This window comes from Sceloporus undulatus, chromosome 6, assembly GCF_019175285.1.
Source record: "Sceloporus undulatus isolate JIND9_A2432 ecotype Alabama chromosome 6, SceUnd_v1.1, whole genome shotgun sequence".
Taxonomy (NCBI): domain Eukaryota; kingdom Metazoa; phylum Chordata; class Lepidosauria; order Squamata; family Phrynosomatidae; genus Sceloporus; species Sceloporus undulatus.
Window position 1 is genome coordinate 32105155 of NC_056527.1, and position 72089 is coordinate 32177243.

Consider the following 72089-nt stretch of genomic DNA (forward strand, 5'->3'; position numbering starts at 1 on the left):
TGGTCTCCAGAATCATAGTCCAATGCTCAAACCACTACGGCATGCTGGCTTTACTATTTGTTGTTGTTGTTGTTGTTGTATGCCTTCAAGTCATTTCCAACTTATAGCAACCCTAAGGTCAATCTATCATGAGGTTTTCTTGGCAAGTTACTTCAGAGAAGCCTTGCAACTACCATCCTCTGAGCTTAGTGGGTTTACATGGCTGAACTGGGCTTCGAATCATGGTCTCCAGAGTCCTAGTCCAATACTCAAACCACTATGCCATGCTGTGCTCCATTAGTCACACTTATTACATAGGATTCACAGAACAACAACAACAATCAGAACTAGTTTGCAATGAAGTGTGAATGAAATGAATGAATGCCCTATCTGTTTTTGTTCAATGCAAGTGACTGTGGTTGCAAACAAACAGAGGTATTCTGTGTGTCAAGACAGTTAATCCACCTAGCTTTTTTTCTCTTCTGAGGGTGAACCTGTAAGAGAAATTGATTAGCGGAGATGATTCATGATTTCATAATGGAAAAAGCAAAAAGCCAGATAAAGATAACATTTGAAATAAAGTGATCCAGTCTGTTTATAAAATGGTTTTACCTCACGAATCCATTCTGGAAAAAAAAAATCAATATACTGTACCAACAGGATAAAGCATTAAGTATAGACCAATGGAAATGTAACAAAATTATCAACAAACTTTGTAGGACTTTTCTTCAGGCTGGTTATATTAACAAAATAAAACAATTTGGGTGGTTGGGCAGAATGGACAGTAGAACAGTCCTATATAAATAATAGTGTAATTTCAGAAGTGTGAAAAATGTGGTTTAATAATTTAAGCAGAAACTTTCCATTCATGATTCACGAGACTGCTTGTATAGGATTGGGATGGAGCTTTTCTTTTGTTCATTTTTTCTTTCTTGTAATGGGTGGTTTCCATATTATAAGTTTTCTTATAATGGTCCTCCCAAAATGATGCCCATGTCTTGAATATGTGTCTCTGAGTGCATAAATAATACACCATCAAACAAAAGCAAGCAGGCAAGCAAATAAACAGCAGCTACTTTGCCAATGATGTAGCATATCTGTGCCTGCCTATTGAAGGAATTAGATGCGATCCCATTGCATTAATGTCAACATGAGCAGAGTTAAGGATAATAGCACACGTATGTATGTGCCTTCAAATCACCTGTCAACTTATAGCAACGCCATGAATTTAATAGGGTTTTTTAAGGCAAAGAATATACAAAGGTGGTTTTGTCAGGTCCTTCCTCTGAAATACAGTGGGCCCTTGGTATCTGCTGGGATTTGGTTTTAAAATCTGCAATGCTCAAGTCCCATTAAATATAATGGTAGTAAAATGGTGGCCCTTATATAAAATGGCAAAATAAGGAATTTTTGAATTTTTATATTTTTGGAATTTTTCAAGCCATGGATGATTGAATTTCTGGATATAAAAAAAAATCAATGGACTGTATTGCCTATAGCATCCGGTATTTGTTGGTGGTCTCCCATCCAAGTCCTCACCGGTGGTGACCTTCCTTAGTTTCCAAGATCAGACAGGATCTGGTGTCTTTAGGATATTTAGGAAGCAGGACAGAATGCCATAGTGGTCTGAGTGTTGGACTTTGACTCTGGAGACCAGGGTTTGATTGCCAGCTCTGCCATGAAACCCACTGGGTGACCTTGGTCAAGTCACACTCTCTCAGCCTGAAAGCTCCTCTGAGTAAATCCCCTCAGGGCAAATCTTGCCAAGAAAACTCCATGATAGGTCTTTGGGTCACCATAAATCAGAAATGACTTGGCAGGCACACAACAACAACAAACAGAAGAGTACAAAAGTAATTATATTCACTTTTCTAATCAAATTAAAGAAAGCTGCTCATCTTGAAATGTGCACTTAGTAGTTTTCTAGAAAGAGGCACTGCTCTTCAAAACCACCAATAAACAAAATAATGGAGAGTAACTGCAGCATATTCATGGAAACAAAACCAAGGAAGAAATAGGTCACAGACAAAACATGCTGAAGGCAAGTCTGTCTTTTAATGTGCCCGGGCCTTGACTTTCAAGGAGTTCCTGCACACACTTGAAAGGGGAGGCGTGGTGTGCCACTTGGTGGTGACTAATCCTCCTTTTGCCACTGGCACATATAAACATGTTTTTAAAGCTCTTTGTGCAATCAGTAGGGAACGCGTTGTTCTCTTTGTCATCAGCCCTAGTGTACTTGTGAGAATGGAAGAACAATGCCAAGAAAGAAGTGCGCGGCAGCTAATTCTGCTGGCTGTGCAAGAGGAACAGAGTATGTTTACCAAGCATTAATAGCTCAGTCCCTCGCCTCCCCCCACATCCCCAAATAAGGAATGGAAAGCTTTAAGCAAAGACCAGAACAAGACAGAAACAGCAGCAACTGGCAGTGCACCACCTCCTGTTTCCTCCTGAAGGTTATTTTTTTAATAACTTTGGTACTTTTATATTTACATGGTCATCTCTGGGAGGCTGCCTCCATTTCTACTTGTGTTTTTCTGAAAGAGGCTGCTGCTGATCTGTCCTTTATTGCAACCAGTCAATTCATTCCCAAGTGTCTCCAGTTAAGAAACGCCAATGGGAGGCAAGCTTAACTCTCCCCTCCATTTTTAGGCCCACAGCCTCAGAACAGCTGGAATAATCTTTTGGATTTGTTGAAACTGGCTCCCATATTGTCAGGCATTAGGAAACTGTTAATCCTTTCTTTTTGTGTGTGTTTTTTCTTTTTTTTGTATGCTGTGTAGCATAAACAGAAGCTGTGCAGCTGTTGTGTCCTGTGTGAAGTCCTGCTTTCCTTTGGTTTGGCTGTAAGCAGGATGGCTACTTCTGTCCCACTTGACTAGGACAAGACATTGAAAAAAAAAAAAAAAGAAGGCTTTTATCAAGACAAACTGGTTTGTACTCCCCACATTTTCATAGTTTGCAGATGTTTAGAGCTTTTTGGTCTGAGTTATCTTCAATAGAAGTCAAGACAAGGTTCTCCAAGGGCAAGGTGGGCTTTAAAACAAATTGTTAAAGAGCCAAGAATTCATAGGGTAAGACCAAAATCTTTTCCAGCCTCTTAGCTTTACCTTCGTGGGCACTCCTCAGCGTGTCTGTCAATTGAGACTTTCAGTAATGGACTGTTGTTGTTATTGTGTCTCATCAAGTCATTTCCAACTTATGGCAACCCATAGAGAATGTGCCTTGCCCAAGGTCACCCAATGGGTTTACAAGGTTGAGCTGGGTTTCGAGAGTCATAGTCCAATGCTGGTCTCCAGAGTCATAGTCCAATGCTCAAACTGAATGCATATTCAATAATGAGTGCATATTATTTTTTTCATTGCTAGGGTGAGTAAGCATGATGATTTATTTTTTAAAAAACTATTTTATGTTTGTGTGTGTTTTATTTTATATTTTGAAAACCACCAGGAAACTGTTGAACTGGTAGCATACAAAGGTTACTGGTAAAAACAGATATATAAAATAAATGACTTGGTATCTTTTATGCTTACAGATAGGTTATTTGATGCTCATGCGGCAAAACAATACATAACAACTTCACTGCCTTCTTCTTTTCCATGCACATTTCAAGAACTGAGCTTCAGCTTGTAAAAGCTGACAGAAGCTAACAACAGTGACAGGCCACCGCTTTCCTTGAATCTCAATGTGACGCCAAGATCCAGTCATATGACATCTGTTCTATTAGGTCCTAACTAGACAAAATCTGAAAGCTCCATGGGTGGTGCTCCCAAGATCCTCTCCAAAAAGCATCTTACAAGTCTCCATGTTATAATTGGAAACATGATATGGTTGGTTCTTGGTATCTGCTGGTATTTGGTTCCTACATACAGCTTTGCTCAGGTCTTGCAAATGCAGGGCTGTGGCTTGATGGAATCAATCCATCTGTAAAATAATTACCAGTATATTCTTTTCCCACTGCCTTCAGTTTCACTGAACATTAACATCTTTTCCAGTAAGTCATGTTGCCTCATGATATATCCAAAGTATGATAGCCTCAGTTTCTGCCTTGACTAAGGATGATGGTATGATAGCCCTCTTTAAATTTCAGAAGGGTCCCATGGGGAAGATGAAACTAGCTTGCTTCCAATTAAATTGATTCAAATTATAAGAAAGGAGATGGAAATTTTAGGAAGAACTTCTTGACAGTAAGTATGGTTTGACAATGCTGTAGATTGCATCAGAAGGTACTGACTGCTTTTTCCTTAGGCCTCTGCTTAAAGAGGTTAGATGGTCACTTTTAAGGGATATTTTAGCTATAGATTGCTGCACAGGTCCTTGGGAGCCTTCCAGTTATATTGTTCTATCCTGCCTCTGGAATTTGGTGGAGAAACTAACATTTTGTCTTCCTTAGCCCTCTTGCAGATGCCTCAACTGTTTGTTCTTTCCTTCAGAATGAGGAAATTCAACTCTGGCACAGTTTGAGATCATTTGCCCTAAATAACAGATGATATCTTAACTGTTACTGCTTCTCTGTTCTGTTGTATCAAAAACAACAACAATCCGAAAACAGTGATAGCAAAAGCAATGATAACAAGGCAGCAAAGGATTTATTTAAGCCTGAGCCTGCCAAGATCTGTCAATATTTTCTGTAAATATACAGAAAGAGTGTGGCTTCCTTTTGGAGAAACCAGAACATGCAGGAACTCCTGGGAAAATCTATCATTTCCTCCAATAATGGATCACCATTTTCTTGTGAAAAAATAGAAGACCTGTAATTCCTTGATGGCTGATAATTTGAAGACAAGAGTCATTCTTACTCCTGCTCTTTACAGATGTGGAGTATAGATATCCACTCTTATACTTGGAATGGAACTAGGCCTCCTTCCAAGAAAGTCAGAAACATATATGCCCATGAAGTACCCTAACATATAACTATTATGCATTGCATTCACATTTAGTCATATATAGAGTAGACCCAGTTGTTACTTAAGTCCAAATGTTTTTCATCCATATGCCACAAATATGATTGAATCTACGTCCACAGCCTGTAATCCAGAGCTGATAACATGTGGCACCTCAGAAGTAACAGAACTATAATTCTCATTATCCCTTGTCACATAGCCAATAGTGGAGAAATGTTGGAGCTGAAGTCCAACAACATCTGGAGGGCCACAGTTGCCCACTTTTGCCATAGTACCATGCCAATGTGAAGTAGCAGAGAATGGGGAAGTCTAGATTTGGATGATTATGATGCTGAATCCAATTAAAAATCTTCAGTTGCATTCAGTGCTCCTCTTATGTGATGAAAAGGCTATGACACTGCACATGCATAGCAGAGAAAGATTCTACTCTTTCCTGATGGAAAGGTATTTCAAGACAATCTTTTTTCTCCTTGCAATTAATGTCAGTTTTATGACTTCCCTTCTCTCTAGTTAATAAAATGCTTCGGTTAAAATTCCCTGACATGCCTACTTGCACTGGTAAAAACAACCCAGGGTCTTGTGGCAGCTTTAAAAAAACAACATATTTGTAGTTGCTTAGGCTTTCATGGACTGGAGGTGACTTCATTAGCTTCATGAAACTGTTAGCCATTGAACTGGAACAAATGGGAACAAAGAAAGAAAGTGGGCACAAAATGGAAAGAAAGCCAGAATACATGAGATGGACGGGGCTCAAATTAGCTGTTAACAATATATCCAACTCAAGTATATGAAGGGATTTAAAGAGTTCCTTATTTCCTATGTTCCTATGCATGGATATCTAGGAACTCAGACATATTGCTGGGTTTAGGATATTGAGAAAATATTTACTACATACATGAAGAAATAAGTGAATGTAAGTAGGATCACTGCAGTAGATTTCTGCCTTCACTCACTCACTCACTCTTGAAACTTGCCTCTATTGGCATCAGTGGGTAAAGGACAGAAAACAAAACTACATCATTATAAAAGTATAGCATTATGCCTTTATATATATCTGTGGTGAGACTGCATTTGGAATGCTATCTATTCATTCTGGTGACCACATCGCAAAAAGGATATCAAAGACTTGGAAAAGATACAGAAATAAGCGTTTGGGGATCCTTCTGTCTGAGGAAAGGCTCAATCAGCCTTTCTTAAGCTGCTGTCCTCTGGATGTGTGAAATTACATTTGGTTGTGATGACTGTAAACATAAATCCCCATGTTGTTGTTATTTGCTATTATGTTGACTTCAGCTTATGGTAACCTTATGAATACAAGACTTCCATGATCTCTGGTCATCAACTGCTCTGCTTAAGTCTTGCAGTCTCAGGAGAGTTATTTCCTTGACTGAATCAATCCACCTGTAGGATCCACTCACAATGCAGAATTATAGTGCTATGATTCCACTTTATCTGCCATAGTTCCATCCAGTAAAGTTCTGGGATTTGCAACTGGGGGAGGGAAGCATTTACTGTTACATCGGTCGTTTTGGCAGTCCATGGTACCTATAGAACTCTTCTCCAGAACCACATTTCAGATGAGTGGATACTCTTCCTGACAGTTTTCTTCACTGTCTAGCTTTCACAATGATACACAGAAATTGGAAATACAATGGCCTAGATGCTTTTGACTTTGGTATTTATGTCTTAACTTTCAAGGATCTTATCTAGTTCCTTCATGGCTGCCCATCCAAGACATAACCTGGTTTCTTGATTACAGTCCCAATTTTGACTGATGACTAAGCCAAGGTAAAGGAACATAACACCTTGTCTTAGTGGTTGGGAGTCCTTGGATGAGCTCTGAAAGGTATTACACTCCATCCTCAAAATCAAGTTTTGCACAACAAAGATGGCCACTGCTTGTCACACTGAGAGAGTGTTGTCATGCCTACATGGAAGATCCGATGGTTTTGAAACCTGTTCCCAATGGTCAGGGACCCTGGGACAAGCATGGAGAGTGGTAACACCCTATCCCCAAAACCACATTTGCACAAAAAGGTAGCCATACTCTTGAGAAGATCTGGGGATCAGGAGAGGGTCTCTAAGGGTTTCAAAGACTAATGGAATGTCCCTCAGGGAATCCCAATCAACCTAGGGACCATGGATTTGTAATTTGCATTGACATCCTTACATACCAATGGCATATATATGTCTGTACCTGCTCCCACTCCACCAAATGAATCTGAGGAAGTAGACTGAAGTCTATGAAAGCTCATGCTGTCAATTTCTTTCTTTCAATTAGTCTCAAAGGAGCTACAAGATCTCTCTACATACTGATTCTACAGACAAGCACAGTTATATCTTTGAATTCTACTATGGTGGGTAGTTAATTCAGGATAGGAGGGAAAATAGCATTTAAAACAACAACACCTAATTAATGTGCAGTACATGTGGTAATAGATAGCCATTAGATTAGATGGGGACTTGACAAACAATCCATCAAGCATGATACTTCAATGGAAGCTCCATATTCAGTGCCAATATGCTACTGAATACCAGAGAGTGCAATGCTTGGGGTGGGCTCTTCCCTTCTTGGTTTCCTACAAACATCTGGCTGCCCACTGGAAAAAATAGACTGAAATCCTATTCACCAGTTATGTATCAGAAAATGAAATAAGCAGAGCTATGCTGTAGTAGTGGAATTCACTGTTGCACAACCGATTGCACATTCTCTCAGTATGCAATAATAATTCCACCTCCTGATAAGGATGGCCATCTTCCTAAGCAGTGCACCTGGACATGTACATGGGTTTAGGTTTATGTTGTCATCACATGACATGCACAATCCAGAACATGATGTTATGCTTGCACAACCTTGAAGAAAGTGAAAAAGTCTGTCTAATGGCATATATACCAGTGTAATGCCACGGCAGGACTCTGGCCATTGAATCCTGCAAGAACTGGTCTATCACAATAGGACTGGATTGGAAATGTAGACCCTTGAGCCCACATTGGTAATTTTGGAAAGGACTGCTGGACATGATTTTAACCAGGGACGTAGCCAAGGGGGGGGGGTTCTTGGGGTCTGGACCCCCCCTTCCATTAGAAAAATGAATGGTGTGTGCTGCTGTGCCGCCGCACCCAAGCCCCATTATAATGGTGGCACTTAGTCTGGACCCCCCCCCTTCCTAAAATCCTAGCTACGTCCCTGTTTTAACTCTGATGGAATGGCAGTGGATGCCATATTTGAACTCTAAAAACATTGAGGGGAAGATGCCTGGTAATGATAACTAAAAATACTGATGCTATAGTAAGGTTTATATATCATATTGATACTAATATATACTTATGAATACCTGTACCTGTTATGTTGTGAAATAAGTTTAAAACAAAATCCTTTTTAAAGCAAATAACTTATTTAGGCATTTCCCTTAACTGAAAATTTTAATTTCCCAGCAACAAGATATTTCATTTTCATTCCTGCCCTATTGCAAGAAATGGGAGATACTTATACTAAACAAGAATCTAATAATTTTAATTTTGAAACTTAGAAGAGCTGCATACATATACTGCAAAATATATTGCATCAAAATGTACTTCAGTGTCCCTTCTGTTTTAAAGATGCACTTGAAAGGTTGCCCTAGAAGATGTTCTGTTAAAATACACCCTTCAGCTTTTCTGAAATGTATTCTCTGAGTACACTCATATCAAACAGTGCAAATGCCTCCTAGCTTTGTCTTAAGAAAGAAACAGAGGACTTTCTTCTGTCAACTGAATGTGGCTGCCCAAATTGTCACATTTGATGGTGGCTGATCTTCCTATGGATTTTTTTGTCAAGAGCTTCAAAAGACACACAGATCTGCTGCTGGATCAATGAGTCATTGAACTATCCACCAGGTATTTTTCTGCTTTAAACAAGGATACTTTTCTTTTCCAGCTCCATCTTTTTGTTAGCTGTGCTGCTGTCTCACACTCCCTTATTGACTGAATGAAGAAAAGGCCTCCCCCCTCCCGCCCCGGTTGCATTTACACAGTATGTCCTGGTTACTTCCCAATAGTTACTGTATACAATTGTCAACTTGGATGACAAAAGAACAGCCATATAGATATACCCTTGAGTTGCCCTGAAAATTAACCAATAGCCACACCAATGGCTTCATTCTAAATTGTTGTTTTCAAGGCAAAGATTGCCACATAGAATTATTGGGACCCTTGCAGTGAGCTGTCAGGTTTTCTTCAGTAGCTGTTGTGTTTTCTAGCTTATGAAGAATTCTAGCTTATGAAAGTGGTGTTTTCTAGCTTATGAAGAATGGGGCCAACCAAAAGGCTGAAGTTATACAAAAGTCTAGGAATGTACTCATTTTGCCAGGTTCTGAATCCCTGGAGAGCATAGATGGGCCTACAATTTATCTATTTCTGGTTATTCAAGTTAACAGCAGTGGGATGGACTTGGCTTTACTGCTGTGCCTTGAAGTGGAAGTTTTAATGGTAATTAGACAAGTTCTTTAGAAACACCAACCATATTTGCTCATTATAAATGGCAGAGGTGGCAATGTTGGCAACAAAATTAAAAGAAAAACACCTCTATGTTGTGACACCTTTATTGGAGCAACAAATAGGTTCAAAATATTAGCTTTTGAACCCAAAGGTCTTCATCACATCTCTTCTTCACTCAGTCTCTGCTTTATCACTTCCCTCACTTATTAAATGTGCATGTTAATCAATATGGGAAAAGGCAAGCACACTAAGCCATCTCTTTGCTTCTAGTTCTGACTCTTGAAGAACAGCAGGTTTCAATGGGGGCATTTACCCTACATGTCAGCACTCTTCATATAGTTGGGGACCCTTGATTGATTTTGTTATTGCTGCTTTGTTCCTAATTATAGTTGGGAGTGTTCCTACATATAGGAAATTCTCCTATTTAGGTTTGTTTCTACCCTTTTGAAAATTCTGGCAGAACTGAAGATGAAGTCAGGACTGGTGCACTTTCCTTTTTGCATGCAATTTTACACTCTTACATAAAGAAGTGAGCCATTATACTGTGAGGTTCCTTTAATAGTGAGCCAATTAATTTTTAGTGAGAAGATGTGGTATCTGTTGTTGCCATTAATTTGGCTTTCACTTAATAGCAGCCCTATGAATGAGAGACCTCCAAGAGACTCTTGGCAATATTCTACATCGGCTACGTAGTTGCATCTGCGTAACTAAGGAATGTATCCTGGCCTGCCCCTCGCAGTCCACCTTAAGAGACAGAAGCAGGGTCAGGCAAAGGGTATGAACAGACAAAACTACAGATGGTGAATGCCCATAACTGAGGAATACAGAAAATGGTACCTTATGACCTGTCCTGCTTTGCAGGGATAGAAGTCTTGTATACAGTGCTTATTACAACACCCTTTGCAAACAGATCTTTGTGGATGAAAAATCATTCAAACACTTTCATATTTGACTGGCAGCTGCATTTCCACAAGGACTAAATGTTCCTGTCTAAACTGGTTATCTGAATTTCCCTTTATGCAAGAAAACTGCATAAGGTACTGTAACAAAAATGTTTTTAATTCTGTTCCTTTGAGGACTGTAAAGCAAACAAGTGCATGCTATAGGGCAAAGTCTTGTAGACTGAAACCTGGTCGAGTGAAGGAAAAAAAGAGAAAAACAGTGAACCACTGCAGATGGCAGACTGAAGCAAGACGGAAAAGCCTGGGTAGCTAACAAATCACAGCTCATGAAATGTTCTGAGAAGGTTTTATGGGGAGACAAATATAAAAACAAGAGGGCTGTCTGTTGAACACTCAGATAGGGCTAGGTAGAAATAGAGTGATGGCCAATTAAGAATAGGGAAATGGAGGAGACCTGAACAGGGTTTTTGGAAACTATGAGTTGAAAAAAGCCCAGGGGCAAGTGGCAAGTGCTGTTTGTTAAAAGCTGATATGTACTGTGTGTGGAAACAGCTTTAACACTAGTTGTTGACTTTGTTACCATACATATTTTACTGTATTTTCTACATTCTGAATGTTTTAGTTTAACAATTAACAGGGCCAATCACACTTTAACCACCAGGAACTCAATGACCAATACATCTACTTGTCCCGTATAGTGGTTACCTCAAACTAGGGAGGGATTTTAAGGGTAAAAGGGCAAGGGAAGTGATGGGAACCTAAAGGTTGGAACTCTGGGGCCAACCTGGAGAAGGGTTCTGCCATACTGACACTCGCCTGAAAATGTTTCTATATAATGTATATAGGTTGATGAATTATTTTTCAAAGGGCTTTCAAAACAAACTGACATGGGTTTGGAACAGTATTAAGGAACTTGCATGTGCCCCCCCCCCCCCGACCTACTATTTCAGCTCCATAGCAGACCCACAATAGTCCCTACAAGAAAGGGAAAAATTTCAGCAGATGGAGTGAGTGGGTGGCCTAAAGTGGAATTTGGAAAAAATGACTCATTTCCACTTGCCCATCCCTGCTTTATAAGGGTCATATGCAATTGAGTGACAATTTTAATATTCTCCTTCATTTCTCTTCTCTTGGTTAAGTCCCACAGCAGTCTTCTAAAGACCCATTTAATTTCTTCAGCCATTTCTTGCACTTTCTTCATACACAAAGCAGTAGACATCACTTGAAGAAAGGTCACATCAGACTAAACCTGTTACAGCCCTTGTATAACCACCATCCCATTGCTACCTTTCCCTGCCTCTCCTCCACTCCCACAATCAATGAAATCAACATTTCTGTGGTAACCACTGATGCTCAAGCTTCCAAGAAAACTTTCCTCTCTTTTCTAAGTTTTCAGGGTAGTAGCTGATCTTCTCTCTCTTACCTTATGCCATTATCTTATTTTACAGTCATCCAGCTTGCTTACCCACTGATACGCACTATTGTACTGAAATGACAGTGATGCTACTAACAGACCAAAGCACCATAATTACAAATAATTAGGAGGGTCAGAATTAGGATAGGCAGCTTAAGTGTCAAATTCAGATAACTTCAGTACAGCAAGTGGCCCCAATTTCACAGTGAAGCTGGGGGTGAAGGACAGACGAGAAATACTTTAAAAATATTTTATTAAAAATGTTACAGTACATTTCAAGTGTACTAGAAACTTGAAGGCATATCATAGCAGAGATATCTAAAAGGAAAGTCCAGTTTTGAGTGTCTTACACTCTGCCCAGGCTGTTTTTGATATTATGTGTGGGGCACAAAACAGCACCTAAAGCACCCAAATAAGGTCTGTGCCTAAGAAAAGACGGCTCCTTTGGTTGTTTTCAGAAACAGTGCATAGTCCGATAAATAGATTAAAGCATAAGCAAAAAACTTTTAAAAATATATTATTACCTATTGCATAAGCTTCTATAGTTACCAAAACACAATGTCTGAAGAAATATGCAATTTTACACAGCTGATCTGAATGGCACACTTTTCTTATTAACCAGTACCACTGTGGTACCATTATATAATGTTAAGGATTCAAACAGTACATTAAGATCTCATCATTAGTAACTCTTACTATAAAGCTCCCAACCAAAACAGGCACTTGCAATTAGCACACTAAATATGCATTTCTTTTTTCATGATCAAAGCATAAAAAAACACTTTACAAGATAAAAATCTGCTGCATTTTCCAAATCTGAACAATATTTTCAGTGGGAAAAACATCTAAAAATCCAGCAATGTTAGCTGATAAAGCCTTTGTTGGTTCACTGTACCAACTGCACACAATAGCCTCACATGGCTGGGATTACCTATTCAACTGAATCCAATGTCCACAGCAAAAGTGGCATCAGCAAATATGACAGCAATGAAGCTGCCATAACTGAGCATGGACACTAAATCTTCACAGTGATCCTTTTAAAATGAACTAGGATTAGTTTTTAAGCATATCACTGTCTTTTCAAAAAAGAAAAAGACAGACTGACCTAGATTGTCATTAGCTGGGCCCTTATGAAACTCCCAATCTTCCAGGAGTGCAAATTATTTGGAATGGAATATTCTCCCAATCATTTCTTCAAAAAAAGAAACCATTCTACAATCCTCATTTTTTTTCCTTTTCTAGTTCTCACTCATAGATTTCCCACACTCTTTGGAATTCTCATTTAAACTCCATAAATGGTTATCATCACATCACTATAAAATGTTTCAAGCATAATCTGAACTTTTAAAGCTATACAAGTCATTGTTTGACTGTAACTGCTAGCTCACATATCAAGATCCCAAATTTGTTTCAAATCCACACGGTGAAAACCTCTAAGTTGATGTTTACACAATATCACTCAAAGAACTATCCTCCCTGTCTATGTATAACTTTACCTTGTGCGTATCCAGTTTAAAGTCAGATTGCTTGTATTTTAGCTCGCAAAACCTCTTTATTTCTACTGCTGTTTCTCAGTGCTTGTAAGAATCAGACATACCATAATATTACAACTTAACAATTATCTTCAAAATACATACCCACAACTTCCTTGACATCACTTTGAGATCCTTCTACATGAGTGTGGGATAACCTCCACAATCAGAAAGGCAATAGAAAGTTGCTACAGACAAAATTCAAGTAACATTTTACCATTCGGAATTAGAATAAAAAGATAACTTTTAGCATCATGGTACTATCTCAGCTTTTCCCCAAATCCAGCTACTTCACTTGTACTGGGGGAAAATTATTATCACTGCTATTTCAACTAGACAGATCTTCCATTGGTTGCAGTATATATCATTAACACCAATTTTGTAATAGAATGAAATATGGAGTTACAATATTAGGGAAACGTTAATATTTTGCGTTGGAGTGCAACCATGACATACAGGTTTAGAACACATTGTCCTAACTCCTAAAGTTCAAAAACACTACTATTTTGGAGTGTTAACCTAACTTTCTGAATACAAAATCATATGCACATTTGTCTATGAATGCAGTTCTCCTAATGTATTATGCATCTTGGAAAACAAATACAGTACATGTACAGTCTATGCTGTAATCTCTTATTCCACCTTCTTTCTTGTATAAATCTTGGTACAGAATAGGAGTGACATCAAGTTATTTGTTTCATTAGTCCTGGCTGAAACACTGAGTTCTGATCCCCTTCCATTTCGTGCACAAATACAGATTTCATGCAGCCGCACTCTGCCTTGACAAATTTTTTGGTTCTTTGCTTGGAACACACCAGTCATCTGCTTCTATAGCAGTTTGATAATGTTTACAAGCCGACTTGTTAAAAACAGGAAGCTTTTCTATAGATTCTGTGGAAAGAGCCTAGAAAACAAGACCAAGATTTATACAGTTAGACATCTCCATTAACACCTGAGACAAACCAGTAGTATTATTCTTTTGGGTCCACTTATTTGTTTATACCCCATCTTTTCCCCAATAATGGGACTCAAAGCAGCTTACATATTACTATACATCCATTAAAAATATAAAATATGAATATAATTAAAAATCATCTGTAAAGTTAAAGCCATTAAAATTAATTGAAAGACTGTTTAAAATTCATTGACAGATTATCATACTCAATTTCTCAAAACATGATGGGAATTTTTTTTAACTTGTTGGTAGAAAGAGAACAAGGAGGGAGCCATGCTAGCCTCCTTTATTACAAAACATCCTGACTGGAGACAGGTTTGCTTTTTTAAAAAAGGTATAAATTGCCTTGCTCACATAAAACTGATTATGATGTTAACATTTGCCAAGCTTTTGAGACTGAATTTCATCATATTCCACACTTCTATCTCAAGCACAGCTAAGCAATAATAAATAAATGAAGTTCCTTTCTGAAAAGAGTAAAACTGCTGTATCTAATCACTTTTCATAGTTAGGTGACCAGAATGCTCTCATGAAGAGGAACTCTAGTTTCTTCAAATATTTTTATAGTTGTTCTCAGAATGGATATTTTTTGTAAGAAATTCAATATGGCTTACAATCCAGACAGGAAAAACACAAAATATTCCCTAAATTCAAACCATCTAAAATCGGTAATGGCAACATAAATTCACCTTAAAAGCAGATTCTGCAAAGGCTCATCAAAGCCCAACTAGCTTTATTACTTACAGTTTACATCATTTATTATGAAAACTGCAAAGGCTCAAGCTGGCATGAATCCAGTTTTAAAAGCTAATTAACAGTTTAATTTGCAACACTGCAAAATCATTTTAAATGGGGGGAAGAAGCATGGACAGAATGTAACATACCTTTAAGTAAATAAGAGCATCTGTTCCATAACCAGAAATGGAACACAGACTAAGGTCCCCATGGAAGTATTTAGCATACAGGCGAGAAATCGGTAAGCCATAACCAAAACCAGCCTGGAGAAAAATATGCCATTTTATTAGATTTTCTTCTTTTCTAGATCAAGTACTGCAGAATAGATAATGTACTGGTGTAAATTCCAATTGAATACTCTTATGCCCTGCTATGACTACCCAAAGGAGGAAAATTATGACAGCCAACACACTGCGTTTTCCCAGTCTGTTTACTTCAAGTTGTCTTCTGTATTCTTCATCTAATTATAAACATTAAATCTAGCATAATGCACTACTAGTAATCTGTTTCAAGGATGATCTTAGGCAGGTGCTTATACTTGACCAGCAATGTTTAACAGAAAATGAAGGGAAGGGAGAAGTGAGAAACACAGGTAATGATGCCAATTTTGCAAGTCAGCTACTGGGAAACTGCTAAATTAATTTCCCTTGGATCTGATGGACTGTAAATGTTAAACTAAGACTGAGTACCTTTGAAAACAGATGATGTTTTCCATATAGAAACCTAAATACCAAGGAAGGGGTTAGGTTAGACTACATCTCAAGCATATGAGTTTTTTCAGAAGGATTTTACAACTTGAACATGGTATTCCCAGCACAGGCCAAAATCCAGGGACATACATCTAAATCCAATGACAGAGCAACTAGACCTTTTCTCCTCTCCCACACTCCACAACTGCTGCATCTTTCAGCTGCACCAAAAACTTGCACTTGAGAGATTTTCAACCATCCATATCAGTTTTTCAGGGTGTATGGAGAACTACTGGGAATGGGAGTGTGTGAGTAAACAATAGATTTTGGCAGAATCACTGGGATTCAGATGTATACTACTGAATACTGGCCTATCTGTATATGTACTGCCCAGTTTAGTGTGCAGATGGCAGGAGATAGTAATTTTTTGCAACACAGATCAGCATAGGAATGATGTAGTTGCTGCAGATACTAAGCAAGTTGATTCAGCTTACATGCAAACGTCTTTAACTCAAAGCATCCTGTGTTAATTTATGAGACCCTTCATAAAAGCAAGGAGAATTACAACAACCTAGCCTTCCCTTTTCTAAGTCTTACCAAAGGAGTTGTATTTGTGCTATCAATCACAGGCTTTGGTGCAGTAGAGTATGTGTAGCTGAAGAGATTTTCTATTTTCCTTACTGGAACACCACCACCTCTGTCAGATATCTAGGTTAAAAAAAGAGCCAGAATTATGTATTTGTAGTATGACCAGGAGCAACTGAACCACTAACATACAAATTTTTGTTTTTAAGGCTCCAGCAAGTTCAGTTCCAAAGAAAATCTGGCAGAGGAATTAGTCTTCTGAGTATAGCTCACAATGTATTCCCTCATACCAATCCTATTTAAATCAATGGGACTCTCTATGGACCCTTTTGATTGTGTTCTTAAGACAGTAAAAGAGTGTGGGGAAAAATTACCTTGATTGACAGGTCTTCCTTTCCAAGCACAACAGTCACCTCCACTGGATCAAGAGAAGGCTTATTTTCTTGATTTTCAACTGTTGCCCTCATTGCATTCTATAAAGAGGGAAAAAACCATGAAGTTTAGGCATAACTTTCATCATTTTGAGTAGTCTTGAAAGTATGACCCAATTTACTAAAGCAGAAACCTGAAAACTGAACTTAACAGTTGGGGAAATGTAATTGTTCTAATGAGGAATGCGATATTTAATTTAGATATTATCATATGAATGACCACAAGCCTACTGCATATTACAGATTGAATGTTTCCCGATCTTTTCATTTTCTTGTTTCACTTCCATGCATTCTCTATTGTGAACACTACATTTAAATATTCAAGATGAGTTGCTATAGTTGGCACCACTTTTAATTAGTATAAAGATGTTAATGTACATGTAAACAAGAAGTCTAAAAAGGAACACTTTGTAATCACAAATACTAACCTTGAATAGTTCAAAGAGCATGTGAAAGAGATGAGAAGGTACATATACTATGTGAATAGGCTGTCCAGCTGCCTTTCCTGTAGAAAAAATACAAATAATAATTAGCTCACTGGTTTTATTACTACAGTATAACTTCAAATGATTATTATTGGCGAGTGCATCCACATCAGTGATTTTTAGTGAGCTCTATGCTTTCCAATCAGCATTCTGCAATATGCCACCCTTAATTTTATACAGCATTGGAGTTCTAATATTTTTTGTGGAAGCTTCTATTGTACTATATAATATATATATATATGAGCGCATATCGCATAACTCAGGGCAGAATCTGGAAGCAGTCCCTGCTTCTTCTTTACTACCAAGAACTCTCTTAAACTACAGCAATGACAAATTTGTGCACATGTGAATTTCTTCTAATTATTTTTAAAATATGTTAAAAAAAACAACTGTTTCACAATAACATGTCAAGATTAGTCTATGCCTGGCATTCTGAGTTTACTGAGAGATGCATAAGCGGACAAATGCCACTGTGCAAGTTTTGCATTATCTCTAGAAGGTATCAAGCTTATAATTCCAGGATAAGGGGGGAAAAAAGTAAGAGCAGTACCAGTTAAATTATAGAACAGTAAAAGGCCTTTCACAGGTGAAAGCCTTTACAAATAGACTTATGTAATGGGACAGACAGGAAAACTCACCATTCACTTGAGTGAGCTTTAACTCTGGAGAAGCAAAATAATACTGGTCACAAAGCATCTGGGCACTCTGGAAAGCATCTATAATTCATTGTAAAAGGGGGGGGGGGGAATAAAGCACTGATTTAGGAAAATGCAGGACTATTACTTATTTCTTAGACTTCACATGACTCGAGTGTTATTTAATACTATAACAGCAAATTTAGAGAATACAGCCATCTAATTTATAGCAGGTCATTCTATTACTGTCTGCACTAAAGCATTAAGAACATTAGTACAGAATTATTCCATGGATTGCATTATACAGCAATCCTACACGTCTATTTAGAACTGTCCCACTGATATCAACAACAATTACTCCAGTAATATATACATGCTTGTTACACAGAAACCAGCAACCATTATGAGGGCAAAGCTGTAACTTGTCCAAACAATAAGAGCTATGGACAACACAAGCAGTATCTAACTATCAATGAAACCTCAGCCTGCTGGTTATATGCTCAGTCCATACTTGCAGTCAGTGAGTTACAGTGGACCCTTGTTATATGCTGGGGTTTGGTTCCAAGATCCCCCGTGGATGCTCAAGTCCCATTAAACATAATGACATAGCAAAATGGTGTCCCTTATAAAAAATGGAAAATCAAGGTTTGATATTTGAAATTTATACGTTTTTGGAACATTTTCAACCCATGGATGCTTGAATCCGTGTATAAGAAGGGTCAACTGCATTTTAATAATCCAGTGTTTAATCCACTTCAAGACATGACAAGAAAAATTTAAATGATATAATATTTTGTTCTCTAATGTGACCCTATGATAGTCATGTCTCTGAAAGACTAGCTGTTCTTACCCTGCCAAATATTGCTAATGTAACCACATGCATTATGTACATGTTGTCTACAAGTCAAACCATATTTCTGCCACAAGGAAGGGGTGCTCAATTGTATACGTACCATGCACCAGATCAACAACATCACAGCATGGGTCAATACATCCAATGTGCCGTGGATTGCCCATATTGTTATTGTTATCAAAAATAAGTGCTGTTGAAATAAAAGATATAAAACTATTAATCAAATGTTTCTTTTAAGCTTAAAAAGCCAGTCTATTGAAGGATAACAGGTGGGAACACTTGCAAGGAATGAAGGACTTATTTTTTTTCCAGCCAGTGAGCTGAAGAATAGACTGAAGTGGGAGGAAGAGGAGGGAGGGCTTATGGAGAAAGGACCACTTTCCTTTGGCAGCTGGGGCTTGAAGGAGCACTGGTACTTGAAGGACAGCAGAAATTGGAATATGGAGGGATGGAAGGAGAGGGTGGGATTTTTCATGCTGCAGAAATCTGAGGCTTGTTTGTGCCAAGCTGGGAAAGAAGTACATTAAGTTGAAAGTGAGTGGGGGAGGGACTGCACTTTTGGGTTTGACAGAGTCCATGGCACACTTCGCCCACCATGCAGTAAAGTATGTTTTATAGAGAGACACTTAATAGGTTCAAAGTTACTCAGTGAACTTCACTGCAGAACCAGGATTTCAATCCAGGACTGATCTGCTTAAGTATAACACTACTTACAAGAGGAAAGTGATTTGGTTCTTACAGTTCTGTAGTCTGCAGACATTTGCATTCCACAGGAAAGCAGTTGTTTAAATTGAAAAACAAAACCCACATTTAAAAAAAAACCTACTCCATAGTCTCAAGCTAGATAAAATTTCCCTTTCATTCTTTGTGCTGTATGCTATCAAGTTTCAATACATCACTCTAGAAGACAATATACAGTTCATTGCTTTCTTTGCTAGGATTTTTTTTTTTATTGAGCTGAATGCTTTTGACCTACGGTTGGTACTCTCATAAGCTTCTAACTTGTTTGTCTTTTTGGATCAGGCGATATTAATAAAATCTACCTTTCATTCAAGATATCTGAGCAAGTTACACAAAACTTCCAAAATCTGTTAAAAGACGTGAAAACCCAACTTACTGTGTTGGTTTATTAACATGCGGATGGATATCCGATTCATGTAAAATCGATCCAAGAAGTACTGAATGTTTTGATTGATGAATGGGTCCATTTTAGATGAATCTCTGTATTCTAGAACTCCCTGGGCCATTGTAGGTACTACATCATGATGTCGGTTTCGGACTGTAACAATAGCATCTATAAAACTGATGGGGGAGAGACAACTTTAGACTTGTTTATATGAAGAAATGAGAAAAGCAAAAGAAAACAAGCTATTCTTTCACACTAGTCTCAACTGGCATTAGAGCAGAAAATACTGTTCCTCCATCCACAACCTCCGCTAAGTAAACCTTGAATACATATGTGGGTTACTTCACCATTCTATCTGTCAAGACAACCAAGGCATCCTAAAGTTATGCTGACACTTTATAAATTATTGACATGTTTTATTTCCATGTGTCATTTTCTGTGACATGAGATGTCAATCAATTTTGTGGCTGTAAACTTATCTCAGTATATTATAATCAGGCATCTGTTTTCTGAACTGGACAAAGTTCAGGTTTCTAACAAGTGTCAGCAATCAGCTATTAGTTTGAACATAGTAATTTGCTGTAAAAACAAAACACAGAAAGCACTTACTCTGACAGAACTTTGTGGTCATCTGATTTTTTATCACGGAACTCCACAAGCTCCATTAGGCTTTGGACATACCTGTTACAATAAATACAAAGCAAATCATCACTGATTAGTCTGGGCAGGGGAAAATTATTTGCACAAATATGATTAATAAGTTCTACCAATCAGTAACTCAGATAGCAGACAAAGTAAGGACAAGTAGAGGATTTCAAGTTGCATCTAGATAAAGGTTAGAAAAAATATTCTTGATTGCCTGCTTGCACCAAAATAAGCAATAAAGAATGAGGTATTTTTCTATATAAACTTTGTATGTACACCTCTTTTGCTTTCCTCATGCCACTGTTGTTAGAAAGCTGTATGTTTTTAGTATGTGTGTGGTTTCATCTGGCAGTTTTACATGCACACAGGGTATAGAACTATCCTTGTAAACCTGCACACATAGCATACTGAAAGACATTTATCTAGCTTCCACTATCTTGTTATAACTAATACCATCACTGATAAGCATATCACCACAAAGAACAAAACAGAAGGCTCTACAAAACCTTGATTTATGTTTAACAAGCAACTGTAAAGAATATAAAAGGACTCTGTGGAGGATGCATCAGTTGTGCTTCCAGTATGATATTAGTTTCAGTTACACACTTGATTTAGATAGCCAGATCAATATATTAATGATATTTGTGCTTCAAATAAAGTTTCAGAAGAAGGAACATATTTCTTCAAGATTGAAACAGAAAAGAATCATATGGGAGATTTTAATGAAGTTTGTTACAGACTTACCAGCTTTTTACCAACTGTACTGAAGGAGTGCTCAAAAGTGGACTAGGAAGGAGATCAATTTCTTTCAGAATATTTGCTAGCCGCACAGGAAGTTCATGCCGAAGAAACGAAAAAGAGGTTCTTTCACAGGCATTAGTTGATCCTAAAAAACAACAAAGAACAGAGTATAAATTATTTTTTCAGTGCAGATATGCCAGCCAAGTATTCCAGGAAACTTTGTATCTCATCTTGGTGCTGTAATTAGTAACACATAGGTAATAGATTGCAACAGTTGCTAACTGTTAAAACAAAAGAGCTTTCTGCAAAATCTGCACAACTGCAGTGACCAACAGAAATAATCAACAAAAACAATCTGGTCTACTCCTCTTAGTGCCTTCATTTTCACAAGCTGCTGTATTACAGATGTTCACTAGAACATTAGATGAGAGTTATGAAAAGTCTAACAAGTAAAATCAGGTACACGACCTATAGTCAAGGGCTTTTTTTTGGGAGGGGGAGAGGTTTCTGGCAAAAAATTGTAAGTGGACTATGTCTGGCTTTCTACAAGTGAAAACACTGGTGGGTTACATACCGCCGAGAAGCGGCGCTCTCCTGCCGCCGCTGCTTGCAGCGTCCGGGAGCGGCAGCTGCCACACCGCGCGTCTCCCAGACGCTCCGAGGAAGGAGCGCGGAAATCGCGCTCCTTCCGGGGCCAGAGAAAAAGGTGCACTATGCATTGTGGCATGGCCTCAATACGTCACAACTGTGCCGCCTCGTGTGGAGGCGGTGCAGTCGTGACGTAATCATGGCGGCGGCCGTGTGGAACAGCCGCTGCCATTTTGTGCGTGCAGAGCGCGTACTAGGGTTAGGGGGGTGCGGAAGCACCGCCCCTTCCTAACCCTAGTATGCGCTCGTCACGTACTTTCTGGTGGTCTGTAACCCGCCTATGGGTTTTTTTTAAGAAAACCAAATGGAAGCCAGGTATTCCTAACTGGTCATACCACACAGATTTTGGTGCCACTGAAAGCACATATAGCAAGTTAAGTATATACTGAAATATTACAAGATTCATAGGCTGGGCAGTACTATCAATAATGAATTATTATTATTATTATTAACCTTTATTTATGACAAAGGCTGCTCTTACATAAACTTAACAGTGGCCGTGTTGAGATAATGAACTGAGCAATGCTGGAAGTTGTTTGTTCACTTATGCATAGATCAAGGGACAGAAAAATATCCTCTTTCTAGCATCCGATGACTACATCCTATGGACTGCAATGTTACAGAAGCCAACAAAGCCAAGGAGACAAGGATAAATGACAATTCAAATTCCTAGAAAGCTTTGCTTAAAGCCTAAAACATTTTCTGGAGATTACTTAAGAACAACATTTAAACAGTAATGAGTGGCTCTTGTTTCAGAGACAGAAAGTCAAAAAAAATTCTATTTTGACATATGGTTATTTAATAGTTGCCCTTCCAAAAAGAGTTTATTTAGTTGCCCTGTTTCTAAATGCTTCACTTGTTACTGTATAAAGGATTTAGTAAAAACCACATTATATGTAAAGAACAGTATATAACACACTTCTAAAAACTTCAGTTTATTGACCAACTACAAGATTTGGAAATCTTGCATTGCAGGCTCCCTTCCTCCAGAATATGCTTCCTGCACATTTGCTTCCTAATAAAACTGAAATTACTGGACACACTATTGCATTACACAAAACTGTACATGCTGAACACGTTACAGTTAACCTGAGCCCCTCTCATTCTTCAACGGCAGCAGATACAGAAACAAAAGGAAGATACAGGCACTTCAGAATACTTTTAACTAGAATGCAAGGCAGAAAAAATAAAGGAGTTCTGGGGAGCCTTGAAGACCAACCCATGCAATCCCAGGCAAACTGACAAGGAACCAGACTTTGATCAGTTCTGTTCACTCATTGTTCCCTCAGGGCTGTTCTCCACCTGAGATTGCAGCCTTATCTAGAACTCGTGAAATCAGATGCATAAATTGCATCAGACCAGATGAAAGTACCTGAGGAATGTCCTCCAAAGCAGCTTAAATTCCTAGGATGGAAAGGGACCTTGCAGCACCTTTGAGACTAAATGAGATGTAACTGAGAAAGTAGACCAAGGCCACAAAAGTTTATGCTACTTCTACACAATTAGTCTCAAAGTTGCTACAAGATTATATGTATTCTACAAGGTGCTACAAGGTTATATATATCAGACTTATATGTGTGTGTGCATGCTCATGTTCTTGGTTATGTATTCCTGATGTTCCATTGATGAAAAAGGCATTATAGTTACTACTACTATTACTACTACTATTAATTTGTTGTTAACTGCTTTCAAGTTGACGCAACTCATGGTGATCCTGTGATAGACATCTCCAAGACCCCCTGTCCTCCACTGCTCAGGTCCTCCAAATTTAAACCCATGATCTCCCTAACTGAGTCTATCCATCTGGTGTGTGGTTTTCCTCTCTTTCCGCTTTCCTCCACCTTTCCTAGCATTATTATCTTTTCCAATGAGCTGTGCTTTCCCATGATATGTCCAAAGTATGACAGCCTCAGTTTGATCATCTGGACTTCAAGGGAGATTTCAGGCTTGATCTGTTCAAGGACCCATTTGTCTGTCTGTTTGGCTGCCCATCCTATCTACTACTACTATTATCCCTATACATACTGACATTCCAGACTAACACAACTATATGCCTCTGATATCTGTGAGGGTTACTGTTTCGGCTGTGGCAGACTCAGCACTCTGGACTCATGGCTGAGAGCCATAAAAAGATGAAGAGAAACCAGCATCCTTCAGCTGTCTTCATCCCCAAACCATTAACCAGAAATGACTCTCCATCCCAATTCTGAGCCCCCCCCCCCCCCAAACCATCAGAGATGCCTGCTGCCTTTTGAGATTGCCCATGAGAAGCCAGTGTGGTGTTGTGGTTTGAGCATTGGACTCTGACTCTAGAGACCAGGGTTCGAATCCCATCTTGAAACCCATGAAACCCACAGGATGACTCTGGGCAAGCCACTCTCTCTCAGCCTCAGAGGATGGCAATAGCAATCTCCCTGTGAAGAAACCAACCGAGAAAACCCTGTAATAGGTTCGCCATAATGTAAACAACTTGAGTGCACATGACAACAGAGAGCCAGTGGTGGTTCGAGAGTTGGACCACTGACTCTGGAGACCAGGGTTCGAATGGATCCCTGCTCAGGCATGAAACCCACTGGGTGGCCCTGGGAAAGTCACACTCTCTCAGCCTTGGGAACAGCAACAGCCACCTCCCTCTGAAAAAACTTTCCCAAGAAAACTCTATGGATTTGCTCAGAGATCCTCATCATGCAGCACTTTTGGAATCTGTTAAGGAGAGCCAGCGTGGCTGAGTGGTTAGAGCACTGGCCTAGGACTCTGGAGAACAGGGTCTCCTTGGGTCTCTCCTGGTAGAAAGGTGAAGTAAAGCAATAGAACAAAAAGCAGGGTTCAAATGAATCGCCCTTCAGCCATGTAAAAAAACAGTGAGCCACCTTGGGCAAGTCACACTCTCTCAGCCTCAGAGGACAGGAACTGCAAACCTCCCTCTGAAGAAACCTGTCAAGTAAACTCTGTGGCATTAGGGTCCCCATAAGCAGGGAACGATTTGGAAGGGATGCACTAAACCAAAAGACAATACTTGCCCATAGACAATCATCAGAGAATACTTGCCCACAGGGAACCATTGGGGAATACTTGCACGTTCTCTATGGGCAAGTATTCCCCAATGGTTCTCTATGGGCAAGGACTGTCATTTGTTTTAGCATGTCCCGATTTGGAAGACACACAACAACAACAACGAAAGCAGAGGCTCCCTCCCTCTCTCTCTCTAAATATAGGCACACAAAGAGCCCCCCCCCCCTTTTCCCTCACCGAAATCCAGGAACTGCTTGATGGAGAGGGGCGAAGGAGAGTACCGGGCAAAATGCTCCACCTCCCGAGTCACCCGCCCGCTGCCTGGGCTGCCTGCGGCGGCTAATGGGGCCGCGTTCCGCAGGGCGATCCGAGCGGCCTTCATGGCTGCCAGAGGACTTCGAGGTTGAGGATAATGGTCACTGGAGTGTCTTCCTATTGAAACGCTCCCTCTGCCAACTCCGCCCCTTCTGAGCGCCGCTCTGCACGTGCGGCCCCTATTTACCTCCTTCCAAAGGGGCGGGACCACGACATAGCCACGCCTCTTTAAGCCTAACTGCCAGAAACTGTCGACGCCTTCTTTTTGGCCCCGCCCTTCTTACGCCACGCCCACCTCAGGGTATCATCTGCCAACCTTTGGTTTAAAACGCTGACGCTTTAGGAAGAAAAGGGGGCGTGTCCTGGCGCCGCCTCTCTCAGTCCTCAGTTCGCCCTTGTTTACACTGCTGGGCTCAGAGATCACAAGGTCAAACACTTCCTCCTTTTTCAGTCTTTTGGCCCCGCCCCCCGCCTCGCGTGCCTCCGAACGTTGGGAGCAACCGTCTTTCGCAGCGCGAGGGGGAGGGGGGCGGAAAAGAGCACTTCTTCATTTCCCTACCAGCTTCTTATTGGCTGCTCTCGTTAAACGCGTTTCTCCAGAGAGCCAATCAGAAGGCTGTATCCGTAACTGGGCGCTTAGGTGGTAAACAACTCGATTTCTGAAGGGAGGGGGGAAGGGAGGAGGCGGCTGTGCTGCCTTTTCCAAGAAAAGGGAGAACATGAGGAGGAGGGAAGGGCACACTGAGGGGTGTGTGTGGTCTTGTGTGGGATAAACAGGGAAAACGAATAAAATAAAGCTATTGTTCTTGAAGCACTATCTTCCCTCACAAAAAAAGTTCAAATACATTGGGGCACCAGAGCCAGCGTGGCATAACAGTGTGACCTACTAAAACAAGTGATAGTACTTGACCATAGGGAAGCCATACTCGACCATAGAGAAACCATACTAGCTCATAAGGAAACATTGGGGAATGCTTGCCCATAGAGAAACACAGGAATACTGGCCCATAGGGAAATATACACTTGTCCCTCCATATTCACTAGGGTTAGGGGCGCAAGACCCCCTGTGAATGTGGAAAGACCGCAAATATCAAAAACGCCATGTTTTTACCTGAGAGGACACCTCTCTAGGAATCTCTAGGTCCTCCAGCGCAATTCTGTGGTCAACGTCTGACAGACACTGACCATAGAAATGCGCTAGAGGAGCTACAAATGCCTAGTAGAATATTCTCTCTAGGAATCTCTAGGTCTTTCAGTGCAACTTTCAGTTAAAGTTGACCATAGAATTGCACTGGAGGACCTAGAGATTCCTAGAGAGAACATATCAAATCTGTGAATAATCAAATCTGCAACTATCAAACGTGCTTTATAGATGGACCCTATTGGGCGCCATCATTACGTGCAAGGGGCAAAGCTTCCTGATGGGCCTTGCTCTTCGCATGTAACGAGGGCGTCGGCAGACCACCATTTTGGGCGGTCTGTAAAGCGCCAAAGCTGCAAATATGGAGGGATGAGTGTACTTGCCCATAGGGAAGCCATACTTGACCATAGAGAAACCATACCTGCTCAGAGGGAAACATTGGGGACTACTTGCCTATAGGGAAGCATTGGGGAATACTGCCTATAGGGAAACACAGGAGAATGCTCGCCCATAGGAAAACATTGGGGAATACTTGCCCATAGAGAAACACAGGAGAATACTGGACCATAGGGAAATATATATGAGAACACTTGTCGATAGGGCTATAATTCCTCTCTAGTCACAGGATAATTGCGAGATATTTGCCAAATCGTGCGGCTATTGATGGGAGCATCTCACCATTCTCCTGTCTTTTTTCCCTGTGTGATAAACTCTAATGATGGCCAAATGTCTCACAAAACTATAATTCCCAGAATCCCATAGCACTGAGCTGTGGCTGTTAAAGCGATGTCAAACTGCACTAGTTTCTGCAGTACGGATGCAGCCATAGTTCAACATAGCCAATGGTCATGAATGCTGGGGAAAGCAGTTCAGGTCAACAACACTTGGAAGACTACACAGTTCTGTCCTCTGGTTGCATAGATGTGGACAAGAGATATTTTCCTTTGCTAGAGAACTTGCACTAAGAGGACCTAGATATTCCTAGCGAGGTGTTCTCTTGAGTAAATTTTGCTGCTTTTGATTTTAGATTGTACGCTGTAGGCAGGTTTTTAATCTGTATTTTGATATGACTTTGTAAAGCGCTGTGTAAAACATACAACACTATATAAAACAACTGTAATAATAATAGTAATAATAATAAGAAGAAGAATAGCATTTTTTTATTTGTGGTTTTTCCACATTCACAGGGGTCCTGTGCCCCTAACTCCAGTGAATGGGGAGTGACCACTGTACTCAAAAAGCAAACAACAGGGCTAATATGGACACATTGGCCTGTTCCAGACTGCCAAAATAAAGCTGCTTCGAGTCTCTTTGGAGGTATGCTATTTAAATGATACATGGATCCTAAGAGTCTGGAGGTCGCGCCAAAGCCACACTCCATTCCCAAGCACTGGAGTGCAGTTTTGGTGCAGCTTCCGGATTCTTAGGATGCATGCATCATTTAAACAGCATACCTCCAAAGAGACCCGAAGCAGCTTTATTTTGGCAGTCTGTAACAGGCCATTGATCAAGATAAGAAGATGCAGACTCTTCCTGGTAAATTGGGACCTAAGAATTTAAGCCCCATTGAACAATGTGGGTTTCTAAGCATCAAAGTTAAGCTGTACATCAATGTTGCGCACATTAAGAAAGCACCATGCTTATTTTAACAAACAGCAAAACTGTTGCCTTATTACATTTTCTTGGAGTTGCTTACACAAGTTATCGCTAACAGAACCTTAGCCTTTTAGGCTTTAGTTATATCACTCTGCTTGTTTTTCCATTCATAAGCCTAACATTTTCTAAATTTACTCTGCTCCTTTCGAATCCTTATACAGCTGTGAAGCCCTGTTGCCTGGGTAGCATAGTTGACATAAACAAAGTGAGCAATTAACATTGCAGCCCTATGCAGGTCTACTCAGAAATAAAGTTCATTGCAGTTATAGGTCTGCAGGGGTAAACAAGAGACTGGACAGTGGACTCATTTTTTAAAATAAAAAAAAATTAATTAATAGCAACTCCTGTTAACAAAATGGGATTACCTTGGTAGACATAGTTATTTGGATTAGCTTAGTTAAAGTTTATTCGTTCTGCCTTCTGGGCATTAGCTGTTGTTCCACAGATGGATATGAACACTGGCAACAGGGATGGAGTTGTTTTTCCAAAATGACTTTCCTCTTGTAATGATCAACTAAAATCTGGAAAAGAATCAGCAAGAAAACATATGAAGATCTGCAAATCTTTTGTTGTTGTTGTTCTCTTTACAATTTGATTGCACAGCCGGTTTTGCACTGTTCAGAATATTCCTGTTGGGGTTGCTTATTTGAGCTGTTCTATAACCTCCATGGTGTGCTGGAGCATGTCCAGAGGAAAGCAACCAAAATGGTGAAAGGTCTGGAAACAATACCTTCTGAGGAGAGACTTAGGGAGCTGGGTGTGCTTAGCCTGGAGAAGGGAAGATTAAGAGGTAATATGATAGCCCTGTTTAAGTATTTGAAGGGGTGTCATATTGAGGATGGAGTGAACTTGTTTTCTGCTGCTCCAGAGAACAGGACACGGAACAATGGGTGCAAGCTACAGGAAAAGAGATTTCACTTAAACATTAGGAAGAACTTAGGAAGAGCTGTTTGACAGTGGAACACACTCTCTCAGAGGACTGGACTCTCCTTCTTTGGATGTCTTTTAAAAAAGGCTGGATGGCCATCTGTTGGGGTTGCTTTGATTGAGAGTTCCTGCATGGCAGAGGCATTGGACTGGATGGCCCTTGAGGTATCTTCCAACTCTGCAATTTTATGGACCTTATCACAATAGTGAGAAGTGGGATTTAAATTAGAATTAAATTAGAAAAAACCTGCAAATGCAGGAAGTTTATCACATAATGTTTCACCAGACATGAAATAACATGAAGATAAAATGAAGGCAAAAGGGACAAAAATGGCAGCTTTTTACTTTTGGAACTTTGCTTTATCTTTACGTCATTTCACTTTGTCAGTAACGTTGTGTGATAAACCTCCCACATTTGTGGGTTTTTTCCCTAATTTAATTCTAGTTTAAATCCCGTTTCTGTTTAGGATTCCACGAGTGCGATAAGGTCCTATGTCTGCACACACACACACACACACACGACACCTTGCTCTGTGTATGCTTTCACAGTGCAAACTAGAAATGCAGGCCCTTAATCCGACTTTCCCTTACTGATAAAACTACCTAGATTCCAGATATAATAGTTAAGAAAAGCTTTCTCAGCGTGCTGATACAGCAGACATTTTATCTGAATGTGAAGTTTAGTAGGGGAAAGTTCACAGCCAGTTATGCACAAAGATTGTCCATTTGCGGCTGTGCCGAATAGGTTACACAGCGCCGCCGCCTCCTCCTCTGCAGCTGAAGAAGTTTAGTAGGGGAAAGGTCATATCTAGCTGCAAAAGGCGTCGAATAACATCCTTTTCACTTCTCCTATTTCGCAGAAGCCAGAGCTGTACTTGGACCGCTCTCCTACCACATTAATCCTTGTGGGCTAGATGGAAAAAATTGCTTCAGGAATAGCATTTCAGGAACAAATGTTCCTCTTGGTAAACAAGAGACGGCCCTGTAACATTTTCCTTTACTGGCACAGCTGTTCTCGATTTCTCCTGGTTCAGAACCACTTTAAAAGTAATGTATGGTGGTCCCGCCACATTCGCTGGGGTTAGGGGTGAAGGACCCCCATGAATGTGGAAAAACCACAAGTAAAAAAACACTATTCTTTTTACTTAAGAGAACACTTCTCTAGGATTAGTGACAGGTTGCCCAAAGTTGAAAATGACTCGAAGGTACACAACAACAAAGTATATAGGATCATAGCCTGAAACACCCATTCTGCTTACACGATAATGCAGAATAATATTACTGTATAAATCTTTAATCAGAAAGAAGCCCTACAGTGTTCGATGGAGTATATTTCCAGCACAATGTATTTAAGTTTGCGCTCATCTCAATATTGGGAATTCCCTTTCCTGCCTAGTCTGTAATTCTACGCATATGTACCTATGTTTAGTGAGATTTACTTCTGAGTAGATATGCACAGGTTTGCCCCATTAATGTTTATAACAATGGATGATGGTGATTCTAACACACGAGAAAACAAGGTTCATTTGGTTTATCACCACCACTACCACAGTTTTCATATGTAAACATAGGACTTTATCACACGGGGGGAAATCGGGGATTCCAAAGGCATTTTCGTGGGATATTTGCACAATCACAGGAAAGATTTTCCCACATATTGCGATTAAAGAGGACTTATTCTGGGAAGAACCAGGAATGCTCCAGCAACAAATCATTCATGCCATTTCTCTGTGAACGATTTGTTGCTGTAGCATTCCTGGTTCTTCCCAGGATAAGTCCTCTTTAATCATGACATCATGAGAAAATCTTTCCTGCAATCATGCGAATGTCCTGGGGAAATGCCCTTTTAAACCCCCGATTTCTCCCGTGTGATAAAGTCCACAGACATGTTTTGGAAGATAGCCTGTGGGTAGTATATCTCTCCTAATGTTCTTATTAGTTCAGAAGTCTTTTGACAAACTCACATTATCTTTCCGGTGAATAACCATCAGGATGTGTATACATATAGCTCTGAGTCATATCTACAGTTAATTAATCAGTTCAGGTTCCCAGTTTCTGCAAATAACAAATCACCCATGCATTTATCATATGGATGGATTTTCTGCCTATCCATGTGGCAAATGTGAGGAATTATGAGCTCTGAGGACACTTAATTCCTTTGTGTGTATGTGTGAGCACAAGTGCCTGGCGCCACATTAGATCTTTCATTTGGAGTTAATGGATAGGATCCACATAGACCTGGTCTTATTGCTGAGTAGAGAAAGGTAGTCTCTATCTGCCGAGCTGGTGGAAAAGAGTAGTGTGCCACATGGCCTACACTGCCCTATGCTAACTTGCTGTCCTGTGATCATTGCTGAAGAGAAATTCAACAATCAATCAATACCTTTATTACAGTTAAAGACCAGCCAATCAAAAACAAAAATTCCAGGTATAGCAAGCTACCCAGTTAAAAAAACAGGGAGATAAAACTTTCCAACTAGCAGATTAAAATAAGCACATTTACACTACTATAAGAGTAGTTCAGGTAAAATAGTAAAACAGCAATTACTTTCAAGGAAGTAAAATAATAAATAATAGGAACTGATTACATACTAGCAGAGATATATTTCAACAAGATCTGAGAGATTCAATAGCATACCCTCCAACTGTCCTGGTTTGGCAGGGACTGTCCTAATTACTCCGTTGTACCACCCCCCCAGCTGCTTTTGAAACGTCCTGGTTTCTTTCTCCTCACCTTCCCCCTTCATCCTCTGCTTACTTCATTTGCTGGAAAGAGAGCCTGAAGTACAAAAATACCTTGCACTCAGTTATTTAGGTAGGCTTTTGGGTAGGTGAATTTTATCTATATGTAGTGTAGTATGCTGTTTTAATGTTTTAATAGTTTTTACTTTTTAAATGTTTTCAACTATGTTGTTTTTAACTAATGTTTTAAAATTAGTATTTAATTTTTTAACTTTTGTAATTAATGTTTTAGTTTTATCCTTTTTAATACAGTTGGCCCTTCCTTTATGTAGGGGATCTGTTCCGGGCTCCAGCACATAAGGGAAAAACCACGTAAACTCAAGCCCCACTAGAAACAATGGGGTTTGTTCTTGTGACATACACCTGGTGCGCCACAGGGAGTGCCCTGCAGGCGTGCGCCTCATTCCACCTTCCGGGGCATGGGAGAAGTCTTTCCAGCAAATGCCGGAAGCCGCATATGGTGCGCCTGTGTATGACGCGGACGCACTGTAATTGTAACCCACCTTGAGAGAGCCAGCATGGCATAGTGGTTTGAGTGTTGAGACTACGACTCAGGGTTCGATTCCCAGCTCAGCCATGAAACCCAACAGGTGACCTTGGGCAAGTCACATGCTCTCAGCCTCAGGGAAGGCAATGGCAAACCTCCTCTGAACAACTCTTGCCAAGAAAACCCCATGATAGGTTCACTATAGGGTTGCTATAAGTCAGACTTTGACAGCAAGCCCACTGAGTTCCTGCTGGATGCCAGCTCAGTCAGGGGAAAAAAAACCCAACCTTCCAGGACTGGATGAGTGTGCTGACTTTGCCTGTATTATAGAGACCGGGTTGTATGATAGTGAGGAGGGTGTTAATCTCTCTCAGCTTTGTCCACCAAGTTTATCTATGCAGCACCAGGTAAGATCTCGGGTCTAGGGGGCAGAATTGTGATGGCCTGTCATTTTGTCCTCTGCACCAGGTGCCCTCAGCACACAATAAACCATATAAATAAATAGCAATAGCAAGTATATTTCTATACCACCTATTAGAGCACTTAAACACTCCCTAAGCGGTTTACAACGTGTAAGCTAATTGCCCCCGACAAGCTGGGTACTCATTTTAGCAACCTGCAGAAGGCTGCAAGGCTAAGTGGACCTACTTTAAAGAGGGTTTGGTTAAAACTCAGATCCCATGCCATCAGAAACAGTTCCTCTTGATTAAAACACTATCACATCAAAGATATAATTGGGCTCCATAGTCTGGACCAGAACAATCATATATTTTGGGTGCCTCTACACTGTAGAAATAATGCAGTTTGATACCACTTTAAGTGCTGTGGCTCCACCCTATGGAATCCTGGGATTTGTAGTTTTACAGGCTCTTTAGCTTTTTCTGGCAAAGAGTGCTGGTGCCTCAGAAAATTACAAATCCCAGGATTATGTGGGGTGGCGCCACTATGGATTAAAAACCTGGATCTGTGAATGGTCCTGTAGTTACTGTATTGATACAAAATTCCACCAAACAGTGATACCTTTGTTGGCCAACCAAAAAGCACAATATACTTGTTGCAAGCTTTCAAAGCTTCAAAGTAGTTACTGTAGTTAGTCATATCTACCTTGATTTCTCCATGCAAGAAAGCTGTTAACATATATTTTTTTCAACATGCATCATTTGGGGTGCTGTCACATTTAAGAGTGTTTGCATGCAACTGCTCTCTGGGTCAGAATCAGTTGAGCAGTTTTTTTCTCTCATGACGATTAGTTCCACTCAGTAAGATTGTTTTGGGGGCTGTTTTCTTTTCATCACTGACAGACATTCTGTGCATGTAATACGTGCAATACAAACAGACATCCCATAGGCTAAGCATTTATAAATATAATGTTATTTTTAAAGATAGGGCATTTGAAAGTGCCAGCTGCTTACAAGCCTTAATATTCTTAAATAAGTATAACACCAAACTGGAACAGTTCTTCAAATTCTGCAAATAATTATACAGCTTTGTAGTTCATATTTCAAATGATGCACCAAGTCCCTAAAAACCTAAAGATGGAGGAGTATCATAGAAAATATAAAATTATACAGGAAAAACACCACTCCACTCTCGCTGAGTAACAATTTTGAAACCTGTGAAGTGGTATGTCAAAATACTGAACTTTAAGAAAACCTACAAAGAGTGTAATTGTCAGTCTTACTGCATCTGACCTTTATCTGCTGACTTTTACTGTCCATCAGTCAAGACACATAATTTACATCTCCCTTTTGTGCTATTTTTTTTAATGGTCATAGAGTTTTAAAAATGGATCTGTCAAATTAAAACTTAAAGCTGCCAGACAAAATAAAGTTGCCTCTGTGCACAATATCAGAGTTTCTCAAGGCTGTTATTTAGCCTTAAAAGCTAAGCGCTTTCCCCACAAAAGGAAATATGTATCTTTGCCTATATCCAAATACAAATCATATCTGTTTTTCTGTGTCTGTTGCTCACTCCTTTTTATGGTACTTCTTTATTTTTAAGACTGTACTGCAGATGTACTGAGCGCATTGTAAAGGCGGCCAAAGTACTGAAATGATACCATGTCCTTTCAGGTTGATGGGTCTTGCTATGGCAATCTTACATAGGTTCCACTGAAGGCTGTAGTGGTAAGATTCTCAGCAAAACCAATAGATTGCCCCAACTAATGAAAACCTAAAGAGTAATGATGACTTATTTTGCGTGCATGCATACCCCCCCCCAAACATACTGGCCACATTTAGTGGTTGAGTAAAAACAGCCCCAGGGAACAAAGTTTTCTTTGGGGAATACAAAATGTACTTAGTGGACCTTGCAAGGAAGGAGACTAGATAGCATGTGTGGTAACCTCAGTGGTCCTCCTCTGATGACCCCCAAACTCTGCCCCAACAGCCTTGGTGGGCATCATTTGCTACTGTTCTTCTGGTATGGTGTTTTTCTAACTTAAATTTCCACTCCCACTTGCCCTATGCATTGAGGCGATGCAAATACTATCTCTCTCCCACTATCAGAGGGCCCGTACAGACAGGCCAACATAAAGCTGCTTTGCGTCACTTTGGAGGTATGCTGCTTAAATGATGCATGCGTCCTAAGAGCCTGGAAGCCGTGCCAAAGCGTGGCTTTAGTGCAGCTTCCAGGATTTTAGGACGCATGCATCATTTAAACAGCATACCTCCAAAGTGACCTGAAGCAGCTTTATTTTGGCCTGTCTGTACAGGGCCAGAGATACTGTTTATGAATTTCCCACATCTCCTCTGAGATGTCCAATGGTAAGAATGTGGAGTAGGTTTTGTCCCTTCTTGCAAAAGTAATGTCATGTGCAGCTCCTTTGTTGTTTGCCATTTGGAATTAATCACCACCATTCTTCAATCACGAGGGAGAAATTCAGCTGCAATATACTCTAGGTTTATGGGTTAAACCTGCCAAGTAGCTACCTCACAAACTAATTCTGAAGAGTAAAGCTGTATTGTATTGTATTGAAGAGTAAAGCAATTTTTTCTAATATTGGTACTGATTGGTATGCTTTACCGCTATACCACCTAAAGTTTTCCTGATGCAAAACATGAAGACTTCTTGAGAAATTCAGTGTTCTCTACCTACATAGGAGCCTGTGGCATCACAAATGAAGGAGACATGCTGGATTCCAAGGAAACATTTTCTTTGAATTGCAAATGGACATTAAATTTCATTGAATTTGAAAATCTACCAGTGAACACATGGCCAAAGGGGGAGGTGCCAGCCTGCAGATAGCGCTCCCTACCAAAACTAAGACCAGAAACAGAAAATACAGGCCTATGACTAACATCTTTAATTTCTTTCTCCTGTTTGTCTGATGAAGAAGCCAGTGTGACTTCAAAAGCTTGCAACATGTAATTGTGCATTTTGGTTGGTCCGATAAAGGTATCATTGCTTGGATGTTATTTAATTCTGAAGAGGTGAACAATCCCCCCCCCCCCACACACACACTCCCCAAGGCTCAAAACCTTAATAAAGTGAGCACACAGTCTCTTGGTAGCCAATGCAATTTGGGCTACTGAGCCTGTAACAAATAGCTGCGTATCAGCTACCAATTCCACCACTATTTCTTGAGATGTTTATAACTGAATAATGGGTGACACAAATCTTTCTCTTGGTGAAGAGTAAAGGGGACAGAACGTCAAATAATGAAAATTATCCTCTGTCTGATTGCAACCAAACACACATTTTCTATCTATAACTGGAATACCTCTATATGTCCCTTAAAGATATGCAGAGGGCGTCTGCTGCTAAATTCTGCGAAAGCCCTTTGGAACTGAGGAAAGGTCTGAGTTTCAAAATATTGTGGCTTTGCTTACTCTTAATAGCAAATAACAACAGCAGCCAAAATCAAAAGTGGAAATGACAGCAATGTCACTTCCAGCAATATCACTTCATGGGGGGGAGGGGGGATTGTCTCCAATTCCTCTGCAGTTGTCTAAACCATGGGAAATCAAATTTGCTCTGGATTTCACAGTGTCACCTATGTAGATCCATCAGGAGAGGTGGGAAATATAAATAAAATTTATTATTATTATTATTATTATTATTATTAGTTCTGTAGCACTACTGGGAGAATCCTGTGTTTTGGTCATGCTGACGTATGATTAGACACTTGGAACTTGTACATAGATAAGTAGAGTGTATCTTCTTATTTCTCTAATTAATCCCTGGTAACAGCCAAACACAGATTATCATTCTGCATATAAAACTTTTCCAATTCATCCTGTTCTCTTTCTCTCTTTACTGTTCTAAAAGGTGATGCTGCAGAATGTTATATCCGTGGTACAGGGAAGGATTGTGTTACTCTTTGCTCTATGTTTATTGATGGACAGTTCAAAGTGATTTGTTTTAGTACATTCTGAACCGATTACAAGTTCAAGTGTCCTTTCAACTAACCTGCGATGAGCCTTATGCCAGATCTGGAAGACGTCAATGGGTTGATTATTACACTGCTTGCAGGCTATTATTAGAACACAGCTTGAAGATTTTAAAAAAAATTCAGCCATGCCATTTGATAGGCCTTGTCTGTACATTACACACACACACACACACGGATAGCAAAAGTGTGCCAAATGCAACAGGATGGATCAATAGTCCATATTTAGAGGGGGAAAGACACATATTGCTCAAACTTCATTTTTTTTAAAAAAAATTCAGTACATGCATATAATTTTCATCAACTGGATTGCTATATTATATGTGAATATGAACATAAAAACAGTGTGTGTGTATAATGTATATAGTTCCCATGGCTAAGTAGGGATTTGAATCCAGGCCTCCTACAGACCTAGTCCAACATTCAAACCATTATACCACACTGGTTCTTATAAATGGAAGATGATGATGTCTGGATCCCCCCCCCCCCCCCCCCCCCAATTTTATGAACAAGCCAAGGTGACTGCACAATTAAAATGTATTTAGTAGCATCTGAAAAAGCACCATACCGAGATGTCATTGAAAACCAAATACTGTAAAATCAAATGATTATTGATTAAAAGCCAGACTGCCCACTTTTTTATAAAAGCATTACACTGTCTTGATGAGATAGACTGGGGAGTGTATAGAGGTTGCCCTCACTCCATTTCTCACTGGTCTTGACCGCAATGTGCTACATCCAGTTACATAGAATCATATAGCTGGAAGAGATCACAAGAGCCATCCAGTCAGTGTGAGTTCTTTGATACAGCTCCATGGTTTTGCCTGTTGTTGTTATTTCTCCAACTACTCATTACATTTTTTTTAGGGAGCTGTTGCTAGTGATTGCTTGGATCTGCTGTACCAAGGTTCTTTCAAAGACTTTTGAGACAGTCCTATTCTTTTTTCCTCTCTGAATTTTTAAATTAATTTTTGTAGAGTTCTAATGCAAAAATGCCATTACATTGGTGCACTATAGCATTATAACTTTTTGATTTAAAGGAAAAGAGAAGAGACTATAATAAAAGACATCTACAGTCCTATAAGGGACAAGCATTCTAGCCCTTGAATAATGGATATCCTTAATGGGAGACAGCTGGCAACTCTCTTGAGAGTAAGCAAACTCACAAATTCAGTCTTTGGGAAGAGAGCTTTGAGTTCCTATAAGACTGGGTTTGAATCTTTTGTGTGTTTGGCCATGTAAATGCTGATTTAGGGTTGCCATCACTTTTTCTTTTTCAGGAGGCTCCCATTCTTTGCCATGTATAAAACAGGCAAGTAGAATATGGTTCTCTCCATGCCCAAAATAGCTGTACTTATTGAATTTGGCCAGTGCAGATAGTTGAGAATTTCAGCTATTAAGTTTTGATAAAAAGTTACTGAAAGTTCCAGATTCCTTCACCAATTCAACAGAAAGAACTAGAAAGAGAGAGAATGTGGGGGGGGGGGGGGGGAATCAGATTTGTCCATCTTTAATGACAACCACCACAAATAGTCGAGAATTTCTTGTGGCTCATTTTAAAGGCTGAAAGGCCATGGTTTTCAGGCTTATGCTTTTGAGAAAACAAATAAGCTGGAAATGCTGAGGCTTTTAGATTCTGTGAAAAAAAGGAAGTATAACTGATCCAAATGCGTATGCTGCTGTGTTATTCAGTTTGACCAAAGGTTGCCAATTAACAGCATAGTCAGAAATAATTCAGGTTTTTTTTACTTTACTATTTAAAGCACAGTGGAAATGGAAGTAGTTCCAAGCACAATTTAGTCTTGTTATCTCTGCTGACGCTACCAGTCTGGCTGCACAATGGTCTTGGAAATAGTTGTACCTGTTGAATTTGGCCAGTGCAGATTGCTGAAACTTTCATGTGATTCATTTTTTGAGGGGGGAAAACTTACCAAAATTATGACTGCTTTAACTCTTTTTTAAACACAACCTTCCATTTGTAAGCATTAAGGATGGTGCAGGTAACATTTGGGATACGAGTGGTTCTTGGATTTGAAAAGATTACATCATTGCAAGTTGTAACATACTCCCCAACTGTCCCAATTTGCCAGGGTCAGTCCTTATTAATTCTCTTTGTACCACTTTCTCAGCTGCTTTTACAATGTCCCAGTTTATCTCTCCTCCTTCTGATTCCTTTAAAGCCAGTTTACTTCAGTTCCTATAAATTGAATTCAGTATGCAAAAGTAGTTTGCACTCAGCTATCAGCAAGGGGAGAGGATTTTCAGTTCTCTCTCTGTCTCTCTCCCTCTCTTGGAAGTGTCTACCAAATTTTAAAAATAACTAATTTATTTATAGAAATTAATTTAAACCCAGATTACCTCCATTAAACATTAGTTGATGGCAGCAATCAGAATGTGTAAAATAGAGAAGCCAAGCTGCTTCCTGTAACAGTAATGATACACAAAACAGTTTGTAAAACCTGTCTTCTGTTCAGTATAAATCGTTTTTTTGTAGTATGTGGAGTTACCTTATGTTGAGCTATGATTGCTACCTGTTAGAAAGCACAAGGTACATTTATTGCTAAGAAAGCCAAACAGAATTGTTCTATACTACCTTGCAATTAGAAAATTGTTATATTTTAAAAAGGCACTCTGCTCAACTATGCTTGTGGTAGGAATGGCTTGTTATCCTTTGTCAGTTTTAACATATTTTAAAACTGCCCTTCATACTTATGGATGCCAGGGTGGTGTAAAATATATACTTAAAGCAATAAAACTCTCCAAACACATGAGAAAGCAAAACAGTAACACTGAACCTGACAATCAGAATGCCTTGGCAAGCAAAATGGTTATGAACAGGTGCCAAGACTGAGAGATGCTGGGAACGGCAGTCGAAGAAAAGCTGGAAGGCCACACTTTGCCCACCACTGACGTTTAGCTGCTCCTAGTGCAAACAGGAGAGATCAGGCAGCAGGAACTCATTGCCAGGGTTCTCATGTTATCTCTGGTTTATCAGGCTTATCTCTGGTTTATCAGGCCCTGTGAACACCCCACAATATATTTATGGTATTTGGAGGAGAGACTTCCAGGGTCCTGGCAGTAGCTCTTTCAATACTGAAACTTTAGAGCTTTCCAGGTTCTATCCAGCAACTGGATTCTGCAGACTGATTAACAAAGTTCTATGATTTGGTGTAAGGATTAGCATAGGAGGTGCAGGATCAAGGGCATGGCATTGTGTCAGCTCCATGTGATCACGTCAGCATAGTACTGTATTGCTATGCTGTTGAAGCGAGACCAATGTCCTGGCACAAGCACTGTCTCTGGGTAATCTCGTGTACCTGTGCTCAGAATATTGTAATAAGCAAGGGCTTAGCTGATAAGAAGCCTCTTGTACTCTGAGTGGGTTTGCCATTTGTTGAACACATGCTGCTGCTATGGCTACATGGCATTCATGGCAATCTATACTTAATGACAGCTACAGCCATCTGCGTGATCAGTTGCCTCTCTGATTTAACATGCACTGAACTAGTGCTTGCTGTTGGTGAAATGCTAGCCACAGTAACTAGTTCCAAATTATTCAGGGCAGGGGGAGGGGACTATATATTTTGTCATTTAGGATGAGCTGTTGATAATGTATAAGGATCACTTTTTCTATTTTTGGTCTTTTGCCCATGATAGAAAAGGCAAACAGGTATAAAGGCCACTACCTTCTAGGCAGCTTGTCTTCAGTCAAGCGGGAGAAGTGTAAACAGGTATATGCCTCCCATTAGGAGAAAACCCAATAAAGCCAAATGGCACAAAATCACAAGTATGAGATCAAGCAGACCAAAATAGGACCTTTCAGAGTGCCCTGTCAGCAGTATCATCATTCATGTGAAACTGGTGTTATCAAGAACGTGCCCCAGGAAACCACACACATATTTAAAAATCACTATGAGGCATTCAGTTGGGAAAAGGTTTTCTGAAAAGAGGGAGAATAATCTAGCAAAATGAAGCAAGCATATGCTCCAAGCTTGTAAGCAAAACACATATTTTGTGTATAAATCTACTCACTGGGCTAATATGAATTTTTAGACAAACAGTTGACAAAAATGTAGAGCAGAGGATGCTGTTTCTGATCTCTTATCGGTATTTGTTGGCATATTCCTGACAAAGATTTAACACTGAGTCAAAAGTTTATTTACCCCACTCTATCAAACGTTTGGCTCCAGTACAATGTTTTACTTTTGGACACATTATGAGAAGGCACAACTCATTGGAAAAAACAATAATGCTATGAAAGGTGGCAGGAAGTAGAAAGAGAGGAAGGCTGCATGCTAGATGGATGGACTCTGTCAAGGAGGTCGTAGGTCTGCAGGAACTAAGCAGAACACTGGAGGACAGGGGATCTTGGAGATGTCTCATCCACAGGGTTGCCATGGGGCGAGATCGACTTGAGGGTGGGTTAAAAACAAAAATCTTGTTTAAACCTCATATTTTCAGCTTTGCTGAAATCATTTCTATCTGAGAGGAATAATTCCTTGCTTTGACAGTTAAGAATTCCGGTCTGAAATGAAGCTGCTTGTGATAACATTCAAAATCGAAAAAGGCTTGTGACTTCAATATTTGAAGGAGTTCTCTCCCCCTTTATCTACCTTCCCCAAAATTGAGTTCTACTGAAGGAGGCATCCTCTGTGTCCCACCAGTATGAGCAATACTCTGTGGGAGGACATAATGCCCTCCCCCTGGTAGTCCAGTTTGCTCTGATGCTGGTTTTATTTTGGCACCAAGTAAAAACATAGATTTTTAGTAAACTCCACTGGCATTTCTGTCCTGGACTGCAGCCAGCACACACAAACATACACCGATAAGGATGGCTCAACAAGGTAATTAGCTATGCAGCTGGGAATAGTCCACAAGCCTTGCAGGGAGTGAGAGTAAAAGGAAACCAAAAGCCAAAGCTGAAATCAGGATAACAGGGATCACAATAGTCAGTCCAGGGGCAGGTCAGCCAAAGGGTAGCAATAGTCCAGTCTGTTCCAAAGTCAAGGCAACAAGAAGTCAAGATACAGGGAGCCAGTGCAAGCAGCAATCACACCAAAGGATCATGCAATAAACTTTGGCACAGAGTTAGCATCTCACAGGTGTTTAAGTAGGAGATTCCCTCCTCAGTGCCAGCTGAAGCTTGTTTGCCAATTGTCTCTCAGCAATCCTCCTGGACCTGCATCTGCCAGCACTTTCAGCCCTGCACTGCCTAAAGGAGGGAACCTCCAAGCCTGGTTCCTCCCCAGAGTCACCACTAGGCTGCTGTACCACCAGAGGAATCCCACCAGCACTAGGACCTGGCTGAGCCTCCTCCTTTGGGGCTGGGAGATCAGGGCTAGCTTCTGGCAGAGCAGGATTAGCACCTGGTGTAGCCTCAATTACCTCTTGCACTGGAGGAACCCCATCCTCCTCCTCATCCTCCGAGAACTGCTCTTGGCTGGCCATGACAATTTCAGGCATTTATGGAAGAGACTTTCATGATCCTTGCACTAGCCTTTATGCCAAAATGTACATGCTCATGACTTTAAAATATTTTAATTTGTTAATTTTAATATGTCCTTAGTCTCTACAAATTATTTTTATTTTTGACTTTTTAAATTATTTTAAACTTTTAAAACCAATTTTATTTATGCCACCCTGAAATCCTATGATATAAGGTGGATAGAAATATTTAACAAGTAAATAAATAATTTACATTTGGCTCAGGACTTTCCCTTGAAAAGAATTTTTGTAAAGAAATGTAAATAGTAACACACACATCCCTACCATAGGACCAGCCTATACTCAAACTCTCCACACAGGTTCAGCCATAGCCTGACTAGTCTACTGAATGACAAATTCACATAAGTGATTAGCTGTCTGGATATGACAGTTGAAAATCATATACAAAAGTTTAATTTTATATGCCCAGCCCCTTTTTGTGGTCCTCTTGGGCTCCCTCAGCCCCTGTGGATTTTCCATTTTTAAGGCTCTTTTTCAAGAAGGCGGCTTCCCTGTGCAGTTCATGGCCATTCTACTGCCCACACATCATTCTTCTTGCTCTTCACTCAAAGGAATGCTAAATTCTCATGTTGTGGTGACCCCCAATGGATAGAGGAGCAGTGTCTTGGTTCCTAAGACTATCAAAAATGTGTGTTTTCCTATGGTCTTATGTGACCCCTGTGAAAGGGCCGTTCGACCCCCAAAGGGATTGCAACCCACAGGTTGAGAACCACTGTCTTATTGCCTGAACTGAGCAAACACAGTGCAACTCCCCTAGAAAATCTTCCCTACTATAGTGTTGTCATATGTTCTGGAGTCTGTTTAACTTATGTGCATTTGAAATGTAAATTCACATCCCCATCTGCCCCTTTTCTTGTGGTTTATAAGCGGGCACCCTAGTGAACAACAGTGAGATGTTAGAGGATTGTACTATGTGAATTATGCATGCCATGCTATGGAGTTTGCCCAATGGATCATATTTTCCAACCGATTTGATAGGGACAGCTCCAAAAAGTCCTTTGCCATTCCACTTTTTTAAGCTGCTTTTAAAATGTCCTACTTTCTCCTTCCTCCTCTCATTTTTCCTCTCTATCCTTGGCTTATTTCAGTTGCTGCAAACTGAGTTCAAAGTGCAAAAGTAGTGATTATACTCAATTACCTCCGCAGGGCGGATAGGAGAGGAAGAGGCAGAATCTTTCTCTTCCTAGTATGTTCAGACAAAAGGAAAATGATGCATCCTCTCCTAGTCTGTATGTTCTTTCTCATTAATAACTTTTGCCATCTTGACTGCCTCTGATATTGCTTGGTCACACATCTCCTGATTTTCATCTATGAAATGTCAGATGGTCTGGCAGATCATACCATAAGCTTGCTTGCTTGGCTGTTCTCAGGTACAGTGAAGGACACTTTCCTACCACCAGGATTAAAGGTCAGGTCAGCTGTCACTCCAGTTGGCTTCTCTATATGGAAAGAAGGTAGGTGGGTTGGTGGGATCTTGTCCTTCACCTCAAAATGTTGTGGGCTTGCCTCATGTTTACCCTTGGTACAAGCTTCTACCTCTCAGCCACAATTAACTATCCTATATCACAGGACCGTTGTGCAGAACTTGCAAACAGCTACTCACAAGGAATTGCCATGTGCAATCAATTCCTTTTTGTATAACCAAGGCCTACCAAAGTTACTTTACAATTTTAAAGCAAGGAGTGAGAATATCATTCCTTTTGCAGGGTAACAGAAAATGTTTACTTTTGCAGATACAGGTTGTGAGGCCTCCCTACTTAAGTTTGATTTGTACCATAAACTTGTAGTATTTTGATCGCTTTACAAAGCAATGAATGTAGTTACTTTGGAATAACAGGAAAGTAAAGAGTAATGTTAAAATGCTACTAAAACTAAATCTACTGCCTTAGATAATTTAAGCATCACTGCAACACCTTGTTTGCATTTGTGACAATTTTGTCCCTATTGACGTCAATGAGATCACACCAACAACTTGTGTTTTTAAGCACGCTTCCAGCTGAGAGGCAGTGAATGACTTGAGTCTTCAAGTTTCAGAGCTGACAGGATTGTGACTGCTCCTAACAGTGACGACAAGATCAACCTTAGCTCTTAAAAGCTGAATGATAAGCTTGGCTGTTATTTTCCACAAGTCACAGCTAGTAATTCATATTTCCCCCCTACCGTTCTGATCTCTGGCATATAAAGGTTTTTATGTGAAAGGTTATAGCCAGCAGAGATGCCATATATAAGCTGCCAGAACATGACACTTGGCTAATGTAAGGAATGCCCCTCACGTTATCTTTGAATTATGCCAGTTGCTGTCTATATAAATGAAGAGAGAATCCTAGTCTAGAATAAAATGATGAATTTGTTCAAAGGAATGCACACACATACTCCTAAATTTCAAGAACACTTAACCTGGGGACCAATCTCATTAAAGTCAATCATAGAGTTGAAAGAGATCGCAAGGGCCATCCAGTCCAACCCCCTGCCATGCGGGAAATCTCAATCAAAGCATCCCCAACAGATGGCCATTCAGCCTCTGTTTAAAGACCTCCAAGGAAGGAGACTCCACTACATTCTGAGGGAGTTTGTTCCACTGTTGAGTTTTACTTTTTAAAAAAAGAAACCTGAAGAAAAAGAGAATACATTTCTTGCAGCCTTTGTTAAGTCACAGTCTGTGTTTCTCACTGAATTGTTTCCACATGGAAGTTTCTAGTGCAACAAATTTCTTAGGGACAGCTCCCTAATAGAGCTATCCAAAACACAGGCCTGCAGTAAGGTGTGTCTTAGTTTAAAGAAGGAAAGAGTCTGGGTTGTACTTAAAGAGGCAATGCCAAGTTAATTCATTACTGGTGTTGATAGACCACATCTCATATTAGAACTAAAAGACAATGTGTAGCTGTTCCATTTTTCCTTCCTTAATGGACTTTCCTTGGCTGGAGGGAGTTAACAAGAAGGATGGAAGAACCAGTGGGAAAACATGGAAGGACATCTTACAAAATGTCATGTTTGAGGCATTACAGTTGTATAATCACAATGGTATCTGATACAACTCACCCTCTGAATTAATAGTTAGTGTTGTTGTCATTGTTCTTGTGTACATTCAGGTTGTTTCTAACTTATGGAGACCCTAAGGTGAACCTCTGATGGGTCTTCTGTGGCTGAGAGTGTGTGATTTGCCTAAGGACACCCAGTGGTCTGCATGGTTGAATGGGGAATCAAATCTTGGTCTCCAGAGTCTCCAATGCTCAAAACACTACATCACAATGGCTCAGTATACTGCTTGATAAAACTGCGATGGGAGACCAGGACTCTAATCCCCATTCAGCCAAGGAAACCTACTGGGTGACCTTGGGCAAACCATACTCTCTCAGGGGAAGGTAATAGCAAACCTCCTCGGACTAATTTTTGCCAAGAAAGCTCTGTGATAGGGTCACCATAAATCAGAATAAAATAAGGCACATCATTGTTGTTATATTTACTTTGACTCCTGAGTAACTGACCCCAAGGAAACCTAATAAACAGTGGCATATTTACTGTATTTGATACCCAGTGGGGATCATTTTTATGACCCCCTCCTCTGTTCAATAGCTTTTTCTGTATCTGGGGGAGATGTGGGAGAGCAGGGAAAGAAGTTGACTCTCTACCACCCAGAAGACCTCCCAGACCTGGAAGGCATCTCCTTTCCACCTCAGAGGGGGGTGTCACCTGGTGTACTTCACACTCCTTGCATCCACTAGTGACACCCTTGCTAACAGAATATTTCCAGGTCTGAATCCAGGCCCAGCTGTTCATGGGTTCAGTGTGTCCTTGACAGTAATTTCTAATCCTCCTTGCTATAATTCACTTTTAAAAAAGAATATATTATACTGTTTTCAGAATATCTGCATGGCTGTGACCATTTCTAGAAGGTAACTGATTCTGTGTGTACATTCATACTGCCATAAAACACATTTTTATATCATTCCATTGTTGCAGATGCATCATCACACAGCAGTGAAGATAACAACAGATAATTAAACTCCAGATTGTTTCAACCCATAGAAGTAAGTAAACAGATCTTATCTCACACTATTGCAAGCCACTTAAAAAAAGTAAATACAGTTTCTTCCTTAGTACTCTAACCTTTCCCCCATATAAGATAGTAATTATTAATAATGATAATCCCCTACCCATATGTGTAGCATTAAAGCCTGACTCTTGTTATAATTTTGATGTAGGCATGTCAACCTAGTATCATTTTACCATGTCAGTTTAATACAGTAATCACTGCTTTTGGATATGTTTGCTTTGGGGCCTTGTCCGCATGTTACCTGGAGTGGCATGGATTTTGCTTGCTCTGTGGTTGCTTTGACAAACTCTTGGGTAGTCTTTGAACAAGGAAATTACAAAGGAAGACTAGGAAGGGAAACAGGTGGATTGAATTATATTCACAAATTTCAGTCCTTTAGCAGACGTGTGAATAAAGACAATGGCTTCATGATTGTGTTGTTGCTGTGTGCCTTTGAGTTGTTTCCAATCTATGATGAATCTAAGGTGAATCTATCATGGGGTGGCAAAATTTGTTCAGGAGTGGTTTCCCTTTGCCTTCCTCTGAGGCTGAGAGAATATGACTTGCCAAAAATCACCCAGTGGGTTGCCATGGCTGAGCAGGGATTCAAACCCTGGTCTCCAGATGATAGTCTAATGCTAAAACCACTATATCACCATGGCTCGTGCCTTCAAGGCTGGCATGAGTTGCTCCCTCTGAGGTCAAAATGAGGTGTCCAGCCATGTGATCAACACTGGGCATCTTATTTCTGACCTCAGAGGGAGTGGCCCATGCCAGTGGAATGGTACTGGGCAACAACCGCCAAACATCACTTGGGAAAGCACAGGTAACAGGGGAATACAAAGCAGCTTTGGGTTCAGAATACTCTGGAAGCAGCTTATGTTTGTCTTGTAGCATTCTCCTCTACTTGTTCAGTTTGTTCTTGCTGCATCATCATCATCAATCATCACCACAGGCTTTTTATTTTCTACATACCATGTAGAAAATACATACCTTGGCTCTGGAGACCAGGGTTCGATTCCCAGCTCAGCCATGAAACTCACTGGGTGACCTTGAGTGAGTCACACTCTTTCATACTCAGGGAAAGGCAATGCCAAACCTCCTCATGGCAAGAAAATCTCACGATAGGTTTGCCTTAGGGCCACCATAAATTGGAAACGGTGGCGCATTACAGATGCGCCAAAGGGGCGTGCTAGGGTTAGGAAGGGGCATGGTAGGGTTGAGAAGGGGCGTCACTTCCTGACGCCCCTCAACCCTAGTACGGACCGAGTCTGTACAAAATGGCAGTGCTCGTCCACACGGGGGGCACCATTTTGACATCGCGGACGAATAGCATCCGGACGTCGTGCGGCAGAAGTGACGCCGCGAGTGCATGACTAGCGCCTCGTGGTGCCACTTCCAGGGCCCAGAAAGAAGCTCCATTTCGGCACTTCTTTCTGGCTGCGCCCGGGAACCGTGCGGTTTGGCTGCTGCGGTTCCCGGACGCAGCAACCGGCAGCGGCGCGGGATCGCCCGTTTTGGGCGGTCTGTAACATGCCTACTTTTTAAAATTAATTTTATTATGTTACATATCTACACATACTATGCAGCCAACTAACTACATTACACATATATTAAAACATCCGTTACTACATGCACTATTATATTAATAAAAGATTTACATTCTCCTCTACCACAACTCTCTTCCATTCACTCCATTTCTCCTTCCTTTCTCCCTCTTATCCTAAATCTCTTTCCATAATCTTCCTATCTAACCCCACTTCTCACTCCCCTCTTCACTTCTCCCCTGTTCATCTTTACATCTGTCATACTTCTTTCTCTCATTTCATCTCCTTCCTTGAGGGCACACAACCACAACAACAACAACAACAACAACAACAAACCATGTAAGCCATGGTTGCATGCTACAATTATGCTCCTGTGGGTGTATTTAGCAACTCTTCTTGCATTGGCTGCATGGTACTGTACATTATAAAAGTCCACACACATCTAGCAAACTGTGGCCAGTTATCTCAACAGGCAGAACATTAACAAATGATAATAATACAGGAACAATCTCTTGACTTTGACCCATAAAAGAAGAGTTGTACTTTGCTGGTTCTCTGTAGACTTTATGAAAAGTGATCTTTTCTTTTATTAAAAAAATAATTTTTAGAACAAACAATAGTGAGGGAAAATGTTAATGTATGTATAATGAAACCAGTCATTTAGAAGATTAGGCAAGTAAATTACCAAAGTAAGCTTTTCCTATGGAGTGAAAGGCTATTTTTTTAAAAAAACAACAACAAATAAATTTATTTATTTTATAAAAATAAATGTAATAAATTAAAAATAAATAAAAACAAAGAGGATTTTATTGTGTAATGCTGAGCACAAAGTAAGAAAGTGAAAGGAGAGAGAAACTGGGAGATTTTAAAAGCAGTCGAAATGTGGAACAACAAAAGATTAATCAGGACTATTCAAGGATATGGGTTATTCTTTGTGTGCATGTGCCTTCAAGTCATGTTATGGCGACACAAGGAATTTCAAAGGGTTTTCTTAGGCATGGAGTACTCAGAGGTGGTTTTCCAAGTTCCTTCCTCTGAAATCTAGCCTATAGCTGCTGGTATTGGTTGGCGGTATCCCAACCAAATACAAATCAGGGTTCACCCTGCTTATCTGGTGTCTTTAGGGTATTTGGCCCTTGATCCCCTCTAGTTGGGACAAATCATCAGGATTCCAGCCAGAGTAACTAGGTGGAACTTTGGAAATTATTTATTGTAGAAGACAACAGAACTGCAAGCTGCTGGGAAGATATTATTTATTTATTCAAGGTGCACACTGCAGAGATACTGTAATATCTCTCAAAACCCAAGATTTGGTCTGACAGTTTTGTAACCCTGGACTTGTCTGCAACAGTTCAGGTGACTTGTTGTTACACTGCCATCTAGTGGCAGAACATTCTACAGTAAAATGCTTGTAGCCGAGTGTTTCTTTAATTATGGATAATAAGCCATTTAGAAATTCTAAAATCCTTATTCAGATGGTGAAAATAATCTGGGTTGTACTTTTGTTGTTCACATGCATTTCAAATACATCCAATTAAGCCTGGGGAGGGAGAGGCCAAAAAACCCAGGATAATCAATATTAAGTTTTCCCCATTGTTTTAAAAAAAGATTTGCATTGTTGGCAGTGTGAATAACTGATGGAAATGGACTCAGGATAAACTGGGATAAAATTATGCATGTCTTAAATGTGTTTCGAATGCATTTGCATCATCAGCTCCATCTTTATTCAAGTACTGGTACATATGAGCAACGGAACTTGCAGGGATGGACAGAGATGTGTAACAAACCTAGTTGTGCTTAAAAAAAAGATGTGTGAATGACTCCTTTGAGCTATTGTAGGCTGGTGTAGCAGGAGTTAAATACAAAGACATCCATGTTTCAGTTTTCTTAAATGTCCTACATTTTGGGCTAAATTTTATCCTACAATTGTCCTACATTTTGGTCTAAATTTTGTCCTACATTTTGTCCCGGTTTTTAGTAGAGAATTATGGCAACCCTAACTTGAAGGCACGCGCGCACACACACACTGGTCAAAACATTTGTACTCCCCCTCCCCATCTCTTACTTACTGTACTTCTTAGCCTGTTGAGAGATTGCTGGAGAAGTGAAAATCTTGCATGATTTTGTGGCATGATTAGTCTTGATTCAATTATTGCCCAGCAGTGAATTTTAATGTTAGGGTGATGGTTGTAAATCCTCCAATTGTCCCTGATTAATCCTCTGTCATCCCAGTTTTTCATCTGCTTTTAAAATGTCCTGGTTTCTATTTCCTTCTTCCTCTTCCCTCCTTTGTCTTCATCTTAGGTCAGTTACTCCAGAATCAGTTTAAAGTACTAATGTAGTTTGTATTCAGTTAACTCATTGGGATGAGAAGAGAGGGGGAAAACCCCCCGGAAACTTGCTCTTCCCAGTAGGCTCTGGAAAAAGCACATAGAGGCATAGTCTCCCAGTTTGTGTGTTCTTCCTTATTAATAACTTTCACCATCTGTTGTTTGGCTACATGTGTCCTGGTTTTCATCTGCAAAGTGTTGGGAGATGTGTGAATATCAACTTTCTTCATTCACCATAGGAACTCGTGGCATAACCATTAAACCAGACAAGCCAAATGGCTGAGCAGGATTGCATTTTGATTTGATAATGCCGAATAGTGTTATGCAGTGTTAGAATAGAATAAATTATTGTGTGGCAGCTTTTGTTTATTGTTAAGCAAGAACCCACTTGGCGAATATTATCAAGCTGCAAATGCAGGGCATGCTGATCATTTGTTTTGCAGTGACTACTAATTAACTATTGTGTTTCTACCTTTTGCCAGGAGCTTTTAAATAATTTCCTTTCTATGCCAGCAACTTGACAGGAAGTTAAGAAAGGACACTAGTGAGGCCTAGATTACACATAAAGCCTGCTGGCAGCTGACAGGCAATTATGTATAATAAGGTGTTATGAAAACCACAGCGCAGCAGGTGCAGCCAGAAGGGAGAGACAACCTCCTGCTGGGTTTGCATTGGGATCAGAAAGAAAGTTAGTGCATATGAATAGAAAGAACTTGGGGGTTGACATATAAAATATGAAGCACCAAGGAAACAGGCCATCCAGAAAGCCACTGAAAGGGTTCGTAAAAGGAGAGGTGCCTGGGTTCAAGGCTAACTAAGAAGTTGTATTGTCTACCCCTGATTCTAGATGAATGGGGGCTGGGCTAACTGAAGTTTACTTGGTGAATTCTTTTAGTAAGGTTGGCCCTCTGTAGCCATAGATTCTTTACCCATGGATTTAAGCTTCCATGGTTTGCAAAAAATTCAAACATATAAGTTCCAAAAAGCCAACCTTGAGTATGTCATTTTATGTAAGGGGCAACATTTTTTCTATGCCATTGTATTTAATGAGACTCAAGCATCCACTGATTTTGGTATCCACCAAAATCCATGGATATGGTTTCCTGGACTATATCTAGCCATCTGGTATACAATCTTCCTCTCTTTCTACTTCCCTCCACCTTTCCTAGCATTTTGGGATCCTGGAACCAAATCACAGCCGATACCAAGGGCCCGCTGTATCTGAGCAGGTGCTGCCATTTCCAGTTGCTGCACACTGTCACTGATACACCCAGTTGTGCCTTCAGGTCTTATACAGCATATTTTGCAGTTGCAACAGTTTGGGTAGCTGTTTTCTGAACTACAGACATCTGCATGAGGAATACCTCATGCTATCTGAAGGACTGTATCTCTTGATAATAAGCTTGAAATTGTTGATATGATATGATGCAAGTCTTAAGATATTTGGCAGAGGACCTTTTCTTGGTCCCAACACCATCATTTGGTGATGACATAGGACAGAGTCCTCTCAGTGACTATAGCCAGGCTGTGGAATTCCACAACATGGGAAGCTTTGTTGGCCTCTTCCCTGCTCTATTTCTGGTGGCTGGCAATGATCTTTTTGTTTACCCAGTTCTTTGACTATTAACTGGCCATTGCAGAAAACATTTTAATTAAAGCACAATGTATTTTGCATTTATTTATTTACTGCATTTATATGCTGCCTTTCTCTCAGTATGGGACCCAAGGCAGCTCATAAGCAACAAAACAAAATTAACTAAACACATAATAAAATTAAAACACAATTAAAGAATTAACATATTTGCTATTATTAACTGCCTTCAAGTCAACCTGGACTCATGACAACCCTGTGAATGAGACATTTCTAAGATCCCCTATTCTCAACCACTCTTCTCTGGTCCTGCAGACTCATGGCCGTGGTTTCCTTAATTGAACCCATCCATCTAGTATGTGGTCTTACTTTCTTTCTATTACCCTCGACCTTTCCCAGCATTATTGCATTTTCTAGTGAGTCATGCCTGCTCATGTCCGAAGTACAGAAGTCTCTGCTTAGTCATCTTGGCTTTCAGGGAGAGTTCAGGCTTGATCTATCCAAGGACCCAATTGTTTGTCCTCTTCGCTGTCCAAGGTATCCCCAGCAGTCAGCACTCTTCTCCAGCACCACATCTGAAATAATACCATCAGCATTGCCTCTTTGTTCCTATCAGTTTTCTTCACTGTCCAGCTCTCACACCTGAAGATAGTGATGGGAAATACAGTGGCTTGCACAACCCTATTTTTAGTGTTCAATTTTATGTCTTTGCACTTTAGGATCTTGAATAGTTCTTTCATAGCTGCCTTTCCCAGTCTGTCTTCTTCTGAGTTCTCGACTGCAAACTCTATTATAATTGATGATTGATCCAAGGCATTAAAATCATAAATATAGATAATATAAAATATATCTATAAAAGCATTTTAAAATATACAGAGGATAGAGGTAGAATTACCCCTCCCCCCACAAGAAATCTCCCTCATTAAAAACCTCCTTGAACAAGGTCTTTATCTGCCAACAAAATGAGAGCAGAGAGGAGGCCTACTTAGCCTCCTATGGAAGGAAATTCCATAGGGCTGGAGCATCCACTGTGAAATCTCTCTCCTGTGTCCTCACCCAAATGACCCACAATGGTGGAAAGATTGGCTGCATCTGCACTGCAGAAATAATCTATTTTGATGTCACTTTAACTGCTATAACTATGGAATTCTGGGACATCTGGTCTTGTGAGATATTTAGACTTCTCTGTCAGAGACCTCTGGTACCACAACAGACTATAAATCCTTGAATTCCATAGCAACTGACACAGGGCAGTTAATACGGTGTCAAACTGGATTATTTCTGCAGTGCGGATGCAACATTTGAGACTAAAGTCTTCCTCGGAGGATTTTAAGACTGGTAGGTTCATATGGGGAGACACAGATGTTTATCATCATCTGTATTGCTTCAATTGCATTTTAAATTGCTTTAAAAGAATGTTTTGACATGATTTTTTTTTAAAAATACAACCTTTGTACTATTCATTGTTTTATTGTTTTAACTGTATGTTGTTTTAACATATTTTATGAGCTGAATTATGGGTCCCATATTTGGGAAAAGGGGAGGGGTATAAATAAAATAAATACAGAAATGAATTTGGAACCTTGGAATCTTAATTTTTCTTATAACCATCCTTTGCTTTCCCCATTATTATTATTATTATTATTATTATTATTATTATTATTATTAGTCCTCCATATCCACAGATTCTTTAGCCATGGATTCAACTATTCACAGCTTGAAAATATTCCAAAAATATATAAATTCCAAAAAGCAAACCTTGAGTTTGCTATTTTATATAAGGGACACCATTTACTATGCTATTGTATTGAATGGGGCTTAAGCATCTATGGATTTTGGTATCCATGGGAGATCCTGGAACCTCAATAGATACCAAGGGCCCACTGTATCATCATCATCATCATCATCATCATCATCATCATCATCATCATCATCATCATCATCATCATCATCATCATCCCACTCCACTATTCTCCCAAAATGGGGCTCAAAGTGGCTTACAATTTAAAAGAACAATTCAAATAAAAGAGTTGGCCTTCTTGCCACATCTCTCCCTCTGCTGTATCCAAATCACACTGCACAGTTATAGTCCTATGATTCAACTTCAATTGCCTTAGCATCATCCTATGGACTCCTGGGATTTACAGTTCAGGGAGGGGGATTTGCAATTCTTAGTTTAAAAGCTTTAGTGCCTCACCAAAGGACAAAGCCCAGGATACCAGAAAATATTGCCATGGCAGCTAAAGTAGAATTGTAGTGCTGTAACTGTATTGTGTGGAAGAGCCCCTTGTTTAACAGTCTGTTCTAGAAGAAACCTATTGAGTGAAACTCTGCTCTGGTTGTACTGAAGCTAAACAATGTTGTGAGCTGGACAAATCTGTATACTGATCACAGAGGATACAGGTAATTTTCCTGTTCAGCAGTTTTTGCCTTATAGAAGGGCAAGTACTGTAACTTGGGTGAGTCTGGGGACACTGTTTTGACTCCATCTAAAAAGTCCTACAATGCACAAAACAAAAGAGGAAGAAGCTGGAACTCTACATCTCTTTTTGAAAAATGGGTATTGTTTGGTATTAAACAATGCAGGGGCCCCTGTGACCTATTTAAATGGCTAATCACCAGTCCTAGAGGCTTCCAGTAGACACAATTCCTGGGTTTTCTTTGCCAGAAAGGGGGCAGCAGGGGGAGTGGAGATTGCAAAATCTGCCTTTTTCCATACCAACTTTATAATATAACTGTAAAAAGTGAAGACAATAACAAAAATGTGGAAGGGCCAACACAAAGCTGTGTTGAATTCAAATGTCTCCCAGCCTTTGAAAGCTGGGAATTAATTTGGTATACCCTAATGAATTTGTGTTAGCACTGTGTCTGTGTCCATATGTTTGTGCATAATCCACACTACCAACATCTGACATGTCTGAATTGGGTTCGTACCAGTAGTGAGTGGTGGCTTTCATTTTGGTGACATAGGTGAATCCACGTAGGAGAGATGTCATGTACAAACTGGAATGAGCTTTTTTCCTGCTGCTCCATAGGCTAAAGCACAAACCAATAAATTAAGATTACTAGAAAAGAAATTCCACATAAACACTAGGAAGAATTTCTTGATTGTGAGAGCCTTTTGACAGTGGAACAGACTGCCTTCATTAGATGTCTTTTAAAAAAAAGATTGGATGGCCATTTTTTGCAAGCACTTTCACTGTGCACCAAGAGAAATCTGCCAAACCATCCAGAGGTTGACAACACGTAACAGGGAACAATAAGGAGTTTGTCATACTAGGGAGATCCCGAAGAAAAACGGGATTTAAAAGAGATTTAGATTTTAAGAAAACTTGCAAATGTGGGAAGTTTATCACACGAAATGAAAATGCAAAGTTAAACTAAACGTAAAGCGGAGAAAACCGGCAGCTTTTTACTTTTGGGAAGTTCCGAAAGTAAAAAGCTGCCAGTTTTCACCGCTCTATGTTCAGTTTAACTTTACATTATTTCATTTTAACAGCGACGTCGCCTGATAAATTTCGGGCATTTGCATTTAAAAAATTTAGATCTAGTTTAAATCCCTTTTTTCTTCGGGATCTCCCTAGTGTGATAAACTCCTAGGACAGTTAGAGGATTCACATTTGATAGGGTGATTTAGTGGGGGAAATGGTGTGTTTGAGAAGGTACTTAAGACTGTAGCCATGAGGGTAAAACAGTCCTATGAAGACTAGAAAGAACATTTTGGTTGATACCTAAGGACTGTTTATGTGTTAGTGAGAATGGCTAAGAAAACCTCAGCAAATTCATGTGGTACCATAAGTTTACAAGCGCCTCGAAGGCACACACACACACGGTTCATATATTTTCATGCCATTGTGGTATATGTGGCGCACGCGCACGCGCACACACACAATTATAGTTCCGTGGGTTCTCTTTCATCCTTCTTTATATATATATATATATATATATATATCACAAGGGTTTCTTAATGTAAAACAGTAATAGCATTTATTGCAGCACTAGTATTGGTGGGACAGTTGAAAGCGCCATCTGGTGACTCTTCCTCAGCATTACAAAGCAATAAATTGTATACTATGGAGTATGAACTTCTATTTCATGGTCATGTATGGAATTTTATAGCTTAGAGAGAAAAAAACAACTCCCATATTGGAACCTAGGCCTTGCATAACCAGTTGAGTCATGCACCACCATATGGACAGGGCTTTAGACATGCACCAGGAAGCACTGGGGTTGGATTGTATGCTTTCTGCTGCATGCTCAAAGCTTCTGTATGGGAGCACTTGCACACAGCTGCTTGTATTTGTGGCTGATGAAAGGCTATCATGTTTGCAGTATTTATTATATTCTAATGTTAGTGACAGCTTTGACTTATGGTGGCCTTATGAATGAGAGATCTCAAGTCACAATATCATCAACAGACCACTTCAGGTTTTGCAGACTCAGGGTCATGGCTTCCTTGACTGGATCTATCAATCTGTAATGCAGTCTTCCTCTTCTACTACAGCCTTTGACTTTACCAAGCATTATTGTCTTTTCTAGTGAGTCATGACTTTTCATGATATGGCCAAAGCACAACAGTCTCAGTTTAGACATACTGGTTTCTAGAAACAGAGAACATACATAGAAGTGCAAACCTGCCTTTACACCTTCTCCCTTGACTTTCTTCAGTAATCATTCCAAGTTTTTGCTCTTTTCTGCTACTGGTATGGTGTTGTCTTCATATATGAAATAGTTGGTGTTCCTACCTCCAGTTTCCATGCCTCCTTCTTCCACTGCTTCCTGTATGATATGTTCAGCATACAAGTTAAACAGATAGGGTGATAAAATGCAGCCTTTCCTGCTCTCCTTACCCATTGGAAACTATTCTGTTTCTCTGTATTCTGTCCCAATGGTAGTCTGAATGCAGGTTATACATCGGGAAAATAAAATGAGCTATACAATCTATGGTGATTTATTTCTACCAAGTGCTCTGAATTCCACTTCACTTCTAAAACTGTAGGTTCATCTGGTAATGGTTCTACCTTGAATGAATCTGTTATCCTTTCATCTCTTTTATATTGTTCTTTGGTATATTGTTTCCATTATCTTTTTATCTGTACTCGGTCATGTAATGTATTCCACTGCTGGTAATAGAGCATCTCCAGTCTTGGTATAAATTTCCCTTTGAATTCTTGGATCCTGTGGAAGACTTGTATTGTTCTTCCTTTTCTGATGCCACTTTCTATTTCTCTGCACTGATTATTACTATATTTCTCATTGCCCCTGAAGTTGCTGAACAGTTACATTCAGGAGTCTGACCCTATTACCTTTTGCTTTTGCTTCTCATCTGTCCATAACTGATTGAAGAGTTTAATCTGTCACAGATTTTGTTATTCGTAGTTCATGGACTGTGCCACAATCCATTCTTGATCTTGTTTTTGCAGGGAGAATGGAGCTTTTTCACCTTCTGCTTCCATTTATGTAGTCTACTTGATTCCTGCATTGGCCATACAGCCATTTCTTGGGTTGCTTGAAGAAAGTGTTTACAAGGAACAAACTGTTGGCCTTGCAAAATTCAGTCAGTCACTCTCCTGCTTCATTTCTTGAAGCTAGGCCAAATTTTTCTACAATCTTTGATTCTTCTCTGTTTTGCATTCCAATCACCTATGATTAACAACAAGTCCTATTTTGATGTGTGATCAATTTCCTGCTGGACTTTAGCAAATAATCTTTCAGTTCCTTCTTCTTTCTCTGTAGTTGGAACATAAACTTGGATTATGGTTATATTTGATGTGCTTTCCCTGAAGTTTTATTGACATTATTCAGTAAGATTTTAGATTACAGTCCGTCCTCGCCTTACGTGGGGGATCCGTTCCGGATCCCTCCGCGTAAGGCGAATTCCGCCTATGCTCGAGCCCCATTGGAAACAATGGGACTCGTGCGTGTTGGCGCGTCGGTGTGGGCGCGCGCAGGGTGCAACGGGCGCGTGCACCCATTCAATTGAATGGGACGCGCCGCCCCTTCCGCCCCGCGTGCGCCCCGCAGCTTGAGCGCGTATGCTCAAGGCCACGTATGGCGTGCCCACGTAAGGCGCGGGTGCACTGTATATCCTTTGACTGCTTTTGCTGTATATCTCTTCATCATCAATGAAACACCATTTATTCTTCAATTTCTATTTTAGGTTGCTCACTCCGAGTACTGCAATGTTTATGTTTCATTTCTTGTTTTTCTATATTTAGCTACCCAATTCATGCTTTTCACATTCCATATCCCTATAATATATATTCTGCACCTTCAGACTTCCCTTTCATCTCTGAGCACATCAGCTGCTGAACATCCTTTTGGCTTGCATCCAGTTGCATCATTAGCCACAGCTAATGTAGTTGCCCTTTGCTCTACCCCAGTAGCTCATTGAACGCATTCTGACCTGGGAGTCCCATCTTTGGGCACTATCTCTTGTTTCATATTGGACTGTAACATCATAGGGCTTTCTTGGTACAGTTAGCTCATCCCAACTGTGGGCTTGCTATCTGTGGATTGGAGTATCCACAGATGGCCCCACCTCATTCTCCCCAATGGTGGTGCATGCGTGTGGCTGCACCAATGCAGTCATGCGCATCATGCCAACATTGATAAGAATGGGACTTGAAATCCCATGTTTTTGCCATTCATGGGGGACTCTGGAATGGAACAGCTGCAGATATGAAGGGCTGACTGTAAGAGAATTCAAAAGGGGTTACTGTGCCTTCTTTTGTGCAGTTTCTGAGACGTCCCCTGCCAGTGTTATTCCCGATTACTGCTGCTGTCCTGTAACTATTTGATACATTTACTATGGCCCCTTAGCAAAAGCCTGTTTGACACGGGAAACCCTACTAGCAGCACTGCTATCATTAACATAGCTAAAGCAAACGTATTCCTCCTCCCAACCATGGGTTGCAAGTTCAATCCCAGCAAAAGAGTTCAAGCTCGACTCAGGCTTGCATCCTTCCGAGGTCGCTAAAATGACAACCCAGCTTGTTGGGGGCAATTAACTTACAGTTGTAAACCGCTTAGACACTGTTAGTTCAGTATAAAGCAGTATATAAATGAATAATAATAATAATAATAATAATAATAATAATAATAGTTATTTTTATCCCGCTTGTCCAACTTTGATCAAAGCGGCATACAGAATTTAGATAAAAAATACACCAAGATAAAACATTTAAAACAACATTTAAAAACAGTCACAATAACAACATAGGGCCAGCTGAGTGGGGGAATCCATAAACATTACAAGGTTGTCAACAGAGGGGGTGAAACATAAAATGACATCTCATGGGGGGGAAGGCTTTAGAGAAGAAGAAGGTCTTAAGGTTCTTCTTAAAAGTATCTAAAGATGTGGTGGAGCAGAGCTTGTCCAGGAGATTATTCCATATTCTTGGGGACGAGATAGAGAAGGCCTGTTGCGAGGTCCTCGCATAATGTGCAGTTGGGACCTCCAGCAGATTCTTCCCTGCCGACCTGAATGAAGATGTTTGTTTTTTGTTTTTGCGGCTTAGGGATTACCCATGCAGTTGTGCTGCAAATAGACTAGCTCTCCATCTCCATACAACTCCATTCTTTGGGGGTTCTTCCAGACGTTGTATGAAAGATTTGCTGTGACCACCTTGGCAAGCAGAACTGTTGGACTCTGATGTTGTCCACTCTACATTTCCCAAAGACTAATTTTAAAGCATTCATCTCTAATATCAAGGAAAGGCATGGGAGAAGCTTCTCCCATTTGTGCAGCATTGTGAATGAAGCAACTCTGGCTCCACAAATAATTATTAAAAGAGACAAACATTTTCTCTTGATTTGTGGGTTGATAAAACCATAGGCCCTGCTGCTCAGGCTGCTGAATGGGCTTCAGTTTCTTTGATGAACACTGATGAAATAAAAGCTTTATTCTTTATGAACTGGTGCATTTGCCTGGAAGGGGGGAAAAGGAGATGGGATTTTCATGTTGGGAGAAAAAAAAACTCTTAAAAGCATACAAACAGTATTATCAAGAGTTTGGCAAAGGCATTCAAATTGATCATGATGCACATATCATTTATTATGCCCATCTTGTCACGCACATTTATAGAACCCCTGTTATTGTTGGTGATGTTGTTCTTGTGGTGTGCCTTCAAGTGGTTTCTGACTTATGGTGACCTTATGGTTTCTTCAGAGGGGGTTTGACTTTGCCATCCTCAGAAGCTGATGGCATGTGACTTGCTAAAGGTCACCCAGTGGGTTTCCATGGACAAATGTCCTTTAAGAGTCTTAAATGGTTTGGGAACAAGCTATGTCCACGTGAACCTACTGGGACCCTGAGATTTCTATCAGTGGTCCTACTTTGGTCCCCACCATTAGTCTTTATTTTTTTTTTTTAAAGTCTGTTGCTTTATTTTTAGTTTTAACATCTTACCTCTTTTAAATTGCTGGTGTTCTATATAAAACTGTTTTTCTTGCATTTACTTACTTACATAAACTGAAACATACAGTTTGGTCTTGGCAAAACCCTGTGTTTACTGAGATATAAATCTCAACATTTTTTAAATGGAGGAGGTTGTTTGCCTGTCAAGTGGCCACTCAGAGTTAATAGTGATTGGAATATGTTTATATCATAATTTATTTCCTCAGCATTTTCTTAAAGAATTTGTGTTTGTGGAACAAAGAACAACCACCATTACCTCACAAACAGCACCTTCCTCAGATAATTTAAATTCTCAGCCACTGGCTGTGTACACAATTATACATAAATTAACTAGTAATTCAAAGCACTGACAAAAGTATAAAATCCCTCCAGCTAGGAGAATTATGTTATCTCCACTATTTCTTCTAAGATGACTAAGCTGTCACATCTTTTTGCTATGCACTTTCATCTCACCCTCATGAGTGCCATGCTAATAAGCAGGCAAATTCAGCATCTATGGCACAGACTGCATGCTGGCACAAGTGTAAAAGAAAAAGAAAATGCCTTAAGCAATGAATATATAATATCACACAGATATAACTACCAAATGGTACTTTCGAACAAGGTGGGATGCTTCAGTGGTGCATTACTTCAAATGCAGCCTCTTTGGAAAGTATTTAAAAGGGTTTTAAATTTATTTGACAAAATACAATTCATATGTGTGTGTGTGAGTGTGTATATATGTATGTATGGGAAATATAGTATTGTTTTCAGCTTTATTATTTTTCAGTTGTAACAAACCAGTGTGACTGCAGTTCCAATCCTGTGAGGTTGGAAACGTTACGAGGCACCCTTTGTTTTTATGTTCCGGAGATAGTCTAGCACCACTATATTTTAAATGACCCTTATGTTGTATATAGATGCTTACACACTTTAAGAAAGACAGCTTCCTTTAAAAAAAATTACCAGCCAGGTTAGAATGGGCAGCTTCAGGAATGTGGCTATGGATAGGCAGGCAAAGTGAAGATGTTTCCTCCCAAGTAATAATTCTGCCCCCAAATGAACATTTGCTTCAGTTCCAAAACTCTGAGCACTGCAAAGAATGAGATGTTGATCATCATAAAATACTTAGAATTCTTATATTTGCAGTGTCTTTATGCCCTTGGTTTCTTTGCTTGCCTCTGTTTTTTGGATGCCTAAGCTCTATTTCTGTGTACTCAGCAGAAGTTTTAAGGTACTTCAATGCTATAATTTGTGGTCTGATGGAAAATGTGGTTTAAGTTGTCAGAATTTTTAGCGACAATGCCTTGATCTCCATCCCTTGATAGCTAAACCCTGACCTGGTCAGCATGTCAATGAAGCCAGTTCTCAGACTAGAGGAGAGAGTAAATTAATTCAATTTTCCAATTCAATAAATCTACTAAGAATCAAACAGAGAAAGAGTTCAGAAATAGCGGCTTAAAAATATCAACAAATAAAACAAATAAACTAACAGGATCCCAGGAATAGCCCAGGAAAATTTTCAGGTAAAGAAATGTACACCCCAAGACCTGTTTAGTATAGCTTTAGACTGATCTTATTATCTTTCACCGTATGTGAAGATGAAGGAAGGCTTTTACAGTCTCGGGTGGGGGCCACTGGGGAAGGAAAAACAAAATGCCACATCTTCATCCCCAAAATGATGACAGACAGAAGTCTAAAAGCAGGGATGTTACCCAAAGATAGGTGTGTGTGGGGAGGAACTGTGGATTTCCTATAACTGTCAGCATTACGTCAAATGTTGGGGAAATTAGCTTTTACAAGAGCCTTGGGTAACCTTTGGACCATTGGCAACTATTTATACCAGTACTAACTGAAGGGAACTCCAGGTTTGGGATGAATTAAGAGAGCTTTATTTAGGAAATATATGTGCAATCACACACACAATGGCAGTTCACACAGACACAGCATACCGAGCTAACCAAAATGGAAATATGAAAATGGGATAGTGGCGTTTTAGGCATTTGCAGGAGGTTATAATTACCTGTCCAATGAGTAGAGCCAGCATGGTGTAGTGGTTGTTGGAGCATTGGATTATGACTCAGGAGACCAGGGTTTGAATCCTTGCTCCACCATGGAAATCCATCCAGGATTCCATAGGATGGAGCTGCAACACTGAAAGTGGTGTTGAACTGCATTATTTGTACAGTGTAGATGTACCCTACACATTCTCCCTTGTCTACCCTCTGTGTGCATGTGTGGGTACCTCCAGCCACAACAAATCTGTAAATCCTGAAAATCTTTTGTTGCTGTTGCATGTCATCAAATTGTTCCAAATTTATGGTGACCCTCCCATGGGGTTTTTTTTTGTTGTTGTTGCAAGATTTGTTCAGAAGAGATTGGCATTGCCTTCCCCTGAGAGTAAGAGCAAGGTCACCCAGTGGGTCTCACAGCCAAGCTGGGAATTGAATCCTGGTCTCCAGAGACCTAGTTCAAGACCCAAACTGAAATTTGACACCACTTTAACTGTCATGGCTCCATCCTACAGTATTATTATTATTATTATTATTATTATTATTATTATTAATGTATTTATACCCTGATTTCCCCCTGAAATTGGGACTCAAAGTGGCTTACAATTTAAAAGTCCAGTACCCTTAGAAACATTTAAAAACAAGCATTGGCCTGTTACAGACTGCCAAAGTAAAGCTGCTTCGAGTCTCTTTGGAGGTATGCTGTTTAAATAATGCATGGTCCCTAAGAATCTGGAAGCTGCACCAAAGCTGCACTCCAGTGCTTAGGAATGGAGTGTGGCTTTGGCGCGACCTCCTGACTCTTAGGACCCATGCATCATTTAAATAGCATACCTCCAACGAGACCTGAAGCAGCTTTATTTTGGCAGTCTGTAACAGGCCATTATGAGATTAATAGACTATCTCAGAATCCTGGGATTTGTAATTTAGGGAGGCATCATCCTTCTTGGGCAAAGAAGGCTCAGAGAAGGTTACAAATCCCAGGATCCCACAGGATGGAGCTACAGCAAGTGGTATCAAACTGCATTATTTCTACATTATGTGGGTACCTCCTGCGTGTGTGTGTGTGTATGTGTGTGCGTGTATGCCTTCATCCTTTCCAGGGTGGACAGATATTCTAACTGCAGAGGAAGATAAGGCACTGCAAAATGTAAGACATTCAAGAAAAATGTTGGACATGACAAAATGAAAGCTAAAAACACTCATATAAATATAAATTCATGTTTCTTAGTCATGCTCAAAAAGGAAGACATTTTGGCATTCCTCCTTTAAATAAGGTTGAAATGTAGGATGCATCCTGGAAAACGGGGACATCCAGTCACTCTGATCTAGGCTTGCCATTTCTGGGTCTGAAAAATGTCATGGCTACAGTAGAAGGAACTTGCTGACAGTAAGAGCTGCTGGATGCTCCCTTGGAGTGTTTCCTTCTTAGGAAATTTTTAAACAGAGTCTGGATGGACATCTGGCAGGGGTGCATTGATGTGAGTTCCTGCATAGCAGGGGTTGGACTGGATAGCCCCCAAGGTATCTTCCATCTCTATGATTCAGATTTCCAAACTTCCATCCAGTTACTCTGGCTGAAATCCTTCTTAGTCCCAACTAGAGAAGCCCAAGGGCCTAAATACCCTAAAGCCACCAGATCTTGGAAGCTAAATAGGGTTAGTACTTGGATTTGAGACCACCAACCAATACCAGGTGCTATAGGCTAGATTTCAGAGGAAGGAACTCACAAAACCACCTTTGAGTACTCCCTGTCTAAGAAAACCCTCTGAAATTCCTTGGGTCATCATAAGACAACAGGTGACATGAAGACACATGCACACACATGCATGGCAGAATGGGGCCGGTACTAAGACTGGCCTTTGAGGTCTCTTCCAGCTCTAAAATTCTATGAATCTGTGAAAAAAACACCCTGATCTCACCAGTGGCATCACTAGGTTTGGTGTCATCCCCACCATTGGTCTCCTCCCATACTACACCCATAAAGAATCCTAGGTAATGTTTTTGTACTAGTATGGTAAAGGTAAAGACCTTCCCTTAATCTAGTGGTAATAGCTGTGACATAAACAACTGGCAAAATTAAAATGATCTTTCAATTATATCATATGCACAGAATACATGTGATTTTACATATCCATAGTTTCATGAGATTGAAGTGAAACTTTGGTAAAATGTCATTTTTTTAATTAAATTAGTTTTTTAATTTTTTGTTAAATTAAATTTTGAAACTTGAAATTTTAATTTAAAAAAACTGGAGACTCTCCTTTCTCCTCCTACTGAGTCTCACTCACACCATCACTTTAGCATTTCGAAGAGATACAAGCAAATGCCACAGCCTCTAGAATCACAGAGTCGGAAGAGACCTCAAGCACCATCCAGCCCAATCTCCTGCCATGCAGGAACTCACAGTCGAAGTATCCCCAACAGATAGCCATCCAGCCTCTATTTAAAAACTCCAAAGAAGGAGACTGTACCACCCTCCAAGGGAGTTTCACTGTCAAACAGCTCTTACTGTCAGGAAGTTCCACCTAATGTTGAGGTGGAATCTCTTCTCCTGTGGCTTGCATGCGTTGTTCCAGGTCCTATTCACTGGAGCATCAGAGAAAAGCTTGCTTCTAAAGACTTCTAAGGAAGGAGACTCCATTACACTCTGAGGGAGTGTGTTCCACTGTTGAACAGCCCTTACTGTCTTGAAGTTCCTCCTAATGTTGAGATGGAATCTCTTTTCCTGTAGCTTGCATCCGTTGCTCTGGGTTCTAGTCTCTGGAGCAGCAGAAAATAAGCTTGCTCCCTCCTCAATGTGACACCCCTTCAAATACTTAAACAGGGCTATTATATCACTTCTTAACCATCTCTTCTCCAGGCTAAACATGCCCAGCTCCCTAAGTTGTACCTCATAGGACATGGTTTCCAGACCCTGCCAAAACATAGATGTTTCAGTAACAGTAGTGTCACCCCCCCCCTTTAGGTTAGAACTCAAAGATACAGTTGTGTTTGTCTATAGAATCAGTACAGAAAGATCTCATAGCACCTTTGAGACTAACTGAAAGAAAGAAATTGGAAGCACGAGCTTTCATAGCCTTCAGTCTACTTCTTCAGATGCTTTTGGTGGTGTGGAAGCCAGAAGCAGAGACAGACAGACAGACAGACAGACAGACACACACACACATATATATATGCCATATATATATGAGAATATGTACAGTATAGTACACCTATGTACCATATAGACACAAAGACAGTTATATTCTCTTCTACGTCTCTCCTACATGCATATATATATACAGTATGTAAAGAGATTCTCTTCTATGTCTCTCCTACATGCATGTATATACGCATGTACGTGGAGAGATCTTGTAGCACCTTTGAGACTAACTGAAAGAAAGAAATTGGCAGCATGAGCTTTTGCAGTATTCAGTCTACTTCCTCAGATGCTTTTGGTGGCATGGAAGCCAGGGACAGACATATAGCTATGCCATAGCTATTTCCCTCCTACATGCATGTATATATACAGTATGCAGAGAGGTCTTGTGGCACCTTTGAGGCTAACTGAAAGAAAGAAATGGGCAGCGTGAGCTTTTGTAGACTTCTGTGCTGCCAATTTCTTCCCATATTGTCAATTTCTTTCTTTCAGTTACCCCCTTTAGGGTGTCACCTTGTGTGGCCTGCACCTCCCACAGCCTCCTTGGGATGCCACTGCCCCTGATGCCACCAGTCCCCCCCCCCCCCGTCCCCAGAGACCAGGGTCTTTGCCCTCCAGGATCTCCCCTGTTTTGCTTTTGCAGGGCATGGCCAGCATGTGATCCTTTGGGCTAGCTGGCTTGCCAGGAGCTGGAGGAGGGAGGCGAGGGCTCTCAGTGCCAGAGCCCAGACAGGGAGGGATGCAGGCGATGCAAGGGAGGAGCCAAGCCAGCGTGAGGCTGCACATTTCTCTCGGCACTGAGACTGGCATCAGCATCATCATCAGCATCTCTGCCCTCCCAGTCTCGCCGGTTCTCACGCTGCAGCAAAAAGTGAGTCTCTCCAGGCAGCATCACCAGCATCCACAACAGCATCCTTCTCTGAGCATCTTCTCCTGAGCAGCCTTTGCCACCTTCTGGGAAAGAGGCTGCCCAAAACAGAGAAGAAGACCCCAGGCTCGGGATTGTACTGCCAAGGTAATGCCAGGCACTGGGTGTGCGGTGGTGGTGATGGTGTCTTGTGGAGGATGCCAAACTAGATTAGACTGGCACCTTCAAGGAGGGAGGGAAAGATGCTCCAGAGGAGCTCAATTCAGGCTCCCCGCCCCAGGATTTCTCTGCCTGGAGACAGAAGGAAGGAGGACCTAAATGCAACCTGGGTGGGTTCAGACTGGTGCCCAGAGCATCAGCTGGCACTGAGGACCTGGCAGATGCGTAGTTATTTGGAATGGATAGGGTGGTGGCACAATTTTGTGGATGTGATTTCTATATCTGTCTCAGATTTCTTGCATGTTTTCCTCCTCTTCAGTGTGCAATGAACTGGGGGATCTAGGGCATTTTCTGGGTTGGGATCTAGCCTATGGTGCATAGATCCCAGCAAATTTCTAGAATCTAGTCAGGGGACTGGATTAGATTTGCTGCTACTGAAAAGAAACAACCCCCATGGTGTGTCTCCCAGCTTCTAAGAAATATGCTCATCCATTTTAGCTTTGCCTTACCCAAACAAGTACCTGCTGTGCAGAGAGGAGGGGATATATGTGTGTGTGTGTGTGAAGCCCTGCTATTTTGGGAATGACTTGGTTGGGTTTGAGAACAGAAGGAAAGAAACAGGAAATTAAATGACCCTAAACAGTCCTTCCTATCACCCTCATAAAAACCAAACCAATTAAACAAGACCGATCTAAAGTTTTAGAGCAAATTCTGCTAAAGATGAATGATGGTATGTGTCACCATTAAAACCCCCCACCACAATTGGCAAGTTTAAATGCAATCATCAATGTCTCTTGCATAGAGAAGCGCCATTGATTTTTATATTTACTCTCAGGTAAGTTTGTATTAGATGGCTGGTACCCACTTATTTGGAAGTATTCAGAAAGCCTATGTGGTTTAGTGGTTTGAGCATCAAGCTACAACTCTGGAGGCCAGGGTTTGAATCCCTGCTTGGTCATGGAAATGCATTGGGTGACCTTGGGCAAGTCACACTCAGCCTCAGAGAAGGCAAAGCAAACCCCCTCTGACCAAATCATGCCAAGAAAACCCTGTGATATGTTCAGTTTGCTTTAGGGTCACCATAAGTCAGAAATGACTTGAAGGTACACAACAACAACAACAACAACATTTTTTGGTAGACATGTATAGGATTGGCCTGTTAATATGTTTATCAGTAATGTCTTTAGTTTTCTAGAAATCCAGAGGGTTAGCTGGCTTTATTTATTTGTTCATTTATTAGTATAATCTGATTGAAACATTTTTAGATTTTCATCTTGAATCATATTATTTTCCGAACTTGTGAGTCACTCAGGAATAAATGCCGAAGGCCAGTGTGGCACTTTCTTTTACTCAAAGGGTCTAAGTGATTATGCACCTTTGGGGATTTGGAAATGTCAGCCTGTGGTGTCCCCTGGTGTGGAACAATGGTTTCTGGCCTTTCATATTTCCTGCATGGTGATGAGAAGATTAAGGAGAGACATGATAGCTGTCTGTGGATATTTGAAAGGCTGTCACATAGAAGATGGAGCTAAGTTGCTCTTTGGTGTTCCAGAGGGTGGGGCTGGCACTATTGGATGGAGATAACAAAGAAGCAGGTTTTGGTTAAACCTTAGAGATATTTTCTAATAATTATAGTGGAACAGACCATTTCTGGAGGCAGTGGGCTTTCCTTCTCTGGAGTCATTTGAGTAGAGGCAAGGCAGTTGTCTCTAAAGGATGCTCTAGTTGTGACTGGAGATGGATTAGATCAGAGGTCGACAACTTTGGCAGGTTGAGGGGCCAATTTTCTGGGACCCTCTGGGGACTGCATGGACTGAAAAGAGTGCTCCCCAACAAAATCTCCCAACAACCACCTGTAAGTGGCCAGAAGTTTACCCCCTGCTCTTGAAAAGCTGGGGTTTTTAAAATGTTAAATGGTATACAGTGGTGGTCCTGCAATTTTTTTTAAAAAGGTGAACCAACACTTACTTAGGTTTCTGGGGGTGTGGCTGCTCTGTAGAAATAATGCAGCTTTATACCACTTTAACTATCATGATTCCATCCTGCATAATCTTGGGATTTGTAGTATTGTGAGGCACCAGCATGCTTTGGCAGAAAAGGCTAAAGACTGTAAAACTATAAATCCCAGGATTTCATAGGATGGTGCTGCAACGCTTAAAGCAGTGTGAAGCTGCATTATCTCCCCAAGAGGTGCACCTCAAGAGAGGCAGAAATCTGAGGAAGTCATGGATAGGGTTGGGGCAAAGGAAAAAAAAAAAGATATGGCCTGAGGGTGAGACTCAAGTGGCCCCAGGACTCACTTTGTTCATTTCTAAATCAGATGATCTCCTACTAATATTGTATGAGTCTGTCAAAGTTTAACCAGGTGCATCTTATCTGATATCTGCAGCATCATTATGGAATGTTATTAATGTTTTCTCATATTTGCATTAACAACTGTTAATACTAAAATCAAAATCTCTCCCCCCCCCCTTGTGTGCAATTACTGGAGGCACACAGAAGAACCTCGTATTTCACCTCCCCCTTACTAGCACAATTTCTGCATCACTTTTACCCTTTAGACGCACCCTTAGGCTATTGAGCAAATAGTGAACTCAATTGTCCCAGTACAGCCAAAACAGTGCCATGTATGTGCAAGGGGGAGATAGCAGTAGGCTTGAGAGAATCCCAAGGAAATCTTTAGGGGGGAAAACCTACAGGGCAACTGGTGGTGAGAGGGCACAAAAACAACTTGCTAAGAACTAAGCATGGTCATTGATGTTTACTATCCAAAGACCATCTCGAAGTATGCTCCACGGGGCTGAGAGGAAGCCCTCACTCAAAGATCTTAACTGGGGTTAGAATATCGGAAACCCAACTACAAGTCTTCAGTGAGCTATGAAACTAACTGGGGGACAGTCTTTTTCAGCCTCACCTACTTCACAAGTTTGCTGTGAAGGTAAAATGGAGAGGAAGGGAGCCATCTTTTTGTTATCCTGGGTTCATTGAAGGAGATGCTGGATATTGAATATAATTCATCAGTTATGCATACATACTTGGAAGATATGTTGTGAGAATTACTGGGATGAGGAGAAAGAATTTGCACTCTGTAAATATCAGATACAGTATAGTGTGGTTTGAGCATTGGGCTATGACTCTACAGAACAGGGTTTGAATCCCCATTGGGCCATGAAACCCACTGGGTGACCCTGGGCAAGTCACATTCTCGCAGCCTCAGAGGATGGCAAAACCCCTCTGAAGAAACTTGCCAAGAAACTTATCAATTTCATTTCAAAGGGAATTGGTTTCAGAATATAAGAACCACTGTGACCATCTACCTCCCTATATTATCTACCAGCTATAGCCAGTTAAACTCACAAAAGGCACATAATAGTGGGAAATTTATGCAGAAGTTACTTTTTTTAAAAAAGGAAGTAGCTGTAGCTCTGTCCCTCTAAGTTCATTGCTTAACGCCCTGTAAAAAATTTTTTTGCTGTGTTTTCCATCACAATATCAGTCTAAGGAAGTCTAAAGCTGCATAAGTTACTTTAAAATAGAGTGCTTTTGAGTATCAGATCAAAATAACTACTTCAAGTAGAGCAGCAGGGCTCTGCAGGTAAACAGTGCATTCATTTTAACAGATCATTAGACTGTGAATCACATAGTCAGTAGCTTCTGTGGGAATAGGTTATGAGCTAAATTCTAATAAATAGAATACTGAGATTTATATGGAAAGAGATAAGATGAAGTAGATTATTATTAATAATAATAGACAGGGCTACTGACGGTAGGTTTAGGCCCTGGCTGAATTTATATTTTAAGCCCTCCAATAAGGGAGACTGACTAAAAATCTTAACTAGGCACAAGTTTACAAGCTATTATTATGTATGCATTGAACACACACACATATATATATTACATCAATATAGTTATATTCTGAATATGTACTTGACATTTTTTTCATCGATTAAAGTTTGTACTGTATTGGCTGTTAACTTTGTATATTACAATGATTTTCATTGAATTTCAAGGATTACTATGGATGTCAAAAACAATCAACAAATAATGATACCACTAAGAAAGACAATAATAATAATAATAATAATAATAATAATAATAATAAAATAACATGGTCAGGCCTGGCCCCCTTCTGGACCACTGGTGTCCCATAGTTAAACTTTTGATGTCATAGTTAGACCTGTGACCTCATAACTGCTGAAGGATGATGTGTTCAGCCCCTCCATAATATCATGGCAACAATCTGTCTCCCAATCTGTTCCCCTCCCCAAACTCACCTTAAAATCCAACCAGCGGCACTGTGGGGTGGAATTCTGTGGTGTTGGTGAGTGGGATGATAAAGGATGATGCTTCCACCCCTCTCCCGCCAGCAGTGTGCCAAGCAGAAGCAGAGACCCCCATGGGGTATTGTTGTAACTCCTTAGCACACCACTGATCACAGGCAGGAAGGGGATGGCTGTGTCATCCTTCAGCATCCCACTCCCCAGGACTACAGAACTCCATTCCTCAGTGCAGCTGGCCGGATTTTAAAGTGAGTTTCAAGAGTATTTACAATTGTGGCAATGGTACCATTATCGTAAATGTGAATAGGAAACAGTTATGAGGTTTTAAATCTAATTTATGACATTTTAACTGATTTATAATCTCAAGGCTGACAAGATGTAAGGGAAAGCCATACAAATTACAGGGGCTCAGTCATCTGGAATGGGGCCAGTGATCAATAGTGTACTGAGGAATTGTAACAGGACCCCATGAGGGTCCTTGCTTGTGCTTGACACGCTGCTGATTGCTGGTGGGAGAGGGCTGAAAGCAACATCCTGCATTCCTCCCCTCCAGTGCCACCGAACTCCATCCCCCCAGTGCCACTGGCTAGATTTTAAGATGTATTTCAGGAATCAGATTGGGAGAGAGATTGTGGCCATGACATCTTGGTAACATGGCTGGCACAGAATCTCAGCCCATGTTGAAACATGTTGGTAGTTGGCACATTCCATAGCAACCTTTAATACAATTTGAGTCACTGCTGTCACTGAGTATAACTAGGATCAGCTTCCTTCCCTATCTAATGCATTGTTGGATCATTGGACTATGCAAACAAAACAACACACAAAACAAAACAAAACAAAACTGAAAAATATCCCATACAAGGGAGTCATCTGCTGTGTTAGTATTAATTTCCCATCACTATGAAGATTTCTGTCATGATCATCTTTCTTCTAGGGCACAAACCACCAAAGAAATTTTCCTACATACTTCATTTCTCTTGCACAAGTACCCATTTGTTACAGTCTGTCTTGATTTAAAAGACAATGTAACATGCTATAGTGACAGTTCACTAGAAATTATCTTATCTATTATTTTTATTCATATCCTGTATTTCTCCCCAAACTGGGATTCAAGGCAGCTTACAACAATGTTAACTTTTAAGCTAATTAAGTAAAAGTTAACCTTCATTAGTCCAGCTAAAGCAACCCACCAATGATAACATTAAAATAGAACTAAAAAATTATAATTTGAAAGCAGAACTGAATTAAAAGCAATTTAAAATCATATGTTTTAAAAATCATTAACAGAGTAGTGGAACCACTTGTTAAAGTCCTTTCTGCAGCAATCAGTCCTCTGCTGAAAGCCAGTTTGAATAAAAAAGATCTTTGTGTGCTGGTGAAGAAAAGGAAGGCAGCCAACCTATGTCCTCTTGGAAAGGAATTCTACAGCCTGGGAGCAACCACTGATGAAGCCTTTTCTTCCTGCTGCACATTGTTTTTTTTAATTGCTCTTCCTAAACCAGGCCTAAAAATATGACCTCCATTCTTTATTGTGTTGAGAGGAGTGACTGTCATAGTGCATTTGCAAGTGTTAAACCAATTACAGTTGGCCCTTCTTATACACGGATTTTTTATACACGGATTCAAGCATACACGGATTGAAAATGTTCCAAAAAAGTATAAATTTACCTTGATTTTCCATTATTTATAAGGGACACCATTTTGCTATGTCATTATATGTAATGGGACTTGAGCATACACGGATTTTGTTATACACGGGGGATCTTGGAACTGTATTTGTCAAATGACGTCTCAGTCATTACACTTGTTTTCACCATGG

At 40.3% G+C, this 72089-nt stretch overlaps 2 protein-coding genes across 4 annotated transcripts in view; one reads left to right on the forward strand and one right to left on the reverse strand.

The window, feature by feature from the left end:
* Nucleotides 1-11908: 11908 nt before the first annotated feature.
* On the reverse strand, nucleotides 11909-25233 carry PDK4 (pyruvate dehydrogenase kinase 4). 2 transcript variants are annotated; one of them, XM_042472750.1, is made up of 11 exons: nucleotides 24982-25233; nucleotides 21088-21229; nucleotides 20308-20379; nucleotides 19690-19874; nucleotides 18673-18762; nucleotides 17723-17800; nucleotides 17028-17104; nucleotides 16543-16641; nucleotides 16181-16291; nucleotides 15044-15157; nucleotides 11909-14108 (listed from the first exon to the last, which is right to left on the reverse strand). In XM_042472750.1, the coding sequence occupies exons 1-11, from the start codon at nucleotides 25124-25126 to the stop codon at nucleotides 13965-13967; spliced, it is 1257 nt and encodes a 418-aa protein (XP_042328684.1). In that variant the 5' UTR covers nucleotides 25127-25233; the 3' UTR covers nucleotides 11909-13964. The 2 variants fall into 2 exon arrangements, with proteins under 2 accessions (XP_042328684.1, XP_042328685.1); XM_042472751.1 differs by lacking the exon at nucleotides 17723-17800.
* Nucleotides 25234-65747: 40514 nt separating this feature from the next.
* DYNC1I1 (dynein cytoplasmic 1 intermediate chain 1) overlaps nucleotides 65748-72089 on the forward strand; it is a 251011-nt gene continuing 244669 nt past the window's right edge. For both annotated transcript variants that reach the window (XM_042476919.1, XM_042476920.1), the window contains exon 1: nucleotides 65748-65975. The gene's annotated coding sequence lies outside the window, so the exon portion shown is untranslated. The remainder of the gene's footprint in view (nucleotides 65976-72089) is intronic.

Bases quoted from the DNA above. Each gene is read 5' to 3' on its own strand.
- PDK4 (XM_042472750.1), bottom strand. From the start codon at position 25,126: ATGAAGGCCGCTCGGATCGCCCTGCGGAACGCGGCCCCATTAGCCGCC. The intron at 17,801-18,672 runs GTACGTATACAA...AATGAATTATAG, and splicing joins TGTTGTTGATCTGGTGCATG to ATGCTTTCCAGAGTGCCCAG. The intron at 17,105-17,722 runs GTGAGTTTTCCT...TTTTTTCTACAG, and splicing joins AAAGCTCACTCAAGTGAATG to GAAAGGCAGCTGGACAGCCT.